This window comes from Rhinatrema bivittatum, chromosome 2 (genome assembly GCF_901001135.1).
Source record: "Rhinatrema bivittatum chromosome 2, aRhiBiv1.1, whole genome shotgun sequence".
NCBI classification, from domain to species: Eukaryota; Metazoa; Chordata; class Amphibia; order Gymnophiona; family Rhinatrematidae; genus Rhinatrema; species Rhinatrema bivittatum.
The window spans coordinates 23787456-23859544 of record NC_042616.1 but is presented as its reverse complement, the minus strand read 5'-3'; the positions used below and the strand labels follow the sequence as shown (position 1 = coordinate 23859544).

At 47.2% G+C, this 72089-nt stretch overlaps 1 protein-coding gene across 1 annotated transcript; it reads left to right on the top strand.

Annotated features, from left to right (window-relative positions):
• The first annotated feature begins 29909 nt into the window (after nt 1-29909).
• Nucleotides 29910-57775, top strand: LOC115083148 (zinc finger protein 154-like). Its single transcript, XM_029586956.1, is given in 8 exon segments — nt 29910-30047; nt 30931-31425; nt 40924-41132; nt 41177-41255; nt 47484-47612; nt 56319-56631; nt 57032-57247; nt 57250-57775. Coding segments are annotated over 8 exon segments (1911 nt in total). The 3' UTR covers nt 57582-57775.
• Nucleotides 57776-72089: the final 14314 nt, after the last annotated feature.

The following is a 72089-nucleotide window of genomic DNA, read 5'->3' as shown; positions in this document are numbered from 1 at the left end:
CTCCTCCCAAACCCCTCACTCACCCTGGCTCCCTCCCCATGGTTTATTCCCTCCTCCCAAACCCCTCACTCACCCTGGCTCCCTCCCCATGGTTTATTCCCTCCTCCCAAACCCCTCACTCTCCCTGGCTCCCTCCCCATGGTTTATTCCCTCCCCCGATACCCGTCACTCACCCTGGCTCCCTCCCCAGGGTTTATTCCCTCCTCCCAAACCCCTCACTCACCCTGGCTCCCTCCCCATAGTTTATTCCCTCCTCCCAAACCCCTCACTCTCCCTGGCTCCCTCCCCATGGTTTAATTCCCTCCTCCCAAACCCCTCACTCACCCTGGCTCCCTCCCCATGGTTTATTCCCTCCTCCCAAACCCCTCACTCACCCTGGCTCCCTCCCCATGGTTTATTCCCTCCTCCCAAACCACTCACTCACCCTGGCTCCCTCCCCATGGTTTATTCCCTCCTCCCAAACCCCTCACTCACCCTGGCTCCCTCCCCATGGTTTATTCCCTCCTCCCAAACCCCTCACTCACCCTGGCTCCCTCCCCATGGTTTATTCCCTCCTCCCAAACCCCTCACTCACCCTGGCTCCCTCCCCATGGTTTATTCCCTCCTCCCAAACCCCTCACTCACCCTGGCTCCCTCCCCATGGTTTATTCCCTCCTCCCAAACCCCTCACTCACCCTGGCTCCCTCCCCATGGTTTATTCCCTCCTCCCAAACCCCTCACTCACCCTGGCTCCCTCCCCATGGTTTATTCCCTCCTCCCAAACCCCTCACTCACCCTGGCTCCCTCCCCATGGTTTATTCCCTCCTCCCAAACCCCTCACTCACCCTGGCTCCCTCCCCATGGTTTATTCCCTCCTCCCAAACCCCTCACTCACCCTGGCTCCCTCCCCATGGTTTATTCCCTCCTCCCAAACCCCTCACTCACCCTGGCTCCCTCCCCATGGATTTATTCCCTCCTCCCAAACCCCTCACTCACCCTGGCTCCCTCCCCATGGTTTATTCCCTCCTCCCAAACCCCTCACTCACCCTGGCTCCCTCCCCATGGTTTATTCCCTCCTCCCAAACCCCCTCACTCACCCTGGCTCCCTCCCCATGGTTTATTCCCTCCTCCCAAACCCCTCACTCACCCTGGCTCCCTCCCCATGGTTTATTCCCTCCTCCCAAACCCCTCACTCACCCTGGCTCCCTCCCCATGGTTTATTCCCTCCTCCCAAACCCCTCACTCACCCTGGCTCCCTCCCCATGGTTTATTCCCTCCTCCCAACCCCCTCACTCACCCTGGCTCCCTCCCCATGGTTTATTCCCTCCTCCCAAACCCCTCACTCACCCTGGCTCCCTCCCCATGGTTTATTCCCTCCTCCCAAACCCCTCACTCACCCTGGCTCCCTCCCCATGGTTTATTCCCTCCTCCCAAACCCCTCACTCACCCTGGCTCCCTCCCCATGGTTTATTCCCTCCTCCCAAACCCCTCACTCACCCTGGCTCCCTCCCCATGGTTTATTCCCTCCTCCCAAACCCCTCACTCACCCTGGCTCCCTCCCCATGGTTTATTCCCTCCTCCCAAACCCCTCACTCACCCTGGCTCCCTCCCCATGGTTTATTCCCTCCTCCCAAACCCCTCACTCACCCTGGCTCCCTCCCCATGGTTTATTCCCTCCTCCCAAACCCCTCACTCACCCTGGCTCCCTCCCCATGGTTTATTCCCTCCTCCCAAACCCCTCACTCACCCTGGCTCCCTCCCCATGGTTTATTCCCTCCTCCCAAACCCCTCACTCACCCTGGCTCCCTCCCCATGGTTTATTCCCTCCTCCCAAACCCCTCACTCACCCTGGCTCCCTCCCCATGGTTTATTCCCTCCTCCCAAACCCCTCACTCACCCTGGCTCCCTCCCCATGGTTTATTCCCTCCTCCCAAACCCCTCACTCACCCTGGCTCCCTCCCCATGGTTTATTCCCTCCTCCCAAACCCCTCACTCACCCTGGCTCCCTCCCCATGGTTTATTCCCTCCTCCCAAACCCCTCACTCACCCTGGCTCCCTCCCCATGGTTTATTCCCTCCTCCCAAACCCCTCACTCACCCTGGCTCCCTCCCCATGGTTTATTCCCTCCTCCCAAACCCCTCACTCACACCTGGCTCCCTCCCCATGGTTTATTTCCCTCCTCCCAAACCCCTCACTCACCCTGGCTCCCTCCCCATGGTTTATTCCCTCCTCCCAAACCCCTCACTCACCCTGGCTCCCTCCCCATGGTTTATTCCTCCTCCCCAAACCCCTCACTCACCCTGGCTCCCTCCCCATGGTTTTATTCCCTCCTCCCAAACCCCTCACTCACCCTGGCTCCCTCCCCATGGTTTATTCCCTCCTCCCCAAACCCCTCACTCACCCTGGCTCCCTCCCCATGGTTTATTCCCCTCCTCCCAAACCCCTCACTCACCCTGGCTCCCTCCCCATGGTTTATTCCCTCCTCCCAAACCCCTCACTCACCCTGGCTCCCTCCCCATGGTTTATTCCCTCCTCCCAAACCCCTCACTCACCCTGGCTCCCTCCCCATGGTTTATTCCCTCTCCCAAACCCCTCACTCACCCTGGCTCCCTCCCCATGGTTTATTCCCTCCTCCCAAACCCCTCACTCACCCTGGCTCCCTCCCCATGGTTTATCCCCTCCTCCCAAACCCCTCACTCACCCTGGCTCCCTCCCCCCAATGGTTTATTCCTCCTCCCAAACCCCTCACTCACCCCTGGCTCCCTCCCATGGTTTATTCCCTCCTCCCAAACCCCTCACTCACCCTGGCTCCCTCCCCATGGTTTATTCCCTCCTCCCAAACCCCTCACTCACCCTGGCTCCCTCCCCATGGTTTATTCCCTCCTCCCAAACCCCTCACTCACCCTGGCTCCCTCCCCATGGTTTATTTCCCTCCTCCCAAACCCCTCACTCACCCCTGGCTCCCTCCCCATGGTTTATTCCCTCCTCCCAAACCCCTCACTCACCCGGCTCCCTCCCCAGGGTTTATTCCCTCCTCCCAAACCCCTCACTCACCCTGGCTCCCTCCCCATGGTTTATTCCCTCCTCCCAAACCCCTCACTCACCCTGGCTCCCTCCCCATGGTTTATTCCCTCCTCCCAAACCCCTCACTCACCCTGGCTCCCTCCCCATGGTTTATTCCCTCCTCCCAAACCCCTCACTCACCCTGGCTCCCTCCCCATGGTTTATTCCCTCCTCCCAAACCCCTCCCTCACCCTGGCTCCCTCCCCATGGTTTATCCCTCCTCCCAAACCCCTCACTCACCCTGGCTCCCTCCCCATGGTTTATTCCCTCCTCCCAATCCCCTCACTCACCCTGGCTCCCTCCCCATGGTTTATTCCCTCCTCCCAAACCCCTCACTCACCCTGGCTCCCTCCCCATGGTTTATTCCCTCCTCTCAAACCCCTCCCTCACCCTGGCTCCCTCCCATGGTTTATTCCCTCTTCCCAAACCCCTCACTCACCCTGGCTCCCTCCCCATGGTTTATTTCCTCCTCCCAAACCCATCGCTCCCCCTGGCTCTCTCCCCATGGTTTATTCCCTCCTCCCAAACCCCTCACTCACCCTGGCTCCCTCCCCATGGTTTATTTCCTCCTCCCAAACCCATCGCTCCCCCTGGCTCCCTCCCCATGGTTTATTCCCTCCTCCCAAACCCCTCATTTACCCTGGCTTCCTCCCCATGGTTTATTCCCTCCTCCCAAACCCCTCACTCACCCTGGCTCCCTCCCATGGTTTATTCCCTCCTCCCAAACCCCTCACTCACCTTGGCTCCCTCCCCATGGTTTATTCCCTCCTCCCAAACCACTCACTCACCTTGGCTCTCTCCCCATGGTTTATTCCCTCCTCCCAAACCCATCGCTCCCCTGGCTCTCTCCCTATGGTTTATTCCCTCCTCCCAAACCCCTCATTTACCCTGGCTCCCTCCCCATGGTTTATTCCCTCCTCCCAAACCCCTCATTTACCCTGGCTCCCTCCCCCATGGTTATTCCCTCCTCCCAAACCCCTCACTCACCCTGGCTCCCTCCCCATGGTTTATTCCCTCCTCCCAAACCCCTCACTCACCCTGGCTCCCTCCCCATGGTTTATTCCCTCCTCCCAAACCCCTCACTCACCTTGGCTCCCTCCCCATGGTTTATTCCCTCCCCCCAAACCCCTCATTCACCCTGGCTTCCTCCCCATGGTTTATTCCCTCCTCCCAAACCCCTCACTCACCCTGGCTCCCTCCCCATGGTTTATTCAAACCTCCCAAACCCCTCACTCACCCTGGCTCCCTCCCCATGGTTTATTCCCTCCTCCCAAACCCCTCACTCACCCTGGCTCCCTCCCCATGGTTTATTCCCTCCTCCCAAACCCCTCACTCACCCTGGCTCCCTCCCCATGGTTTATTCCCTCCTCCCAAACCCCTCCCAAACCCCTCACTCACCCTGGCTCTCTCCCCATGGTTTATTCCCTCCTCTCAAACCCCTCGCTCACCCTGGCTCCCTCCCCATGGTTTTTTCCCTCCTCCCAAACCCCTCGCTCACCCTGGCTCCCTCCCCATGGTTTATTTCCTCCTCTCAAACCCCTCACTCACCCTGGCTCCCTCCCCAAGGTTTATCCCCTCCTCCCAAACCCCTCACTCACCCTGGCTCCTTCCCCATGGTTTATTCCCTCCTCCCAAACCCCTCACTCACCCTGGCTCCCTCCCCATGGTTTATTCCCTCCTCCCAAACCCCTCACTCACCTTGGCTCCCTCCCCATGGTTTATTCACTCCTCCCAAACCCCTCACTCACCTTGGCTCCCTCCCCATGGTTTATTCCCTCCTCCCAAACCCCTCATTCACCCTGGCTCCCTCCCCATGGTTTATTCCCTCCTCCCAAACCCCTCATTCTCCCTGGCTCCCTCCCCATGGTTTATTCCCTCCCCCCAAACCCCTCATTCACCCAGGCTCCCTCCCCATGGTTTATTCCCTCCTCCCAAACCCCTCACTCACCCTGGCTCCCTCCCCATGGTTTATTCCCACCTCCCAAACCCCTCACTCATCCTGGCTCCCTCCCCATGGTTTATTCCCTCTTCCAAAGCCCCTAACTCACCCTGGCTCCCTCCCCATGGTTTATTCCCACCCCCCAAACCCCTCACTCATCCTGGCTCCCTCCCCATGGTTTATTCCCACCTTCCAAACCCCTCACTCACCCTGGCTCCCTCCCCATGGTTTATTCCCTCTTCCAAAGCCCCTAACTCACCCTGGCTCCCTCCCCATGGTTTATTCCCTCCTCCCAAACCCCTCACACACCCTGATACTCTCTATCAGACCTCCCCATGCCCATTGACCCCCTCACTCAGAGTAACTCTCAGCAAACCAGGAAGAGGACAGAGATCCTGCAGTGTTCATGATACATCCTCCCTCCTCTCTTACTGCTTTGAACCAAGTGGGTCAAACTGCACCATTCAGGTCTCAGCGGGGCAGGAGGGAGGATGCACTGAAGGATCTGCAAGGCCTCCGTCCTCCTCCTCCTCCGGTTTGTCTGACGGGAGCCAGTGAGTGAGGGGATCCAGGGGAGGGGAACGGGGAGATTGTGCTGTCCACTGCCAACAATATGTCTCTTCGGGGGTTGGTGGGTGGGTGAGTAAGGGGTTAATGCACCATCCACTGCCATCAATGTTTCTCTTCTGGGGTGGGCAGGGGAGGGTAAATGCACTATTTCACTGCCATCAAAGGTTTTGGTTCCTTGGTAAGGGCTGAATTTTGTGGCCATTGGCACAGCCACACAATTATGGGAGTGCAGGGGCCCTAGCAGAGTGGTTTGGGCAATTCTGAGAGACAGAAGGGTGAAACTGCAGAGTACATTGAGAGGGGCAGAGCTGCAGAGAACTGCAAGAGAGAGGGGAGGCAGAGTTGGAGAGCACAGCGTGAGAGGGAGGAGCTTGAGAGTGCAGAATGAGAGGGGAGGAGCTCAAGCTCCATAGACAGAGCTGGAGACTACAAGCAGGGAGGGGTGGAGGTCAGGTTGCAAGCTGGTGATGCAGGCATGGGGCAACTTTCCTCTTTATTATAGTCAGATTATTTTAATTCATTTGTACAGAACTGAATTCAGTTGCTCCTCCTCTGCCACCTCTCTTCTCCCCTCACCATCAGCCTCACATGGTCTCTCCCACCCTCTTGTGATGTTAGGATGACAGGAGGTGACATAATAAAAGGCAAAGTTGCCAAGATCTCTCTAAATGCAAAGGATGACAGCAAGCAGTGAGCATTTCTGATGATTGGGGCTCTGGATAGCAAGAGACCAAAGGACCTGAAGCTTCTGGAAATGAACTACAAGTGAGAGGAGAAAGGGGAGGAGCATTGACTCAACATGGAAATGAACTACAAGCAAGAGGAGAAAGGGAAGGAGCATTGACTCAACATGGAAATGAACTACAAGCGAGAGGAGAAAGGGGAGAAGGATTGCAGCGCGGAACTCAACTCTACCTGGAACTGAATATTGTAACAACTCCTCCCACCCCTCCTTCCAATGCTTCCTCTGCTCTCCCTCCTCTCCCCTACCCCATGCCTCCCTTCTCCATATCTCCCTCTCCCATCAATCTCTCTGCCTTATCTCCTGCTCTCCCCCTCCCATCTTACTTTTTCTCCTTTGCTCCTTCCTCTCTGCCCAGTTGCCTTTGCTGTTCTCTTTTCTTCCCCTTTCTCCGTCTTGTTTGTGCTTCCCCTTTCCCCTTTTCCTTTCCCTCACTTCTCCTTTTAGCAAGACACTTTTAGTGGTTAATATTATTTGCCTCCCATGTAAAATTCCCTTTTATTACCTTAGAGTCATTGCTGCTGAGGGTCCCTGAGGGAGACAGAGCAGTGGGGTAATAGGGACAGACAGGGAGAGTTTGTAAAGCTAAGGAAGCGCAGCCAGGTGTACGGTCTGAGCTGATCTTATCCGCACCCTCACAGCAACTGAGACAGGGGCAGCATTCAGCTCTGCAAAAACCTTCACTTAAAAACCAGTTGGAGTTACTGTGAAATTCCTTTTCTTCTTCCCCTGCTTGTAATGCAGTTTATTTAAAATCCTTTGTATCACTGTTCTGCCTTCATATCAAGCTCTGTTTATTAGCACTGTGGATCCTAGGTAAGAGAGTTTTTCAGTGATTCCTGTATTTTTTGGATGTGCAGTCTTTATTTGTCTGGATACTGTGAAACCCCAGGTTTAGGGAGTCACAATGTCCCCAGAAAACCCTCATGAAGGAGCAGGTGGGACCTTACTTGTCCCAGATCCAAGGGGAAACCCAGTTGGTGGGTGGGAGGCTGTCAGGAGAGAGGCACAAGTGCAGGAGCAGCCAAGGCCTCTGCAGTGCTTGCTAGGATCTTCAAGGTCCAAGCAAGTGAGCAAGGGTTTAACCTCAGTGTCAGCTGGAGCAGTTTTTCCTTTACTTCTGCTATGAATGTTTTATTCCAGGGAGGTAAAGGCAGAGATGTGATGTGTGCTCTTCATTCCTGCCATGAATATCTAATTCTGGGTGGCTGGGGAGGAGGCAGGAGCAGCTCTCGCTCTGTCTCCCCTATGAACATTTAACTCTTGGGGTGGGAGGCTGCAGGAAGGAGCCAAGGATGAGGCAGGAGCTCTTGTGCCACTCTCCAGTCCTTCTGAATATTTAATTCAAGGACACGGTGGGGGATGAACCCAAGCTGTGGCAGCAGATCACGCTCGCTCCTGCCCTGAACATTTGATTATGGGGGTGAGGGGGAGAAGTCAGAGACTCGGAGCAAAAGCTCCCTCCATGAACCTCTGGTTTGGGGCTCTGGCAGGGGCTGCCTGGGACTGAGCTGTGGGTCTCGCCTGGGTCTGGAGGTTTCCCAGCCTTGACCTAAATAATCAAAGTACGCAAGGTCTGGCCAATCCCATGTGAATTTTAACCTGGAGGTGATAAGGAATGCAAAAGAACACATCTAGATTTGCTTTGTTTATTGCCCCCTCAATAATCCCCCTGCCTGCTTTTTGTGAGGGCTCGGTGTTAAAGGAAAACTCTGCATATAGTTTTCCCCCTGTGCGAACCCCAAACCAGAAATATTTACAAAACTACATGGGGAAAAGCCCTCGCCTTGTTCTATGCTCCTACCTTTACTTGTGTAGAGGATGGACAGTAATCAAACAGCCCATTTCTGTGGATAAAAGAGGGCTTTACCCCCAGAAATGGCTTTCATTATTGTCCTCCCTGTATATAATGGTGATGTGCGTTCAGCCTTACACATTTTAAAGTCTGAACCTTTCTTTATTTAACAGAGAAAGAAGAAGACTGAGTGACTGTACCCCCTCCCCTCCCCCGACCTTGTCCTCCCCCTCCCCTCCCCAGACCTTGTCCTCCCCTTACCCTGTTCCCTTCCATGTGATCCCACCCCTGTAACTCCCTCCCCTGCCCCCACTCCTCCCTCCCCGTGTGAATGTGCATGAATGTGTATGTATGTGTGTGAATGTGTTCCCTCACCTTCCCCCCTCTTGTCTAACCTCCCACTCCCTTGCCATTTCCATCCTTCCCTCACCTTCCCTCACCTTCCCCCCTCTTGTCTAACCTCCCATTCCCTTGCCATTTCCATCCTTCCCTCACCTTCCCCCGTCTTGTCTAACCTCCCACTCCCTTGCCATTTCCATCCTTCCCTCACCTTCCCCCCTCTTGTCTAACCTCCCACTCCCTTGCCATTTCCATCCTTCCCACTCCCTTACCATTTCCATCCTTCCCTCACCTTCCCCCCTCTTGTCTAACCTCCCACTCCCTTGCCATTTCCATCCTTCACTTCCTTCCCTTTTCTCTTTTCCCACCATCAATCCCATTTCAGAACCCGGTAAGTTACAGCCTCAGTCTGTCTGGTTTTTTCTTTAAATACCCATCTTCTCCCAAATGTTCCTGAAAAGTATTGTCCTATCTCAAGTTTGCCTGTCTTGTCCAAAATTATTGAAACAGTGGTTCAAGGTCAACTCTGGGGCTTTCTAGAGAAGACGTTAGTGCTTCATGCTAAACACGCAGGTTGCAGGAAGTGCTTCAGCGTGCAGACAGCACTCACTGTCCCTTTATGCAGCCCTAGAGGATTCTCCTCCTCTCTGTCAGCCCTGGTTATGTCTTTGTTACTAGTTTTAACAGGATGCATTCATTATGCACATTTATTTATAGCAGGGAATTCTGTTTATTTTATTCTTTGTGTATTGCACTGATTTGCTTTTGCAAGATTTTGTGATTAATCAAGTTAATAAATCATAATCATAATTAAAAAGAAAACATGACAAACAATCCAACAGGAAATCAGTAACAGTGAAATGAATACAAATCACAATGTCCAGAGCAAAATAAAATAATCTGAGTGAAATTAAACTTCCCAGGCTCTTTCAAAGAGCCAAGTTTTGAGGCTTTTCCTACAAATCCTGAATTCTTTCTCACTGTGCAAAGACAGAGGAAGAGAATTCCAAAATATGCAGCTAAATAGGAAACCCCCTCTCTCTTGCATGCTCCAGAGCAATTTCTCTAGGAGAGGGAACTGGAAGTAATGCGGGCTGAGATGAAAGTAATCACCCGCAGGCTCATTAGGAAGTAAGAGGCCATGATACCTGGAATTACAATGGCCTGAATGATTTAAGATTAGGGAATATGTTAGAGATTTGAGATCATGGACTTCCCAGTATGGTCTGAGCCTAAGAAAATAAAAACAAATCTTTGTGCTAGAAGAGAAGTGAGGAGCAAAACTTAATGAGTTATCAACCTTGACTCCTAATGAAGTAACACTATTTCTTAACTGAATAGAAGGAGCTGCCATCTGCGGGGGAGGAAGTGAATTTAATCTACATTTCTAGTAAAACAAATGCCCTCCGAGTTTCCTGGGTTTACCTTTATCTTCTTCCTCGCTATCAATCCCTACCCCTTCCAGGTGGTGAGGTAGAAGAAGGTGAATAGAGATATTACTGATAAACTGATGTTATTCCATTTATTTTTAAGCTCAGACACATTATCTAACCTTGCCGGCCTATAGATGTAAAGTATTATGCACGTTACAAACTAGAGGCATCATCCTCACACTGGCAGTGCGGCCCGATTGATGGGGAGGGTGCACAGTGCCCATGGAGGGACATTCTTGTAAGCTGGAGCAGTGAAATTGCTCTGAGGGGTGGAATTACCTGCTGGGGGATGCAGGATGGCCAAGGATTGTGCTCTATCACTGGCAGGTCAAGGTTAATAACCACAGTGTATGAGAGCCCCAGGGGGGAGGGGGGGGGGGACATGCAGTCAGAGATTGGAGAAGAGGGGTCATAAGGGGTCGGGAGGGGGTAAGGTCAGGGGTCATGGTAAGGGAGGCCTCTGGGGCTGGAGTAAGCTCTGGGGTTGGGAGGGGGTGAGGTCAGGGGTCATGATAAGGGTGGGCTCTGGGGTGGGGAGGGGGTGAGGTCAGGGGTCATGGTAAGGGAGGGCTCTTGGGCTAGAGTAAGCTCTGGGGTCAGGGGAGGGGTGGGTGTTTTTTTAGATTAAGGGGCAGGTCCTTCAGTGAGGTTAGGTCCTCTGGAGCTGCTCAGGGTAAGTTTTCAGGAAGCTGCTCAGTGCTGAACCGGCTAAGCTAAATTTGGGAACATTTCCAGCCGCCATGCTGTGATTGAAAATTATTCCAATAAATGTAATCAACTCTTGTGGCCACTCAGCAGCTCTTCTGAAAACTTGCCCCATACTTTGTATACAGAAATGGACATAATTAACTTTGTGATACCCAGGATCAATGCCTGTACCTCAGATGGAAAGTAGGACATCAGGAAATGCTCACACATCTCCTTTCTTTCTCTTTCTGGTTCCGCTCGTCCTGCCAACTTCTGCGCCTGTGCATCAGATGTTTCCCTGACCATCCCCTGTCGTGTCGTGTGATTGCCGTGACGTCAATAATTAGCATGTGGTAAGGAGCCTTGGCAAACATCACTTTCTGCCCTGTAATACTTTTAAAGGTCCTCGGTCAGCAGATTTGTCCGGCTGAGTTTGGAATTTAGCTGGACAAACCGCAAAGTGTTAAAATTATGGGCTAATGATTGGTTAACTTACCTGGATAAAAAAAAAGGGATGTGCTGGGTGTGGAACTTATGTTTAGCTGTGTAGCAGCGACATTGAGAGTTTCCCGGTTACATTGAGCAGGGAAAGTCATACATGGGGTAAGTCCAGCTAACTTCCCGCTCTCAGCACCGCTGCACGGACCTATTAGTTTATAAATATGAATGAAGAAACATTTTGTTGGTATTCAGGGGCTTCACAGTGCTAATCAGTGATTTCTCAGAGACGAGGAGTCCCTCAGAGCACAGGGAACTGTCTGCCCTCTATAGTTACTCCAGTGAGCCATAGCAAATGGTTTAGTCCCCTCACTACCCTAAACTAGGTCCTCCTCTGGGAGGAGCTTAGACCTTAGAAAAGAGACCCAGAAAAGACAAAACAATAAATATAACAACTGAGGAATCACTAAATAGCAGTCAAATGTTTATTTATTAGCACAATCTGTGGTCACTGATTCAGATGCTGGTTGGTTGCTCCAGCTCTGCCTGACACAAAAACCTGACAGAGCTGTGTGAGACTTGGTGTAGGACCCTGCTGATACCCAGTCCTAACTCACCTGTCACATTCACAGAAACAGTGCTAATAAATGAATGTTTGTTATTATATATAAGAAAAGGATTTACAGTTAACTCAAAGGGCTTAAAAAACTGGAAACAGCAAAGAGGGGAAAAGAAAAGGAACAGTAACTTCTGGTACTGAAGAGTTTGTCTGCAGAGTGAAATGCTGCCTCCTTCCCAGTCAGATAGGAGGGTCCTGTGCAACCTTTTCCTGTCACCCGACAGCTGTACTTCCCAGCTGAAACAGGTCTCTCTCTCTCTTTCTGCTAATTCCACCTCTCATTCTCTCAGCCCGTTCTGTCTCTCTAACCAGTGCAATGTCTGCTGAAACGAGCATCTCTCTCTCAGTGTTACAGTCTCTCTCTCTCAGAACTTAGCAGCAGGGTGAAGACATCGGTCTGGGATTCATCCCCTCAGCTCCAGCTCCTGGTGCCAGGGGAACACTGCGCTCTTATACTGCTGCCTGCTGAAGATCATCTGAATAAAACATTCAATATACCAGGCAAATAACAATTACAACTCCTGCTCATCACCAAGAATAATTTCCCAAGTGCGTGGCTCGACATTTGTGCTGTATCGGAGGACATTTGAAATTCTGCTGACTCCACCTTCTCCAGCTCTGCCTCAGCTGCATCCCTGAAACGCCTCTGCTCGCTGGCTGTAAAAGTCTGGTGGTTCGAGCAGTGGGCCAGAGGCCAGGGCTCAAATCCCACTGCCACCACTCCTTGTGGCCTCAGATACAGATTGTGAGCCCACTGTGGATAGGGAAATAACTACAGTACCTGAATGTCATCCACTGTGAAGTGCCTGAAAGTTGGAATATAAATTAAATTAAATTAAATTAAATTAAAAAAAACACCTCAGGCTCCTGAATGATTTACCCAAGTAACCTCTACAGTACTGATGCAATGTCCCAATTTTAATGCAGAAATGGTTCTAGGATACCTTTCACTAGGAGATCCTCGAGCTCCACCTCATTGCAAACCAGGGTGCAAAAGGCACATTCCTGGATTTCCAGTGAATGGGTGTGACAGCTGGCTCCAGTCTGAAGACACTGCTGGTCCATTATCAACCCCCAGCTCCTCAGGGAATAACTTGAGGAAATTCATCCATGAGGTTCTGGAGATGCCTGGTGCAAAGAGCTCCTGGCTCTCAGAGAACGGGTCCCATCTCTGGAGGCTAGAGTGGCAGACCTAGAGGAGCTGAGGTAGACAGAGAGGTACATTGATGAGATCTTCAGGGACATAGTAGCCAAGTCCAAACTCCAGTCTGGGAGGCCCAGTGCTGCCTTGGATCAGAAAAGTCTCCCAGTTGGAGAACATCATCCTGGTGTAGCAGGAAGTGATCCTGTAGCAAGGACCTGCTCTCCAGATGATGCATTTCCCTCTCACACTGAAGACAAGTCTCCTAGGCCTACTGCACTGGAAAGAAGGGTTAGGTTGGCCATCATAGTTGGTGATTCGATTATTAGAAATGTAGATTGGCTGGTGGATGTGAGGAGCTTGGTATTTTGCCTGCCTGATGTAGAGGTGGAGCACCTCACATGTCACCTAGATAGGATTATAGACGGTGCTGGGGAGGAGCCAGCTGTCATGGTACATGTGGGCATCAACAATGTAGGAAAATGGTGGAGAGAGGTTCTGGAAGCCAAATTTAGGCTCTTAGGTAGAAAGCTGAAATCCAGAGCCTCCTGGGTGGCATTCTCTGAAATGCTCCCTGTTCCACATGCAGGTCCCCAGAGGCAGGCAGAGCTCCAGAATCTCAGTTCGTGGATGAGATGATGGTGCAGGGAAGAGGGATTCAGTTTTGTAAGGAACTGGGGAACCAGAGTGGAATCTGGCTGCTGGTGCTAACTTTTAAAAAGGAGATAGAGCAGCTTTTAAATTAGAACAAGGAGGAAAGCCAACAGGTACAAATTATATCGCAATAATAGGGAGGATCAACTTGGTGGGGTTGTGGCACTTTATGTCCAGGAGGGTATAGATTCCAGCAGGATAAAGATCTAAAGAGGTTAGGACTAAAGAGGTTAGGACTTTTCAGCTTGGAGAAGAGATGACTGAGGGGGGATATGATAGAGGTGTTTAAAATCATGAGAGGTCTAGAACGGGTAGATGTGAATCGGTTATTTACTCTTTCAGATAGTAGAAAGACTAGGGGGCACTCCATGAAGTTAGCATGGGGCACATTTAAAACTAATCGGAGAAAGTTCTTTTTTACTTAACGCACAATTAAACTCTGGAATTTGTTGCCAGAGGATGTGGTTAGTGCAGTTAGTATAGCTGTGTTTAAAAAAGGATTGGATAAGTTCTTGGAGGAGAAGTCCATTACCTGTTATTAAGTTCACCTAGAGAATAGCCACTGCCATTAGCAATGGTAACATGGAATAGACTTAGTTTTTGGGTACTTGCCAGGTTCTTGTGGCCTGGATTGGCCACTGTTGGAAGCAGGATGCTAGGCTTGATGGACCCTTGGTCTGACCCAGTATGGCATTTTCTTATGTTCTTATACAAGAGACTAAATGCGCAGTAGAATCTATATGGATAGAAATCCCATGTGTGTTGGGTAAGAGTATAGTGATAGGAGTATACTACCATCCACCTGGACAAAATGGTCAGATGATGAAACGCTAAGAGAAATCAAGAAAGCTAACCAATGTGGCAGTGCAATAATAATGGGAGCTGTCAACTACCCCAATATTGTCTGGGTAAATGTAACATCAGGAATTGCTAGAGACAAAGTTCCTGGATGGAATATCAATGAGAGAAGGAGCTATTTTAGATTTAATTCTTAGTAGAACGCAGGATTTGGTGAGAGAGGTAACGGTGGTGGGGCCACTTGGCAATAGTGATCAGAACGTGATAAAATTTGAACTAATGACTGGAAGAGGGACAATAATATTATGTACAAGCTCTAACACTAAATTTTCAAAAGGGAAACTTTGATAAAATGACAAAAATAGAAAAAACTGAAAGGTGCAGCTGCCAAGGTTAAAAGTGTTCAACAGGCATGGACATTGTTTAAAAATACAATCTTATGGCCGCCCCAATTTCTCTGCTTGAAACTATTTGGGGGCCTTATCTTGATTATGTGAATGATACTTAAGCTAATGTGTGGTGCCTCTTGAGGTTATTTCTTTTTATTTCCACTTTTATTGTCCCTCAGTCGTTTCCTCCCCTATGTGCTCTCTTTTGTTATGTACCTCACTGCAATATGGGTTTGCTCACCATAAATGGAGATTTGCACAACATGCAAGCTGTGCGGTTGAAGGCTGAAAGTGTGGGATGAAAGAGTGTCCCATCATCGTGGCTTAGAAGAGCAGGGCCTGACCCAGAAGTATAGGAGGACCGCTGGAAAGCTTGACAAGGTGCGCATCCCAAATTTGTCTGAGCCACGCTGACACTATGAGGATGAGGCGGGCGCGGTCCTGAAGAACGTATCGCACTGTTTTGGCAATGAGGGGTATTGGCAGGAAAGCGTACATGAGGCTTTGGCCCCAGTCGAGTTGGAAAGCATCAAGTCTGAGATCCCGTGGTAGAATGAAGCAAAATTGATTTAGTTTGGTGTTTTCCTGGGTTGCAAACTCATCAACTCTTGGTAGACCCAGAAGTCTAACAGTCTGTTTGCTACTGATTGATGCAGAGACCACTCCTGAGGTGGAAACACTCTGCTGAATCCATCTGCTAGAAGCTTGGAGAGCGCAGGGGCTGAAAATACCAGAGGAGACTCCAGCAAAATGCAGGGGGGACGGGGCTGAAAATACCACAGGAGACTCCAGCAAAATGCAGGGGGGGGGGGGACAGGGGCTGAAAATACCACAGGAGACTCCAGCAAAATGTAGGGGGGGGACAGGGGCTGAAAATACCACAGGAGACTCCAGCAAAATGCAGGGGGGGGGGGGGGGGAGGACAGGGGCTGAAAATACCACAGGAGACTCCAGCAAAATGCAGGGGGGGGGAGGACAGGGGCTGAAAATACCAGAGAAGACTCCAGCAAAATGCAGGGGAAGGGGACAGGGGCTGAAAATACCAGAGGAGACTCCAGCATTATTTATTTATTTATTTATTTAACAATTTTTATATACTGACATTAAAATACACATCATATAACATTAAGGAAATGGAAATTACAAAGAACAGGGGATGGGGAAAACTGGACAACTAATAATTAAAAGAGCAGGCAAAGGAAGAAGCAGATATAAAGAAAGGCCATTAGCGAGCAGTAAATACGGATGAAACAAAGATATTTACAAAAGCTCACAGAGCACAGGGGCTGAAAATACCAGAGGGAGATTCTGGTGTACTGCATAGGGCGCAGGGGCCGAAAATACCAGAGGGAGATTCTGATGTAATGCATAGAGCGCAAGGGCTGAAAATACCAGAGGGAGATTCTGGTGTAATGCATAGAGGGCAGGGACTGAAAATACCAGAGGGAGATTCTGGTGTAATGCATAGAGGGCAGGGACTGAAAATACCAGAGGGAGATTCTGGTGTAATGCATAGAGCACAGGGGCTAAGAATACCAGAGGGAGATTCTGGTGTAATGCATAGAGGGCAGGGACTGAAAATACCAGAGGGAGATTCTGGTGTAATGCATAGAGGGCAGGGGCTAAGAATACCAGAGGGAGATTCTGGTGTAATGCATAGAGCGCAGGGGCTGAAAATACCAGAGGGAGATTCTGGTGTAATGCATAGAGGGCAGGGGCTGAAAATACCAGAGGGAGATTCTGGTGTAATGCATAGAGCGCAAGGGCTGAAAATACCAGAGGGAGATTCTGGTGTAATGCATAGAGCGCAGGGGCTGAAAATACCAGAGGGAGATTCTGGTGTAATGCATAGAGGGCAGGGGCTGAAAATACCAGAGGGAGATTCTGGTGTAATGCATAGAGCGCAGGGGCTAAGAATACCAGAGGGAGATTCTGGTGTAATGCATAGAGGGCAGGGGCTGAAAATACCAGAGGGAGATTCTGGTGTAATGCATAGAGGGCAGGGGCTGAAAATACCAGAGGGAGATTCTGGTGTAATGCATAGAGGGCAGGGGCTAAGAATACCAGAGGGAGATTCTGGTGTAATGCATAGAGGGCAGGGGCTGAAAATACCAGAGGGAGATTCTGGTGTAATGCATAGAGGGCAGGGGCTGAAAATACCAGAGGGAGATTTTGGTGTAATGCATAGAGGGCAGGGGCTAAGAATACCAGAGGGAGATTCTGGTGTAATGCATAGAGCACAGGGGCTAAGAATACCAGAGGGAGATTCTGGTGTAATGCATAGAGCACAGGGGCTAAGAATACCAGAGGGAGATTCTGGTGTAATGCATAGAGCGCAGGGGCTAAGAATACCAGAGGGAGATTCTGGTGTAATGCATAGAGCGCAGGGGCTGAAAATACCAGAGGGAGATTCTGGTGTAATGCATAGAGGGCAGGGGCTGAAAATACCAGAGGGAGATTCTGGTGTAATGCATAGAGCACAGGGGCTAAGAATACCAGAGGGAGATTCTGGTGTAATGCATAGAGCACAGGGGCTAAGAATACCAGAGGGAGATTTTGGTGTAATGCATAGAGGGCAGGGGCTAAGAATACCAGAGGGAGATTCTGGTGTAATGCATAGAGCGCAGGGGCTGAAAATACCAGAGGGAGATTCTGGTGTAATGCATAGAGGGCAGGGGCTGAAAATACCAGAGGGAGATTCTGGTGTAATGCATAGAGCACAGGGGCTAAGAATACCAGAGGGAGATTCTGGTGTAATGCATAGAGGGCAGGGGCTGAAAATACCAGAGGGAGATTCTGGTGTAATGCATAGAGGGCAGGGGCTGAAAATACCAGAGGGAGATTCTGGTGTAATGCATAGAGCACAGGGGCTAAGAATACCAGAGGGAGATTCTGGTGTAATGCATAGAGGGCAGGGGCTGAAAATACCAGAGGGAGATTCTGGTGTAATGCATAGAGGGCAGGGGCTGAAAATACCAGAGGGAGATTCTGGTGTAATGCATAGAGCACAGGGGCTAAGAATACCAGAGGGAGATTCTGGTGTAATGCATAGAGCGCAGGGGCTAAGAATACCAGAGGGAGATTCTGGTGTAATGCATAGAGGGCAGGGGCTGAAAATACCAGAGGGAGATTCTGGTGTAATGCATAGAGCGCAGGGGCCGAAAATACCAGAGGATCCGGCAGTAGGTCTGAGATTTTTCTTGCCCTGGCTGAGCTGACCACATGTGGGGTGGGCTGCGCTGCAGGGAGAGAACCCACAGGAGGGAGCGATACTGGACCTGGTGCTTACCAACGGGGAGACATTATCTCTGATGGAGTGGACGATCATCTGGGAACCAGGGACCACCGCATGGTGTGGTTCAGTACTAGAGCGCAGGAAATGAAGGTTCATTGAAAGGCAAGGGTCCTAGACCTCAGGAAAATGAACTTTATTAAAATGGGGAAGTACCTGAAAGAGTCGTTAGCCGGATGGGAATATCTAGGGGAAGCGGAAGAGCAGTATACTACATCTAGCGCTCTCCTCTGATCCAAATCTCTGGTCACCCAATCTAAGAAGTTGATCAGATTTGTCTGACAAGATTCACCTCTGGTAAAGCCATGCTGCCTCGGATCTTGCAATCCTTTGGATTCCAAAAATTGCACCGTCCTCACTCTCAGCAGCGATTCCATTACTTTGCTCACCTCAGAGGTCAGACTAACTGGTTTGTAAGTCAGGAAATATTTCTTCACGGAGAGGGTGGTGGATGCCTGGAATGCCCTTCTGGAGGAAATGGTGAAGGCTAAAACTGTGAAGGATTTCAAAGGGGCATGGAATAAACACTATGGATTCCTAAAAGGCTAGAGGATGGGAATAAATAAAAAAGCTAAACCGGCAAGGAGTGGCAGTTGCTACTTTTAAGAGAAACATGGGGGTAACCTGCACAGAGCGGCAGTTGCTACCCTTAAGAGAAACATGGGGGTGACCTGCATGGAGCGGCAGTTGCTACCCTTAAGAGAAACATGGGGGTGACCTGCACAGAGCGGCAGTTGCTACCCTTAAGAGAAACGGGGGTAACCTGCACGGAGCGGCAGTTGCTACCCTTAAGAGAAACATGGGGGTGACCTGCACGGAGCGACAGTTACTACCCTTAAGAGAAACGGGGGTAACCTGCACAGAGCGGCAGTTGCTACCCTTAAGAGAAACATGGGGGTGACCTGCACGGAGGAGCAGTTACTACCTTTAAGAGAAACATGGGGGTAACCTGCATGGAGCAGCAGTTACTACCTTTAAAGGAAACATGGGGGTAACCTGCACGGAGTGGCAGTTGCTACCTTTAAGAGAAACATGGGGGTAACCTGCACGGAGGAGCAGTTACTACCTTTAAGAGAAACATGGGGGTAACCTGCACGGAGTGGCAGTTGCTACCCTTAAGAGAAACATGGGGGTGACCTGCACGGAGGAGCAGTTACTACCTTTAAGAGAAACATGGGGGTAACCTGCACGGAGCGGCAGTTACTACCTTTAAGAGAAACATGGAGGTAACCTGCATGGAGTGGCAGTTGCTACCCTTAAGAGAAACATGGGGGTGACCTGCATGGAGCAGAGTTGCTACCCTTAAGAAAAATGGGGGTAACCTGCACGGAGGAGCAGTTACTACCTTTAAGAGAAACATGGGGGTAACCTGCACGGAGTGGCAGTTGCTACCCTTTAGAGAAACATGGGAGTAACCTGCACCAAGCGGCGGTTACTACCTTGTGAAGCTTGCTGGGCAGACTGGATGGACCATTTTGGTCTTTTTCTGCTGTCATTACTATGTTACTATGTAGTTCCCAGCCTCCTCCTTACGTTCACTTTTATAAACAGGAACCACATCTGCCCTTTTCCATTCCTCTGGGACTACTCCAGACTCTAAGGAAGTATTGAAAAGGTCAAACAGCGGAGCTGCCAGGACATCTCTAAGTTCTCTTAGTACCCTCGAATTTATCCCATCTGGCCCCATCGCCTTATCTACTTTAAGTTTAGTTGGTTCTGAAAATCAATTGAGGTTTACCTCACTTCCAATCTTATTTGTGTTTGTTTTATGTGGTCCTGCTCCAGGCCCTTCCACAGTGATCATTGAACTGAAATATGTGTTAAATAACTTTGCTTTTTCCTCATCTGCCTCCACTTATTCCTCTCCTTCATCTCTGAGTCTCACAAAGCCACGTTTGCACTTCCTTCTATCACTAACAGATCTAAAAAAAAAATCTTGCCCCCTCGTTTTACCGTATTTGCTATTTTTTCTTCCATTTGAATTTTTGCATTTCTGGCTGCCTTCCCAGCTTTTCTAGATCTTGTCACCCGTCTTCCACTTTTTGTGATCTCTTGTAGTTTATGAACACAGCCTTTTCTCCCTCAGCTTTTCAGTTACTTCTTTAGAAAATCACAACGGCCTTTTTTTCCTCTTCCCTTTATTTATTTTCCTAACAAAAAGATGTTGCCCTCCTTTTAGTTTTGCCCACCGCTCCTCTACTCCTCCTAGAATACACAGTAACACAGTAATGACGGCAGAAAAGGACCAAAAGTTCCATCCAGTCTGCCTAGCAAGCTTCTTATGGTAATAATATCTGCCAGACCGTGTAATTGGTTTCCATGTTCCTTTTAAGGATAGTAACTGCCGTTCTGTGAGTTATCCCCCAAGCCATATGACAACCCGTAAAAAACTTCTGCTAGGGAAATGTTTATTGTTTGATGAGCCTTCTTGAAAACTCAGACAGTGCTGCTTGATGTACTTTGCTTATGGACTTGGCCATAGGACCAGTCGTGTGCTTTTTCCCTTATGCCTGTTTATCAGTACCACAGACCATAGAAGTCGGGGGTCCATCTTAGTTGTCATCTGAATCCAAGTCCCCTTCCCCCAACTGTCGAAGCGGAGAGCAGTGTTGCAGTTGTGTTAAAAGCATCAAGGCTTATTGGTTAAGGGTAGTAATCCCATGCCTTCTATAAGGGTAGTAACTGCCGCTCTGTGCAGGTTCCCCATGCTTATTAGTACCCCAGACCATACATATCAGGGCTCTCATTGATTGATGTCTGAATCCGAATCCTCTTTTCTGTTTGAAAAGCTTATAGAAAGCAAATGCCAGGTGACCAGTTGCAAGTAGTTTAGTATAACATGTCAGGCCGCCTAAATTCTGTTCATAACCAGAAGCTAAAAAGCCACTAGTGACTAAGGAAATTCGTAATAACATCCAATGAAAACTTTGAGATTGTGGAAGGGCATGATTAGAGGAAAGTTCAGAACAAGGTCCCATGTTAGTATCTTTAAGAACTTGATGAAGAAACCAAATCCCATAAAACTGCCAGCTTTTCCAATCAACGGGAAGATTGCCTATTAGAATCTAACAGGGTAATTTTAAAAGGAACTTGGTTGTGTCCATAAATGCGCATATCGGCGCACGAACGAAGATACACTGCAATTTTAAATCGTGCGCGCAGGTACACACCTATCATTTAGAATACCTCTTCCGTGCGTATGCGTGATCTTAAGAGGTGGCACGGGTAAATGTCCCGCGTGTTTTTCTGCTAGGGCTTTAGCGGCTTTTATGCGTGTATGCAGGTGGATTTTAAAACATGCCCGCACTATGGAAAAGCCATTTTTTCCAAGTAGTTCACCAGTTTGCCCAGTTCATATCGAGGTCTTCGAGCTCCCTCTGCTTCTTCATCCTGTAAGCCTCCCCCTTGACCCAGAACCCTCACGCTATGCTGAAAGCCCTAAAACTTTAAGATCTCAAGACTTGCTCCTCTCAGGACCAGCAGTAAAGTTACGCGGATAACACGCCAATGCTCGCCGTGGTCAGCTTTTAAAAAAATGTGGCCCCGCCCCGGAACACCCATGCCCCGCCCATTCTCCACCCTCTTCTTCTTGGGTATGTACGCGCGTACTTTGCGGCTTCTTAAAATCCCCATTGCTCACATGTGGCCCGCATACGTTTTTGCGCAAGCGATGCTGTTAAAATCTACCTGTGAGGATTTAACCATATCGAAGCCATACTGGATTTCTGCCAATTTAGAGTCATTTCTATACTGTTTATCAAGTTCCTTAAGGGCTCTAACTGTAGAATAAATGATTGGGGCTTGTTGACGACATAAAGGAAGTTTAAGACTTGGCAGGGTCGCTATGTGTAATAGGTGAACTAAGGCTTCCTTCAATTCCAAGCTTATAGGACAATTGCAGGAAGACCTTGTAAGACTGGAAAATTAGGCATCCAAATGGCAGATGAAATTTAATGTGGATAAGTGCAAAGTGATGCATATAGGGAGAAACCCATGCTATAATTACACAATGTTGGGTTCCATATTATGAGCTACAACCCAAGAAAGAGATCTAGGCGTCATAGTGGATAACACATTCAAATCATCAGCTCAGTGTGCTGCGGCAGTCAAAAAAGCAAACAGAATGTTAGGAATTATTAGGAAGGGAATGGTGAATAAAACGGAAAATGTCATAATGCCTCTGTATCGCTCCATGGTGAGACCGCACCTTGAATACTGTGTACAATTCTGGTCACCGCATCTCAAAAAAGATATAATTGCGATGGAGAAGGTACAGAGAAGGGCGACCAAAATGATAAAGGGGATGGAACAGCTCCCCTATGAGGAAAGACTAAAGAGGTTAGGACTTTTCAGCTTGGAGAAGAGACAGCTGAGGGGGGATATGATAGAGATGTTTAAAATCATGAGAGGTCTAGAACGGGTAGATGTGAATCAGTTATTTACTCTTTCAGAAAGTTCTTTTTCACTCAACGCACAATTAAACTCTGGAATTTGTTGCCGGGGATGTGGTTAGTACAGTTAGTGTAGCTGGGTTTAAAAAAGGATTGGATAAGTTCTTGGAGGAGAAGTCCATTACCTGCTATTAATTAAGTTGACTTAGAAAATAGCCACTGCTATTACTAGCAACGGTAACATGGAATAGACTTAGTTTTTGGGTACTTGCCAGGTTCTTATGACCTGGATTGGCCACTGTTGGAGACAGGATGCTGGGCTTGATGGACCCTTGGTCTGACCCAGTATGGCATGTTCTTATGTTGTTATGACAATCGGCAAGATTCAAAAATTCCTCTAGTCAGTATTGGCCCTGTTGTTGAATATATGCTAAATGGTAAGTGTAAAAATCAGAGAAATTGACATCACCCAGGAAAAACCCAGGCCTCAGATCACCTGATATACTATGAAAGAGAAAATGTATTGGGCAAAAAATAAGTGGTGAGCATATAAGATGTCATCCCTCTGCAGAAACAATAGTAAAATCTCTGTGGCTTTGGCCATCTCCACGTCCCCATTATGGTCCTCTCCTCATCCGCAGGGGTGGATTGGCCTATCGGGGGATCAGGTATCCCCCGGTGGGCTGGTCGCTCTGGTCACGTGGTCTGCTGAGGGTGGCCGCGACAGAGCCGTGCTCGGCAGACGATGGGGTATCTCCTGGGCCGGCCTGAGCGGAAAATCCCCGGGTCGATCTCTACCCGGAATCCGCCCCTGCTCATTCGGGTGGGTTTGCACTTTTTCCCGCTGAAGGGTCTCGAAGCACTTGATCCACAAGGAGCTGTCGGTCCTTGCAAGACTTTGGGGAGCTTTGTGAGGTTCAAGCTTCAGTGGTAAGCCAGCAGAGGAGGAGGTGGCCGGGAAGGAGCTCTGCTCGCTGACTTCTGTCGCCGGCGGTAGGCAGACAGGCCGGTGATGCAGGGGAGAAAGAAAGATAGAAAGATTTTGCTGCTGTTGCTGGCTGAGGCTGTGAATCACTCTCTTCTTGCCTGCATAGAGGCCACAACTTTGCGGCACACCTGAGGTTTCGCCAACGGGCCGTGACTGATTCCCCTTGGCCTGCCTCTGGTTTAAACTCTTGAATCAGTGTCAGGATGCCACACTTTGTGGCATGTTGCACGGCTATCATTTTAGCTTCCACACTGTTGAGCTGCATCTCTGTCACTATATGGTTCATTTCAGGCCTTTCGTTTCCTTCTCTGCAGAACTTTCATAGAATGTACATGGATTTTTATTTTTCCATATTCCAGCTCCAGTTAAGGAGATAGTTATTTGCCCGTGAGTTACTCTCCTGATGGCTTATGTGGGGTTTTGCACTGTGTGATGGTCTTATGTTTAATCATTTGCAAGTTTGCATGTTTTCATATGCCTGCAAAATTCAAATAGCAGATGTTACTCTCAACAGAAAAGAAGGTCAGTACAGATCCGAGAGGGTTTAGGGTTGTTGTTTTTTGGGGGGGCGGTCTCACTTCATTCTACTTTAAAGAAGGAGCTATTACTCTGGGACTTGTCTGTACAATGTTGTGCCACCTTTTTGAGCCAAAAAGCCAGTGAAAGCGACTGTTTTTGTTGTATTTAACAATATGAGCCAGAGTTCTTAACTGCGACATTGAAGATTTCATTTCCAGCCTTGACACAGGGGAAGAACATATTGGCTGCGTAGAAGTAGCTGAAAGATCGATTATTTGACAGCAAGCTCTTCTCCTGATGACGTGACAGTGGCAAATGTCGCTGTGGTACAATGGCAAGAATGGAGTGTTGGATTGATGATAACTATAATGTTACCGCACAAAGTAAGGCTCCTGGCTTCATTTAGACTGGGTCTATTTGCCTGTCTCCTGTAATATGTATAATATTTTCATGGCGTTATGTTGTCTTTGGAAGACGTTACGATTGCGCAGGCTGCCGCTGATGAAAGTTTCAATTGGTTAATTTTTACCAAAGAAATACAAGAAGGAAAGAAAACCCCAAATTAGTGTTATGATTTCCTTTATTACGCCGTATCTTATGAGGGGATATGTTTTTCATTAGGCAGGATATTTTCTTGGCTTTTCAAGGAAATTAAATATGCCCATAATCAAGAATTAACGTTTACTTTCTTAGATACGGTTTCTTTCCTTCCGAGAACTGTGTACAGTTGAGCACTGAATTTTGTGGTTAACATGGAGACTAGAAATGCTGAGATCAGGCATTGTGGCTATACCTCATAACGTGACTCATATTTCCTTAAACCAGTTGAGTTATATCGAGCATCCAAACTGCCTGAATTATGTATACATTTCGGTTATGCGCATCTTCTTTGAATATTTAAGTGTACTAGGTGGGGAATAAAAGTTTAGGGAGAGGGTGGCACCCAAACGCTGTCACAGATCTAGTTTCCCAAATGTGGGTAGTAGAAAGTATGGGGTAGATTTTTAAAGGTACGCATGCTTCCTGGCACGCGCCGATTTTATAACATGTGTGCCGGCACGCGCATATGCATGCCAGATTTTGTAATCCGCACACGTAAGGGGGGAGACTTCCGCAATTTTCACGTGGCAAGGCATTCCAGCCTTCCCCAGTTCCCTCCCAGTCCTATCTAACCTCCCTTCCCCTCTCCTACCCTACCTTTTTTCTTTTTTGCTTTTTGTTCTGCAACTTACTTCAGCTCCCGAGCAGAGCGAACACTGGCGCTGTCTCTGCCTGCCCCTTGCAGGAAGGCTGGCACTTGTGCGCGTACCGGCCTTTACGCAAGTGGCCGGGCCTTGCGGAAAATTGACTCGGTGCACACAAGGCTGGATTTTACGCGTGCAGCCAATTTAAAATCTACCCGTATGAGTTTCCGGGGTACAGGGAGAGGAACTTGGAAGGGGGCAGGGTGGGTAGGAAGAGAAAAAGAAAGAAAAGAAAAGAAGGTAATGACAGTAGGTTCTATTGGAGCAGGTTTGGAAATTGTTGTGAAGATGGACATGGGCTTGTGTACAGTAACACAGAGAAAGACGAGGTTTCAAAAAGATTGGAGGCTGGGGGCCTCTTAGCTTTAGTAAACTGGATAGGAGCTAGATTAAGAGGTGCTGTAATGAAGATTAATGATGGTTGATATCCGGTGTATTTCTTGGAGTGTTGAGGGTCTAGGATCTCCAATTAAACAGAAAAGAATCTTGGCAGCGATTCAAAGTCACAAAGGGGTCATAGCGGGTATCCAGGAAACCCATTTAACCGAAATTGAAAGTAAAAAAAACTCAAAAGGAGCAGGGTAGGTCAGTGCTTCTATGCTCCTGCGGTGGGGAGTAAAGCTGGGGTGGCCATGCTGATTCATAAAAAATTAACTTTTCAATCAAGTCACCAGATTAGTGATCCATGTGGAAGGTGCTTGGTAAGATACAAGGCCAAGAAGTTACAATATGTAATATCTTTGCTCAAACGCCGGGCCGCCGCTATTTCCGCTGGAGCATGGAAGGCACGTGACAGCTTCAATCAAGGAGAGACAGAGAGAGAGAATAAAGGCAAACACGATGACTCTATCTACACCACAGTAAGAGCACAGGGTTTCATTGGTCTGCCTGATGAATTGATGATTAATATTAAATGTTGATACTGATTATATTGATTGAATAATAGTGATGAATTGGTGATTAAAACAATGATTATGAATATAGGAATAATAATTAATGATGGTGATAAATTACTGCTCCCCTTCCCGCTAATCTTGAGAAATCTCAGGGTGAGCAGGATTCAAAAGTTCCCAGGTATGCTCTACGGCCCACTCGATCATGTCTAGAATTAATTACATCTTAATTTCTGATACTTTTTTTCCCCAAAATTTTAAGGGCGGAAATTGGTCCCACAGAAATTTCAGACCATGCCATATTCTGGATTTTCAAATACCAGGGGAAGGCAAGGGGTCTAGTCTACGCCGATTCCCAAGTCATTTAATGGAAGATAAAGGAGTAGATTTTAAAAGGGGCGCGCGGGGCCTATATGTGCGCGCGCTACCTGGCGCACGCGCATGTTATAAAATCCGGGGTTGGCGTGCGCAAGGGGGTGCACTGGCTTCATCCATTCCCTCCCAGGCCGCTCCAAAATCGGAGCGGCCTGAGAGGGACTCTCTCACCCTTTCCCCTAACCTTTCTCCCCCCCCCCAGCCCTACTCTAACCCCCCTGATCTGTATTTTACCTTTTGCGCCGGCCGATTGCCGGCACACAATCTCTGACCCAGCGGCAAATGGCCGTTGTGCCAGGAGCTGCTGACCCCGCCCCCGAACCATCCACACCCCGCCCCTTTTTTCAAGCCCCGGGACTTACACGCGTCCCGGGGCTTTATGCTCGCCACCGGGCCTTTTGAAAACAGGCCCGGCGCACGTAACCCCCCCCTACATACGTAAATCCTTGAAAATCTGCCCCAAAGAATTTAAATTATTCTTACAGAATAAATGGGAAAAGTTTCAACACAATAATGCCATTCATAAGGATAACCCAGAGTTATACTGGGAAACGAGTAAGGCAGTCATGAGAGGTGAGCTTATTTTTTTTTGTGATCGCGCAATCCAAAGCCTTACATGGAAACATAATTGAATTAGAAAAACGGCTAAGTATGGCGAAACAAAACAGCGCAGAATAATACAGAAAAATGTATAGAGGAATATAGGGCAATCTTACAGGCTTTAAATGCTAGTTTACATCAAAAAGCGCAGAGTTATGTATCATGAGGCACATAGATTTTTCAGATATGGGAGCAAAGCAGGAAAACTCCTAGTGAATCTGGTTAGATTAAGTAGAGGAAAGATGTTCATTGAAAGGTTAAAAGATGATAAGGGTAACCCGACTTCTCAGAGCAAAGACATTTATAATATTTTCCATAGTTTTTATCAGAAATTATATACAGATGATAGAATAGGAGGAAGAAAAGAAGAAGGAGATTTCTTTCAAGATTTAGAAATCCCAAAATTTTCAGCGGATCAGCTTGAACAGATTGACAAGCCTATTTCATTATGAGAAATAGTTGATATTAGGCCTAGTAATAGTTGATATTAGGCCTAGTAATAGGCCTTCCCCCCTCCATTCCCTACCTCTCCCCCCCCCTTCTCACCTCACCCCTTCCCTGAACTATTGTTATTTTATATTATTCCCTATAATTGTACATTTTGTATATACCTGCAATCTTCGCTTACAATAATTCACTAATCTAATTTTATTCTTCTGTCACTTCTCCCCCCCTTTTTTTTTCTCTTCTTTTACCTTCTTGTAATCATGTTATTCTAATTTTAGTTTAATGTTTTACTTCCCCTACCTTTCCTCATGCTCTAGTTATTATGTTCCAATATTTTTTAACTGTATTATGTTAAACTTGTTCGATGTAAAGCGCCGCCACTGGCACTAGTTTCTTGTTACGCTGTGAACCGATGTGATATCTTTGATGAATGTCGGTATATAAAACCGTTAAATAAATAAATAAATAAATAAATAAATAAATAGTAAGTCATAAAGCACTTGGTCCAGACAGTCTAAATGCCAATTTTTATAAGATTCTTAGAGATCAGGTATCTCAGACTCTTTGGAATTTCTTTTCAGAAGGCCAAAGAAAGGCTAAATTTCCTGACGGATTCACTAACACCTATATTACAGTCCTAGAGAAACCAGGGAAAGATCTCACCAATCTGGCCTTCTATAGGCCTATTTCCTTGTTGAATTATGATGCTAAATTACCTGCAAAATTTTAACAGATAGGTTAAGTTTAGGATTTCCCATGTTTATTTCCACCAACCAAGTAGGATTTGTGAAAGGTCGTTCAATTAGTATTAACATGACTAAATTGTTGATAGCAGTGGAAGAATGTGTCAAAAGAAAATGCCCAGCGATGGTGGTAGGATTTGACTCTGAAAAGGCATTTAATAGATTATTGTGGCCTTATTTGTTTTCAGTTTTGGAAATGTATGGTTTTAAGGGAGAGATCATTGAGAATATATTTCTATTATACCAGAAACCGAAATTTGCAATTATAGCTAATGGTCATGTTTCTGAGGATTTCCTGCTACATCGAGGTACAAGGCAGGGTTGGCCACTCTCACTCCTTCTTTATGTTCTTTCCATAGACCACTTATTATGATATCCATGGGAGGGGTTTCCACATGAGATCTCAGGAATTTAAAATAGCTGCTTTCGCAGATGACATTTTGGTTTTCTTATGCTCTTTGCAGTATTCGCTAGGAGTCTTGAAACATCAGGAAATGTTTGGGGCCTTCTCAGGGTTAAAAAATAATGTTGATAAATTTGAGGCATTAGAAATATTTGGAAATCTGCAAGAGAATTAGAAAGGAGTATTCCTTGAAATGGGTGGAGCATAAAATGAAGTACCTGGGGATAATACCAGAGATTTATGCCATTTATACGAGGATAATATTGGGCTATTAATTAAGAAAATGAGGCAAAAATTATATGGTTGGTCTCCTTACCGCTGTTGCCCTAACAACTGTAGAACTTTAGGCAACTACTTAGTGCTGCCTAAAATTGCTCCCCTTGGCACTCCATGAAGTTAAAAGTATCACATTTAAAAAGTTTTTTCGATCAATGCACAAGTAAGTTCTGGAATTCTTTGGCAAAGAATGTGGTTTGGGCAGTTAGTATAGCTGGGTTTAAAAAAAGTTTGGATAAATTCCTGGTGATGTTAACAGCTATTAATAAATTGACTTAGGGAATAGCCACAGCTATTGATGGCATTAGTAGCTTGGGATCTATTTAATGTTCGGGTACTTACCAGGTACTTTGGCCACTGGTAGAAACAGGATGCTGGGCTTCATGGATCCTCAGTCTGCCCCAGTATGGCAATTCTTTTATGTTCTTATGAAGTGGAGGAATGAGAATGAGCAGGGAAGACTGGGGGTTTTGGCAGGAATAAAGAGTAAATAGTGGCTACAGGGTAGGGACAAGGAAAGGTCATGCTGCTATTTTATTTAAAAAGCACAATGGTGATGCGATCATTTTACTGAGTTACTAGGTTAGGTTAATGCATTTTTCAAGATTATATTTTTGTTCTTTGCCTTTCAAGATTTCTCCAGGTGTAGTTTTTTTTGCAGTACATATTGTATTTCTTTTAATGAGACAATTTCTAATTTCTTTCTGTATATTTTCTTTGGCATAAATATTCCTCCGAGACACCTAGAGGAGGGGGAGGGAGGTTCCTCCTAGCTCACCTGCAAACATTATGGCCCCACAGTAGTGCACACATTGTTGGCAGATCGGGCTATTTCTTTTCCATTCTGCAGGAAAAAAAACATTTGTGTCGGTTGCGTTAGATCTGGGATGGCCACCTGATTATCAGCAACCGTCTTTGTTGTTGCGGCTTTTTCCTTTGCTGCACAATCCCTCCAGCAGTCGCAGAATGATAGCGCACGGCAGCGGCAGCAGCAGCTCCATCTGCAGTCGCAGAATGATGACTCTTTGGCAGCAGCAGCAGCTCCACAAGTTGTCGCAGAATGATGACTCTTCGGCAGCAGCAGCAGCTCCACAAGTTGTCGCAGAATGATGACTCTTCGGCAGCAGCAGCAGTTCCACAAGTTGTCGCAGAATGATGACTCTTCGGCAGCAGCAGCAGCAGCTCCACAAGTTGTCGCAGAATGATGACTCTTCGGCAGCAGGGCTCCACCCGCAGTCGCAGAGTGGTGATTTTTTTTTTAGCGATTGCAGTGAAGCTCAGCCCCGGAGGGTAAGCGGTGCCTTTCCAGCCTGTTCTCTTCCCGGTGTCCCTGTGACATTTTCTAGCAGAAGCAGCAGCGCTGAGTGTGAGGAGCTCCAGGCAGGGGGCTCTGCACAGGGGGCAGGGGAGGGAAAGCAAAGCGGGCTCAGGTCTCTGATTCTGACTCTCAGCAGCCTCCCCGCCCTGCATTCAGCTCCCCTTTATGAGCTGCTCTGATTGCTGCACTTAGGTTTCCCATACATTTGGTTTTCAAAAACTTGAGCATTGAAATGTTAAGATTTAGGGGTCAAAGCTTTAATGGGGGGGCGCTAAGCACCACCCTGTAAAAAGAGTAGAGGGGAGTTAGCCTGCAAGAGACTCCTCTCAAAGCTCACAATTTTACTTGCACACAGAAACCTGAGATTTACCTTTGTGCTCTCTGTAACCTGTAATTTTACTTTACTATTGTTATTTTATAATTTGCATTACTTTTTTTTTTCAATTTGATATTCCCTTATCCTGTATTTCGTGAGGGTCTGTCTATATTCCATGTGGGACTGAGGTGAGGGATTCTGCTAGCATTCAGTTTTGTGTAAGATTTGTATCAGTCCAGCTTGTTTTGTTTTCCAGTAGGGAATAGAAATTGTTTTATTTATTTAAAAACATCTCTAATTCACATATTATAAAAAGTTCATTATTTAGCTGATATAGGGAATATTACCTTATTTACAGTTTTGTTGTTTCCTAGATTAGATTGTTGCTGTGTGAATTTTAGGTGTTAGTGCTGTTTAGGTGTGATGGGTTTGATACAAAAGTGCTGAGAGTGTTTTCTGCAGGGTTTTGTGTTACTTCCCAGAGTGCCCGGTACAGGAGGGAATTAACTCTCCAGATTCTCTCCTTCTCTCATCCTCAGCCCGATCTGTCTCTGAAGCTGACTACATCAAATAGAAAGGGAAAGTCTAAATCTTGCCAGTCTCTTATGGATGTTCCTGTTGGACCGATGGATGGTTTTGTCAGTTCTGGGACTTCAGTGCTGGGGAACAAATGTGCCATGATTGAGTGCTCACAGTCTGTAGCGCAAACACCTCTCCCAGAGCAGTCCAAGAAGGTCATGAAGATGGCATTGGGAGTTCTGCCTTTTTCAGAGCCAGATCCTTCCTTGCTGAAGCCCCTGGCTGATCCCCCAAGATCAGAAAATATTACAGGTGTGGCTGTGTCCCCCATCTCAAATCCACTGCAGCCCAGAACTTTGGACTCTTTGTGGATGTTTCTGGTGCGGATGGAAGCGACAATTGGCAGCAAGTTGGAAAGAATTCAAAGGCAAATCTCCTCGCTGGAGCTGCTGTCATTGACCCAGGAGAAGAAAATCTCTGCTTTTGCTAAACGGCTGCAGGCACTAGAGAGCAAGGTAGGAAATGTACTCATTTATTCTCCTTTGTCCATTCAGGATAAAGTTTGTTAGAAGGAAAATTAAGAATTTGGAAAATGTTGTCAAAAGAAAAATATTTTAGAATTATCAACTTTCCCAAGAGAGAATATTTCACCAGGGGAGATGATTAATAATTATTTAGGGGAGGCTTTGCAAATATCTAAATAATCTTTTTCTAATTAACCAATGTTTTTATTTTAATGAATATTAAATGTATAAAGATCTTTTGTCTCTTGTTGCTGATCCACAAATTGAGGAATAAGAAGTTGAGCCCAAAAACAAATTTCTAAACCTTGGTCATTTTTAGCCTTGAGTTCCCAGCCAGGTCACCTCTACCCCCTCCCTTCCCCCGCCACCCTCTATTCCTTTACTGAAATCACAGTGACGGGGGCTGCCCATCTTCTCTCCTCCTTCAAACTCACTGCTTCAGGGGTGGCCAATTCCAGTCCTGGAGAGCCACAAACGGGCCTGGTTTTCAGGATATCCACCATGAATATGCATGGGATAGATTTGTATGCACTGCATCCATTGTATGCAGATCTATCTCATGCATATTCATGGTGGATATCCTGAAAACCTGGCCTGTTTGTGGCTCTCGGGGACCAGAGTTAGCCACCACTGCAGTACTTGCTCCTCTAACCCCATTGCCACCAGCTCCTGAGCTGTATCTGTCCCATCCTCAATCTGTCACTTTCCACTGTTACTGTTCCTGCTGCTTTGAAACGCGCTGTGATCTCCTCACTCCTCAGAAACCCTCGCTGCTCCTTACCTGTCCTGCCAAATATCGTCCCGGCTTCCTCCTCCCTCCTCCCTTTCACTTCCAAACTACTTGAACTTGCTGTTCACCGCCTCTACCTTGATTCTTTCATCTCAAGCCATTCCCAATCCACTCCAGTCTGGTTTTTGTCCTTTACATTCCCCAGAAACAGCTCCTGCCAGTGTCTCCAAGGACCTGTTCATGGCTAAACCCAAAGGCCTTCCCTCAGTCCTTATCCTCCTCGATCTGTCTCCTGCTCTGACTCTGTTGATCACAATCTCCTCCTTGATGCTCTGTCCTCACTGGGATTTCAGGTCTCCCTCCTGTCTTGGTTCTCTTCTTACCTCTCTCATTGCACGTTTAATGTCTTCTGGTGGATCCTCCTCGGCTGCCATCCCTCTATCACTTGGTTACCTCGGGGCTCTGTCCTAGACCCGCTTCTCTTCTCTCTCTATACTAATTCCCTTGGTGCTCTGATCTCATAGAAATATGATGGCAGAAAAGGACCGATAGGACTCTCTCGTCTGCCCATCCACCCAAATAACTTAGCTTTACAATTCCCATCACTCCCTCAGAGATCCCGTGTGCTTATTTCATGATTTCTTGAATTAAAATGTTTTTCTCTCCACCACTTCCATTCGGAGGGTGTTCCATGCATCCACCACCCTCTCTGTAAAGAAATATTTTCACATAGATAAGCAGCTGAATTGGCCATGCTGTATGGGTAAGTCCTCCACGCCACTAGGTGGCGGAGCTCTCAAAGTCTATCAAAGACTTTTAGCTAGGTACTTCCTCCCTCCTGTATCCTGACAGGATTACCTCAGGTACCTTAGTCAAAATGTTTTTCATGCAACTGCGTGCGCGGAGCTCTCCCTTCTTCCTTCATAAAACAAACAACTAATAATCTCTGCCTATCAAAAAATCAGAAGAAAGAAGAGAAGAAGGAAATTAAAAAAAAAAAAAATGCCTCAGATGACTTGCCCTCACGAGATAAATATCTCGGGGCATCCCCTCCCCCCCTCTAGTCTATTGATTTTCCACCTCTCGGTATGCCTCACGGTTCACCTGGGGCCGGCACCGAGTGACACCCGGGGGAGGGGCTCTAACGCCACAGTCGGTTGACTCATGGCAATTAAACAGGAACCTGATTCCAGCGCTGAGGCTTCACCTCCATTGTGGCAGAAATTTGGAAATCCCCTGACTCCAGGGACTTCCATCGGGCCATGCGCCCCTTTTTCTGCCTGACCTCCTCGGTAGCCTCGTGGACAGGCACCGAGTCGAGCTCCCCTGGCATTAATGCCTGTTAAGAAGGGGAAATGGATACGCCGGCGCGTCGAAGCACGGCCATGCCCGCCGGCGAGCCAGCCAGTGCCCGCGCAGATGAGTCGTCACCTGCGCAGATGAGTCGGTGCATCGACACCCAACCAAGTGAATCGGCACATTGGCACCCAGTTAAATGAATCGGCGCCTGGACGCGTAGGACGGCGCATCAACACCAGGCCGCTGCCACTGATTCACTGGCGCCCAGCCGCCTCCGCCTGCGCATCGGCTGAGTTAAACACATCAGGGGCAAGGAGTTCGCCGCCAGACAGCAGCGGTTAGGGAGGTGCCTATGCGCTCCCAAAGCCAGACGCACCACGGCGACAGCCCAACATGGGCTTTAAAAATAAATAAACAAACAACAGCGTGCAGACTTGCTGAGAACTCAACTCAGGGACCGACATGTCAACGTGCGCACACGCTGCTACACCAAAGTTCCAGTGCCTGCTACGCCATGGCCTCTATGCAGGCCTCGACCACCCCGGCCTGCCCATTGACGCAAACCAGTCTATGGGAACGAGCGCCGGACGCACACAGGCGCCGGACATGCTGCACATAGGCACGGGTACCAGACACGCACCAACGCATCTGCATGGGTGCACCGGAGCATCGCCGACGGCGCTGGGACCTCCACGGGCATCGGCACAGACGCCGACCGCACAGAATTGTCTGCGCAGGGCGCGTGGCGCACCACAGCATTTACAGGAACGCTGAGTGCGTAGATGCGCTTATGCACACCAAACGCCTAACAAGACCATGGCGTTCGGCGCAAAAAAAAAAAAAAAGCAGCAACCGTTGCCACGTCGAGTCATCCACACAACGGATTGCATTGCAGCTGCAATGCACACGCATGATAGCACGAACGTATGCCCAACCAACGCTACAGCCATAAAATAGGCAATAGCAAAAATTAATTAATTAAATAATAAATAAATAAATAAAATTTTTGTTTAAATCACTGATTGGGGGAATATAAGCTCACAGACTAGTACTCCCTCTGCTTCAAGTGCAACTCCAACACTACCTTGACCAAGAAGGATGGAATACTATGCATTTTTTCCTAGCATCGGCTTAAAGTTCAAATGAAAAATGTGTTTTTCCATACTGCCGTTCCCCTTCCACATCACTTCGGAAGACCAGAACCGACGATGCAAAGGTCTCATGTTCCAGGATCCATTCCAATACAACACCAACGGAGAACAAATCAATGGCCGACTTAAAATGAGTTTGCCTCTTTTTTTTTTATCGGAGAGGCTTACACCCTGCATGCAACCACCAATTGCATTGCACATACCTTGATAATCAACAGGCTCTAGGAACACATTTCCAACCAGCCTTGCCTCGACACCTTCACCTCGGAAAAAAAAGCTGGTGACACTTCCTGATTCCCCTTTTTTCTACGAAGCTTGAGAATCTCTTCTAAGACTTCAGCAAATACCTTGGCAGCCAAACACCTTCTATGGTTGAGTGCTAGCGCCATCATAGACAAAGTTTTCCACGACAACTGGGCATATTTCCCAGGTCGTCCAGATACTTTATTCGAAATTCAATCCACTGATACGATCAAAAAGCCTCAGAAAAAAAAAACAACGCCACCCCCCCCCCCAAAAAAAAAAACATTAGTTCCTTTCATATCATCTTTCAACGTCCATCTTATCATAACATCAGAATTCAGCCTTTGCTGTCTACCGAGGATCAAAAAAAAAAAAAAAGAGAAAGAAAGATGACATGCCCTTCAAGGCTTACTCCTCCTATATGCCTCTGTCTTATCTCCCATTGAGTCAGCAAGCTGATCAACAACACGCACCACATCAGCACACTAGGACACCTCACCACCTTCGACATCCTATGGATCCTCAACCCCCAAAACCCCTATCGGTTTTGGAAATCAAAAGAATACAAAAATAATAATACTAATACATCCAGAATGACTCTCTCAAATCAATTCTTCCGTCCTTCATTCCAGAGATTGCACTGCCTTTCACACAGGCATACGCCTACATATATTTATTTATTTATAGATTCTTTTATACCGAGGTACGTATAGTTATACATCACTTCGGTTTACAGGGAAACAAATTAGCAACAGGCTTTACATATAACGGTTTAAACAGTAGAACAAATATCAGAAACAGTCTTTACATTTACCAGTAACAGGCTTTACAAATAATAAAATAACGGAATACAAGGGAAATATACTAACTTCATTAACTATAATAACCTTAATATATTAATCTTCAATATATTATTGAAGATTAATATATTAATCTTCAAGAGTTACATAGGAACAATAAACTGTCGAAGGCAAAGTTCTATGTCACATATAGATGCACCCCCCAGTACCTGATGCTACCTCTACAGTTTCAATGCACTGATGGTGCCGCACCGTTTCTCGTCAAAGGGACTAACGCTTCCCTATCTAGACGATAGACCCCTAGTGCTGTCCACTCCAATGCTACTAAAGGGCTTTCTTTACAAACGGTTCTTGCCTAGACCATCTAGGACTCTAAAAAAAAAAAAAAAAAAAAAAAAAAAAAAAAACAAACCAAAGTCAATATTGCAGGCTCTTCAAACTGCATTCATGGGAACCGGCATCACGTACCTCATGGTAAAGCTTTCCTCCCTCGTCCGAGGAAACATTTTCTCCACATGGTCTACTACTCTATTTCACACTACTGCAGTGACTGACAGTTCACCAAGTCTGGGACTCATAAGGCACCCATCTGCGCAGATCCGCATACGTGCCTGCATATCCACAGCTTGCACTGCGGCCCCAAGCACAACTAATGCTCACTACAGCTTCTGAATGAATTTCAAACAAGCTCTGTCGACTTCATTAAAAAAAAAAAAAAAATTGCAAACACGGCACAAAACCTTCATGATTCCCTACAAGGGAAACATAATCGTAATTCAGACGGAATCCAATTTCCAGTGTTCTCTCTCCATAACAAAGGCTCCGCTTCATGGAACCTCTACGAACGGGCAGTTCAGATACTGAATCACTGTCACCGAATATCCATCTTGCTTCAAACAACTTATTTGCCCGAAATTCATGATTCCAGACCAGACGAACTTAACATTATTTTCACTCCCCAAAGGGTAACGAAATACAAAGGTAACTTAAGAAATAGTCTCACTAAGTCGTCTCACTACAGTGGACCTCTTGCAACACTATTTAAAAAAAAAAAAAAAAAAGAATTGAAGAACTTTGTTCCGTTTCCCCGAGCTCGCTCAGACTCCAGGCTCTTTCTCATCGATTGCTCACAATACATATTTTAGGCAATCCCTGCAATACCACTCATTTCTCGATCACTCCAGAGATGCATGTATTTATTTATTTATTTTTACATACCGACATTCGATCTGAGATATCACACCGGTTTACATTCAGGTACTGTAGGTATTTCCCTATCCCCAGAGGGCTTACAATCTAAGTTTTGTACCTGAGGCAATGGAGGGTAAAGTGACTTGCCCAGGGTCACAACGAGCAACATCGGGACTCGAACCCTGGTCTCCTGGTGCGTAGCCCACTGCTCTAACCACTAGGCTGCTGCTACTTCTCGACCTGGCGAACCTGCCACTACAGTACCCAGCAAATGGGCACTCCAACAGCTCAACACACAGAAAGTTTTTAACATGCAGTGTTAAACTGCCGGAGCTCATGAAGAGCCAGGAGATTTTACAGCACCAAAGGTAAACGAACAAAACTAATTAGAAACACACAGAACAGGGAAGACTCCAGCACTCAGCAGCCTGTCACAAAATAAACAAACCAGGCAGTGGGGGGGGGGGAAAAGGAAAAAAAAAGATAGGCACAGACAGACACATACACAGAGATTCCTTCTCAACAAAAGTGGTGGGGGGCAGGAGTGAAATCAAGAGAACGGGACAGAAAAGACACAAGGGGAGAAAAAAAGGTGTGCAAAAACTAATCATAGAAAAAAAACTACACTGGAAAAAACAAAGATAAGAACAAAGAAAAAAGAAACAAGGGACCCCTAATGCAACATTAACTGCTGGAGTGCAAACAGCTGTGAAAGCCAGAAACACTTCATCTTTCTTTACTTCTATATCTACGGCGTTCCCCGAGTTTTCTTAGTGTAGGGATTTCTCTGGGGTAATACAGGAACGGGCTTAAGCTAAACACCATCTGGAAAAGGAGGGACACTGACAACAGGGAAAGGGGAGAGAACTGATAAGACACAAGCAGCTTCTCTAAATATACCTGATTTATAACAAACCAGAGGCAAACTAACTGCACAGCTGGCAGGTGCAAAGAGAGAACTCATTCCAACAGGCTTGTTGAATTAACCCTATCCTGACCTCCCAATTGTTTAGACCAGAATTTAGACATGAAAACAAGTTACCAATGGGTAAACAGCAAACAATTTAAAAATTCGCCCTTATAAGAAAGCAAATTGTTTGTTTCTTACCTTTATCAAATTCACACCAGCAACACTCCTGGCGCTGAAATTCCGTTGCAGGGAACGGTGATGGGGGGGCATCAAAGAGACCGAGACAACCTACTTACCTTTAGAAGAAGTTTCCACCCTTTAGGAAACCAATCTGAAGGCTCAACTATAATACTCAAGATGAAATCCCAGCTGGACTTTTATCAGATTCATGACAACTTCTCACCAAACCAATTGTGTTCGCCGTCATCAATAGTAGTCCAAGCGAGATCTGTTGTCAACGCCGTCAACCAACAAACATTCATACGTATGAATGTTTGTTGGTTTTAGATGAACTATAATTTGCAGTTTTCGCAGGCACTAGGTCAGCCTATATATGGTACTGTGACATTGGCCCTGCAGGCATATCCTCAGTCCTGCTTTATTCGATTGCCCCTGAGGCAGCTCTATGTAAGAGAGCGAAACTCGGCCAGAGTCGGGCATTATTTAATAAGAGCCTATTGCATCTACATCCACCTTACAAAACCACCGGTGCTATGCACATTACCATGGCTCTTGAATGGCTCTTGAATAGCTAATGCTTTCATCCTTCGTACCTCTCCTGGAAGGTGCTTTTCTTTGACTCTTTAACTCCTGCAAGGAAACCAACTGAGTTACAAGCATGGGTTCACTACCCTCTTTATTTTCAATTTCACCACGATGCGGTGACCTTGCACACTTACCCGCAGTGTTCTACAGCCGGTAATATCCAGTTCCTGCATTAACCAAACCCTTACCTTACCCATGTTCCATGCAAACCTACAATTAACAATCAGGAGAAGTGGGGATACCTTTGATTGAACTCATGCACTAGCAAACTACTATAAGTGCACTCTATCACCCAACTGTTTTTCTTCGTCAATCCCATCGCACAAGGGTGTCCAATGATGACATAAACTTCATCCAAAGAGATACCCAATTATATCCTTTTCAGCGATACTAGAAAGTCGCAAACGCTATCTGCGACACTCGGGACACATCATGTGCAGGAGACGACAACCTCAATTGCCTCTCTATCCATCAAGTACTTTCATGGGCATCTGTGAAGCGACGACACGATCACTGCTAAACATGTTTGTTTGTTTTTTTTCAATCCCGCTAGTGTTTACACAAACAGAAGGCGGATGATTCCCTTTGGAACGGACTATCCTACAGAAGTGCAAATTCCAAACAAAATACAGCCTTCATAGGAACTGTCTGCCACTATTTCGTATTGAGCAAAAAAAAAATTCAATAACACTAGCTCAATACGTCAGCTGGGGACTCCCATGACAGCATGGCTAATTCAGCTGCTTATCTACGTGAAAAGAGCAAGTTTGCTTACCGTAAACGGTGTTTTCCGTAGATAGCAGATGAATTAGCCATGCTGACCCACCCGCCTCCCCAGACAGTTCTAACATACCTACCTTGCTTTGATACTGACTGAGGAGCCTGATGTAGTCCTGTCAGGATACAGGAGGGAGGGAGCGCCTAGCTAAAAGTCTTTGATAGACTTTGAGAGCTCTGCCACCTAGTGGCATGGAGGACGTACCCATACAGCATGGCTAATTCATCTGCTATCTACGGAAAACACTGTTTACGGTAAGCAAACTTGCTCTTTACTCCTGAATCCTCCCCCCTTTCACCCTCATCCCATGACCCCTTGTTCTATAGCCTCCTCCTATGCATGGAAATCTTGCAGGTATTTAAATGTTTCTGTCATATCGCCTCTACATCACTTTTCCTATAGGATGTACATGTTTAGATCTTCAGAACGAAGATCACAGATCATTTTAGTAGCCTTCCTCTGGACCGAATCCAACGGGTTATCCTTTGAAGGTGCGGTCTCCAAAATTGTACACAATATTCCAAATGAGGTCTCACCAGGGACGAATACAGCGGCAATGTCACCTCCTTTATTTCCTCTCCCTGTGCATCTTTCTGGCTTTTGCTGTTGCTTTATCCACCTTTTTGGCCACTTTAAGATCATCAAATACAATCGCCCCCCAGATCCTGCTCTTTTGTTCTTAGAAGAATTTCACCCCCAGTGCTCTCTCTCCCTTTTGGTTTTTGCATTTTACATTCATAACTCTGCATTTTTTATCAGTAAATCTTAGCTGCCAGACCCTAGACCAGGAGTTCCCAACACTTTTGGGAACGTGGATCCCTTTTCAATCTCCCAAATGTTCGCGGACCTATTCTCTTTAATTTCTACCCAGAGTTATAGTCCATACATGGAGAAGTTAGTTGTGTAATAACAAAGAAATGATGATATGTGCGCCAGGATCATTCATAATATATAAAACTTATTAAATAATACTTACTGATGTATACAGAGTATATATAATTGCAGAGAATGGTGTTAAATGTACAAGAATGGGTTCATACTGAGTAACTTACATGGTATAAATACAGGCAACCATCTAGTTCAGTCCATTTGGCAGGCTGTGCACTCCTCGTATTGATTGGGTTAGTATGCAGATTGGTACCTTCCAACAAGGCCACAGGAAGCTAGGAGGCGAGATGTTCAGGCAACAGCCACACTGGTGTTATTGGCTGTTTGGATTATTATGGAGCTTCGTGGTTGGAAATGAGAAGGGAACGTTAAGAACATAAGAACATGCATTACTGGGTCAGACCAAGAGTCCATCAAGCTGAGCAAGCCAGGAGGATGAGAGCACAGTGAGCTCTCCTGATGTGACAGAATCAGATGTTCCTGATGTTCTGGATAATGCTCTGTTAGATCTTGGGGTTTATTGTTCACTGATTTATCCAGGCAGAGACGTTTGATATTCTGGGTCTCTGGGATTAGACTTGTAAACCCCGAGGTCCAGAAAGGAAACTGAGTCCAGGGGAACAAGTCTGGCAGTTCCTGGGGATGAGGGGTCCTGGTGTCCCCTCTTCCATGATAAAATGTTATGGGATTAAAGCCAGCTGAGCCCCTCCACGTGTTTCTGGTTTGTGTTTCAGATGCTGGTGACGTTTGAGGACATCTCTGTCTCTTTCTCCCAGGAGGAGTGGGGGTATTTAGATGAAGAGCAGAAGGAGCTTTACAGGGAGGTGATGAAGGAGAATTATGAGACCCTGAGCTCTCTAGGTCTAGGTAAGGATTGCATTATCTGCATTTCTAGTATACACAGAGGATGTTTTACTAAATGTCATTGGGTCAGCGCCTCACTGTAAATGGGCACACAGCCCTGGATTTCCCCCCTCTCTTGTGTAGGGACAGGAAGGACGGGATTGAGGCAGACAGAGCTGGGGTGAACCCCCTGATAAGAAATTGGCAGCTGATCACTGATGCTGTAAGAATGAAGCAGCCCAGTGTATCCCCAGAGCCCTCCGTCTCCTGTGGCATGGAGTATCTCCTTCTCTTTTCTGGGCTACTCTCCCACTCCCCACTACAGCAATAGCAATTTGGATCTCCCTCCCTTGATCTCAGATTCTGTCTGCAGGTAATGGAACCTCCTCTTCTCTCCTTCCTACCTCTCCCCTCCTCCTGATCCCAAATAGTCATCTCTGAAATCCCTCTTACTCCATCCTCCTCTCTTCTCCTTCCTCCTCTTCCCCCATCCTAGATTTCCAAACCTCCCCCTCCTTTTCAAACTTTCTAATCTCCTGTCCTTAATCCTCTCTCCTTATTCTCACCCCATCCCTGGTCTTCTCATACTCTTTCCCTCTCCCTCCATCCCTGAGATCTCCTCCCTGTGCTGATACCTGAGGTCCCTTTTCCTCAACCAGTAAAAGCAAAACAATTTCTACAGACACTGTTGTGGAGCGCTAGGAGAGCGATCCCACTCCTGGGTGATGTGTGTCCTTGGGCCACGGCTCGACCCCAGAGGGCTCTGAAGAAGTGCCGCGGGAGGCGTGGCATGCCCGAGCATGGGCTGGACGGGAGCAGGGCTGGAGTGAAGACTGGCTGACAGGCCCTCCTCTGGACCTGCGCGCTTCGGAAGACCCAACAACGCAATGTTGGTCTTGTGAACAGTCCTCCGACCGTTCCCAGCCCTTTCGGACCTGCCGCAGGGTACGGCACGAAGCAGCAGGCCAGATGGAGGCCAGGACAGTGAAGACTGGAACATGGATTCAGACGAGACTCAGGAACGACGTAGACTCGGGCATAGACGTGGACTCAGGACGAGGTGCAGGATCCATAGACGTGGACTCAGGCATAGATGCAGGATCCTTAGACGTGGACTCAGGCAAATACGTGGACTCAGGAACGAGGTGCAGGATGCATAGACGTGGATGCAGGAACGAAGGCTGAAGGTAGACATGGGCACTGACCCTCAGGGCGCCCTACTCAGGCCACCCTGTCCCATGCGCGCCCTACTCAGCCCTGGAAGGCTGGTCGCGGACCATGCAGAGAGCGGGAGAGCACAGGAAAGAGGAAGCAGGTTCGCTGCACTCCTGGCAGCACAAGGCGAGAATACGCTGCACTCCTGGCAGCACAAGGCAGGTTAGGCATCAGGATCAGGAACAAGGATATCAGGAACATCAGGACTGGAACACATATACTGGAATAGGAGACACACCTCTGGGCTGGAACATGGACATCAGGAACATCAGGACTGGAACAAGAGACAGACCTTGAGACTGGAACGGCAGGCAAACATCAGGACTGGAACACTGAAGACATCAGGACTGGAACGACTTGACAAGAAGCTTCAACAGGGAACATGGAACACTGGACCTTGCAGAAGGCTGGGATACAAGGCATCTCCTGGAACGAGGATCTCAGGAGTGACCAACTCCTTGCAAAGGCAAAGACACAATGAAAGCTGAGCCCTTTAGTAGAGCTGAGGTGGACAACGCCCAGGGAGGGGTCAGCAGGGGGCCACACCTGGCTGGCCCTTGAAGAGGAGCAAAGAGGCATGCACTCGCACCCTAGGAGGCTGGAGAGAAGAGCTGTAAGCTGGTGGTGTCCTCAGCCACGTGGAGGGCCCAAGGAAGCCGCGGAGCAGCCCTGGACTGGAGCTGGGTGAATGCAGGTCGCTGGAGCGGCTCCCAGCCACCAGGACTGAAGCAGAGAGAGAGAAGTGCTGGCTGCATGACGAGCAGGGAGCTGTAGCAGGCTGCAGAGGAAGCGGGGGGAAGGGCTGACTGCAGGAACGGCTCCATGCCGTGAAGACAGCCCCAGAAGCAGAGGTAAGAGTGCAGGCACTGGCAGGGACGGCTTCCCAGCCAGGCAAGGACCCGGGCTGAAGCAGGCACTGGGAGAGACGGCCTGCTCGCTGAAGGTCCCGGGATCGCAGCAGCACGTCGGGGAAAGGCAGAGACAGCAGCCGAGGAGCAGACCGCATGGCAAGAGCTGTAGGAACGGCCCCAGCTGATTCAGGGAGAAAGAAGCAGCCCGGCTGGCTGTGGCTGTAACAAGGTAAGAGTCTGCCCATGCTTCTTGTGGGCAGGAGCGTAACAGACACAAGTAAGATTGGGAAACCTATTTTATTGTCTCAATATATTATAAGATTACTAGGGCTTCAGGAATCATTACGTCGCATCTGAACATCACCCAAAGCAGGAAGAGGGGCTATAGGCAGCAAAGGAGGGGCAAGGACACTCACAGCACGGGGGACAATCACTGCAGCCACGGCGCCATCAATGGAGCAGGTAGCAAGGGAGAAAAACCAGCAGCACCAGGAGAAGAAAAGTGGTGGGGGGGTGTTTTTTCCTGGATCCCCACCAGCAGAAGAAGAGCTGGTGCGGTTTCATATGCATGCACCCCCCACACCATGCAGCCACACACACCATACATCCACCCCCCTGCGAGCAAGTGCGCGCGCACACGTGCATCCACCCCACAAATGCACCTGCAAATTCACGCGTACACCCCTGCAGCCCATCGCCCGCACGCAGGCGCTCCCATTCACTCCCACCTGTACACAGCCCTGCACTCGCTCCCTCCCCCCCCCCCCCCCCGTACACCTTCAGTCACTCCCCGATACACACCAGACCCTCACATCAACCCCCCTGTGTCTCACACACATCTGGGGAAGGTGAGGGGGAGAGGACCCACCCACCCAGCGTCCTTCTTTCCATACAATTCATCTGTAATATCACTCACACCGGCCCCATACTAAACACACAGACTCCTCCTCGCCCCCGTGTACATGTGGTGGAGATTGCAAGGGGAAAGTTACATCCCACAACACACACACGCACCCGCCCTCGCTCTCGGCTTCCCCCCAACACATGCGCACATGGAGGAGGGAGGGAGTGCAGTGGGAGAGGGTGAAACTGCACGTGCAGACACAATCCCATCCCCACGCTCACAGAGGAGAGGGAGGGAGGGTTAGTAGAACATAAAAGGTGGGTCTCCCCCTCCTCCACACACATCCGCCACTCATCTCGCCTTGTCACTCACATACACAGCTGAGGGGTAGGGAGGACCAGTGCCCACACACAGAGAGGGAGAGACAGAGACCTGCCCCCAACATAGCAAATCCGAGGGCCCGAAAATGTACACATCCAGCTGATGGAGTCCTCAACCCACTTTCTGACGCTGCCAAGCAATTATCGCTTGCTCTTGTTTTGGGAGGGGTTCCCTTAACATCCACACTCACTCAGTCAAGGGGGGTGGGGTGGGGTGAGACTTCTCTAACCCTCGCTCTCTGCCCTTCCTTTCATTTAGTGTCACTTCCCTACCCTGCCGTTCTTTGTATTTTCCACCTAGGCACGAACCCCTAGAGCCCCCTGGCAGGCTGGTGAGTGAAGCGAGTGTGGGCACAGCCCCTAAGCTATGATACAGTGGAAAAGGTGGCAGGGTTTGCCAGGAAGCTTCAGAAGTTTCTGTTTTGGGCTGCAGCATTAGCCCTCCTCTGCTGTAGGAAACCCTGGGGGCTGTGTCCCTTAGACCTTCTGTGCCCTGTGGTCGGACCCTCCATGGGGGTGGGGGAACGACCGCACCAAGAGTGCAAGGGGCAGGAAAAAACTAAACCCGTCCCTGCTTTCCAGCTAATCCAGGCCTGTCCCAGCCCCGTGCACCTTCTTAAGATGGGAGCAGGGTTATCTGGACCATTGGGCCATCGTTCACGTCTTCCTGGTTTCCTCCCCTATAAATCAGCCACTGACCCTTCCACCCTCCCTTCCTCCCACCAGTTCTCTGATCTAGAGAGGGACTTGGTTTTCTATTTTCATTTTATTTTCCCTGGGAATTTATCAGTGTTGGTTACAACCAATAAAAAACAAGAGAAAGTCAGTGATTTTCTGCCAGAATTTGCTTTCCACCTCTGTTCATCCTCTCTGCCCCTCAGCTTATAAGTTTCACATTAAACCACCCACCCCTTCGTCCTAGAGACCATGGACGTCAGCCGGGGGTCTATCAGTGGTTCCAGTCTTACTTAAGTGAGAGGAATCAGTGAGTATGGATGAATGAGAGAAGCCCGAATGCTGTGGCTCACAATGCGGGGTCTCTATTGTCTGCCGCTCTCTTGAATGCCTCTCTCCAGCAACTTTGGTTATTGATTGACCAGCGTGGGATAGAGTTCAGGAGATATGGAGATGATATGAAGTTTCCCTGTCAGAGAAGAGATAGCAGTGGTGATGGGTTTTATTAGGCATTGTCTTACTGTTATTTCAGGATGCACGTTTGACAATTTAATGCTTAATTTCTTAAAAACCGAAGCAGTGTACCTCGGACTTCATCATGCGCCTAATTTTGATTTAATCTCTTGTCCTATGACAATAAATGGGAACCCGATTCAATTTAAAACCAATACAAAAAATGTGGGTTTTGATTTTTTGATACTTGTTTACATTTTAGATTTCAGATTCAGTCAGTATTAAAGTCAGAGGCTACCTCAAATTGTGACTTCTTTGCCAATTAAGATATATTTTGGACAATGATTTTCACGCTGCTGAAACATAGGAACGACAGCAGCAAAAGAGCAAATGATCCGTTCGGCCTGCGCGGCAAGTTTCGTGTGGTAGTAACTGCCGCTCCGTGCAGGTTACCCCCATGTAGCCTCCAGCCTTTAGGGATCTACAGTGTTTATCCCATGCCCCTTTGAATTCTTTGACTGTTTTCATCTTCACCTCCTCCTCTGGAAGGGCATTCCAGGCATCCACCACCCTTCTCCATGAATAAATATTTCCTGTCGTTTCTTCCAATTCATCCCTACCAGTTTCATTTAATGACAGTTTCCTTGCCCACATCAGGTTCGAGGATCATGCATCATTAAAACCTTTTATGTACCTGACGTCCATATCCTATCTCCCCTGCCCCTTCTCTTCCAGGGTATGCATGTTTGGATCCTTCAGCCTCTCCTCTTAGGTCTTCCGATACAGACCGCATACTATTTTGGTCGCTCTTCTCTGGGCCGTCTCCGTGAGAGCAGCCGGGGACCTAGACCAAGCCGGAGCTTCATGTGGCAGTGGTTCTGTATCCCAGAGCCCCAACTGCGGAAGGGCATGTTGGTAGGACAACTTTGTGGTGAGAGGATGGTGCTCGCTTTTTTTTTTTTTTTTTTTTTTTAATTTGTGTGGGGCTGACAGCACGGACACTGCAAGAGGTGCCAGTAGTGAGGCTCCATGCTGTGGAAAGGAAGTTTTTTTTTTTTTCTCTTAATGGCTGAGGGGCATAATGATGCTGCAGGTAAACCAAAAAATTAGATAGGAGGCGATGTCCTTTTGCAGATTACAAACTGGTTAAAAGACAGGAAACAGAGAGCGGGATTAAATGGTCAATTTTCTCAGTGGAAAAGGGTAAACAGTGGAGTGCCTCAGGGATCTGTACTTGGACCGGTGCAGCTCAAAAGAAATATAGTTGCGATGAAGAAGGTACAGAGAAGGGCGATTGGAATAAAGAGCATGGAACGATTCCCCTATGAGGAAAGGCTGAAGAGGTTAGGGCTGTTCAGTTTAGAGGAAGAGCCACGAAGGGGGAAATGATAGAGGTCTACAAAATCATTGAACAGTTTAATGTAAATCGGTTATTTACTCTGTCAAATAGTAGAAGGATTAGGGGGCACTCCACAAAGTTAGCAAGTAACTCATTTAAAACAAATCGAAGAAAATGTTTCATTCAGCTCATAGTTAAGCTCTGGAATTCATTGCCAGACGATATGGTTACGGTACTTAGTGTAACTGGGTTTAAAAAAGGTTTGGATAAGTTCCTAGAGGAAAAATCCATAAACTGTTATTAATTAGTAAGCAATAATAGCTTGAGATGTATTTAATGTGTGAGTACTTGCCAGGTACTTATGACTTGGATTGGCCACTATTGGAAACAGGATACTGGGCTTAATGGACCCTTGGTCTGACCCAGTATGGCAAGTCCCCGGTGTGCTCACAGTGATAATGACTTCTCTGTTGGGGGAACCGACTTGAGTCTTGATACTTGAATAGGGTATCTACACATACAAAATGATTCTGAGGTTTTGCATTGGGCTAAAGGACCCGCGCATTGATGTTTGGTATCTCTGTAACAGGCCTCAATCATAGAACAGAGGGCAGTCCAAAACTCTATTTCCCTCTTCCACTTCCTTCTAGTTAGCAAGGGGTCATGTTTGTATGAAGTCTCTGTGGTTTGTCAGGTCCAAATAGACAAGCTGGTCTTCCTGATGATGCAGGCTTCCTACATTTTCAACAAGGGACCCGATCAGATGCTTCATACATGGTTGGGTCACTATGAGAGTGAGGTGGCTGGCCTTGATGAAATTTTGGTATGGCCCAGGAGGGCAAATCTGTCAGGAGGCTGGCCTTAATGAACCTTTGCTATAGGCCAGAATGGCGAGTCTGGTGTTTCTTCTGATTCCACAGGTGCTGGTTTTATGGTTCTCTGAGGGGAAACCTAGTGGTTGATTTCTCTCTTCTTTCCCCTCGAAGTGCTGTTCTCCAGGATATAATTCTAAACAAGGTTGACCCCCTAACCAGCATGTATCCCTTGGTTCCACGAGTGGGGAATTTGTTTCCGTGCTCCCTCATTTGCCAGAAGACAAGAAACCTGTTTCACAGTCCTTTTTCCAGGGGGCAATTTTTGTGACTCCTGGTGGTTTCGCTCGAATGGAGTTTTGGGGAGTCTGAGTTCTCGCACTTCTGGTAAATCCCTTTTCTTTCATTCCAAGAAGACTGAAAAGGATGGGAACTCTAGATTCAGGGCCTCTCTTTCTTCCTAATGAAGCTTTGAGAGGGCTCGATGATCAGGAATTTATCTGATCAGTTACTGATGCCTTTCTGGTTTCTCCATGCAACTCTGTTGTAAACAGGACGCAGTGCGAACCAAATTACAGTGACTGATTGTCTTAAGAGCCAGTTTTCCCACAGATAGCAGGCTTGAATTAGCCATGCTGTCTGTCTGGGATGTCTCCTGATGGGCCCCGAGGCAGGACCTTCTCTTAGAATGGTCAGAACTGTGCTCCCGTGCGCCTGTGTGGCCCCTTCCTGCGCGACTGCCTGCATCGCCTCAGTTCTGTATTTTCCCATACAGCTACCGGACGCGGGCTCCTCTCTCGTGCGCATTTCATCTTTTTCTTCAAGTTTTTCCTCTTTCTTCACTAACTTCACCTCGGTGAACCCCCAAACAGCACTTTTCAGTGCTATCATGGCACCAAAGACCCCAGGTTTTAAATCTTGTCAATGTGGTAAAATTGTCAGTCACTGATGGGCATAATTACTTCTACTTATGCCTGGGGCCGGACCATGATCAGGCATCCTGCCGGCCCAGTGACAGCGGACCGCCAAGATACACCAGATTCCGGGAAATGAAAGGAGCCTCTTCGGGCTCCTACGCCCCTACTCGCCGCTCCAGACACTCTTCTGCAGGTAGGGAGCCCAGGAGACTGGAAGAGTAAAGACAAGCATCGTCCTTAGAGCTGTCCTCCAAGAAGAGACTAAGTACAAGCCCCTAAGGAGTCGGGAGGTAAGGGCACAGGTGACAAAGCCCTAGTGCATCGAGTGTTATGGCGCAGATGAAAAAAAAGCAACCTGCATCAACTGCGTTGACCCATTCATCATCAAAGCAGGGTGACCAGCGCAATGACAACGCATGAAGCACAATGTACAGCATGAACCGACACACGACTACCAAGGCACAGCGTCAGTCACCACAACAAGAAACACCTGAAGGAATTTTACTTCCTGCTCATTCTGTTTTATTGTAAACCGGTTTGATATGCATTTTATGTAGGAAAATCGGTATAAAAAAATCTTTAAATAAATAAATAAATAAGTAGGCGTCGACCTCCACTACATCAACACAATCAAGCTCAAAGCACGTGTTGGCAGGAAAGCCCCTCACGGGAGGTAAAGCTAAGAGTAAATCTCACCATGTTTACTCAACGCACCTGACGGAAAAGTGCAAGACATCTCAGATATCAGTCACTGAGAGCTCCTAGGACCCACCTAGAAGAGACCCCCAAATGCTAAGCACCCCCAGTGAGCTGGAGGGCTTAGAGGCTTCTGAGGTAAATGTTCTTCACATATCTGGACATTCCTCTTTAGCCTTGGACAGGGGTAGTGTCAACACAGAACTCTCAACCATTTTAACACAAAAAAAAGAAGTTACTGATGTCCCAGGAACAGTCAGGAAAACGGCTAAAATCTCACAATGGGAATATGAGGCATCTGGACCCCTTTATCGTTCAATCAGAGGCTCCTACTTCTAGGGCTATGAGGACCGACAGTCTGGAGACAGTCCATGGTTTTTCACCACCTAAAAACAAGAAGAAGGAAACTACATCAACCCCCCCATCACATGCAGGGTGTGGCCTCACATGCCATGTCACAAATGACATGAATCCTCCAGACCTTTCTTTGACTCTTTGGAGTTGGGTCGACAGCTGGAGCCACCCTCTAGTCCATCAGAAGAGGCCTCATTCCATTCCTTCTTCTCCCCTCCAAGACATGTCGGAAGAAGACTAGGCACTTGGTGAAATGAGGCCAGCTTCAGACCAGACCATGAACCGGCATACCTCCTCTCCGCTCTCTCCAGGTTCGTCTATGGGCATACCCTAATATCCCCCAGAGGATCCACACAAATCACTTCTCCTCCTGAGGACCTGTTGTATTCTACGTTTATTGAAAAGGTTGGAAACCTTCTTAAAAATGGAAACCAAAGGGTTTACCAGATCCTAGATTTGAAGTTCATGGGATCCTAAAAATGTTTTATATCCTTTCGGAGCTGACAGCACTCCCTTCCCACTCTGTCCTGGATGCAGTCATGGATAAGTCATAGGAGTCACCCTTTTCTGTGCCTGCCACATCCAGAAAGTCGGACTTGAAATTTAAAATGAGAAATTCTCTACATTATGGACCAGTCCTGTTACCCCATGTGTCCGTGGTAGTAGAATCTGCCATGAAGCAGGCCAAGAAAACCAGGCTCTATTCCAACATGCTCCCAGGCAAAGATAGCCAATACCACAACAATTTTGCCAAGAAGGTATTCCAAGGTGCTATGCTTAATGCAAAAATTCAGCATCAATTTTATATTTCACAGTATCTGTATGAATGCCTTCAGGGACTGAAATCAGAGGGGAATCAGGCCACGGGTGATCAATCACAAAATCAAGTAATAATGGACAAGGGAAGAAAGCTTGACGTCACTTACATTGCACCATCTATGAGGCCTTCAAGATGTCAACTTGCACTTCAGTGGTATCCATTGCGGTCAGAAGAATAGCCTGGCTAGGGCGAGCAACGATTTGTGATGTACACAAAAAGCTGGCAGATCTCCCATGCAAGGGTGACAACCTATTTGGAGACCAGCTTTGGGAGAAACATTTTGCAACTCAAGGAGCAAAGTGCCACAGTTTCCTCGCTCATGTCATCTGAGGAGGCAGGGCATCCACTAGGTGGTGTTATCCAGCATAGAAAAACCTTTCTATCCAAGGCATACTTACAGGCTATTCTCATCCTACCAAACCCCGCCCTACCAGCAACAGCTGCAGCAAGCCCAACTACGGGGATGGGGCAGGACCCAGCGCACTCAGAAGCCGGCGCAAAATGTTGGCCAAAAAAGCATAGCAGCTTTTAAAATTTCGCTCAGCCCCAGCTACAAGGGGTGATTGGCGGCTGCCTCACTCCTTTTTCTCAAGCTTGGGGCCAGATAGCATCGGATTTTTGGGTTCTCAGAGTTCATGCAGAATGGATAACTGCCTGAATTTTCAAAAGGTTCTGGCATTACCCCACCTTGCTCCACCCTGTGGAGGAGAAAGGAGCGACATCCTTCTCCAACAGGAAGTCCAATTGTTCTTCATCAACAGGCGATCCAGCTTGTGCCTTGATGTCAGCAACATCAGGGATTTTATTCCCATAATTCCTCATTCCCAAAAAGAGCGAAAGGACCTCTGAGCCTCAAACAATTCATTCTATGGGAGAAATTCAAGATGACTTCTCTCAAATCCATTCTACCTTTTCTGCAACCCAATGCTGGATGTGCTCCTTGGACCTGAAGGATGCATATGTACACGTTCCAATGCCACCCTTCTTCCTAGCGCTATTCTTGTTTCCAAGTGAACACTCAACACTATCATACAAGGTCCTACCATTTGACTTATCTTCAGCGCCCAGAGTATTCACAAAACTGCTTAGCAGTAGCTGTGACCCACCTTCGCAAGAAGGAAATAAAGGCCTTTCCCCTACCTGACGATTGGCTGCTCATGGCCCCCAATCAAGAAACTACTCTGCACCTATCAGACTAGGACCTATACCTGTCTAGAAAATCTGGGCTTCGTCATAAATTACAAGAAGTCCAATCTCGACCCCTCTCAAGCCCTTCATAAAATATGGGACTTTGCAAAGCCTTCCTCCCTGCAGACTGGATTCAGGACTTTTGGGATCTAGCCTCGACATTGAAGGATATCATTCAACCCACACAGCCTCGCAGATTCTCACCGTTTTGGGCATATGGCTGCGGCGATGTATGTAGTCTTCCCGCATACTCACCTACAATGCGCTGAATTCAATGGGGACTTAAGTCTCGGTGGGTCTCAGTACACATCCCATGTCATAGAAAGTGGCCATGACTCAGCAATGAATCTTGGAATGTGGACTAGTGGCCTGATCACTTGGACCATACAGTCGGGAGTGCCTTTCCAGAACCCGACACATCAGGTTGTCCTGACTACAGATGCATCCACAAAGAGATGGAGTGTGCATATCTTGCACTACAAGACGAAAGGTATTTGGTCCCCCAATGAGAAAACTTTCCAATTAAACCTGCTGGAGCTGTGATACTACAAGGAACGCCAACCATACTATCTCACATCTACTAGAGGGGAAACGGTCATGGTCTATACAGACAATCAAGTGGCCATGTTTTATATGAACAAAGAAGGCATGTCTGGTTCCAGGATACTTTTGCAGGAAATCGGTCCTAATCCTGGAGTGGGCACTGGCACACTCCATTTGGTTACAGGCAACCTACCTATTGGGAATCGAGAACACAGAAGCCTACAGGCTCAGCAGAATCTTTCATTCCCACGAGTGGGAACTCCACCAGGATGTAGCACAGTCCCTCTTTAGGAGATGGGAGACACCCCACATGGATCTTTTCGCAACTAAAAACAACACAAAGCTGCCAAAATTTGCTCTCTGTACCTGAACGATCAGAGAGTAGTAGCTCAGGATGCTTTCTACTTCCATGGAAGGGGAATCCTGTTCTATGTGTTCCCCACCCATGATTCCGCTGATAAGTCAGGTTAATTCCAAAAGTGCATCAAAGGACAACTCAGATCTCATCCTTGTAACGCCGGCATGGTCCAGGCAACCTGTGGTATGCCTACCTCATACATCTCTCTGTACAGCCACCCAGTCCCCCTACAAAACAGAGTGGGCCTCATACACAAGAGGATGGGACCTACTTCATCCCATGCAGGACTCGCTTCATTTGACGGCATGGAGATTGAAAGGGAAGTGCTGAGTCATCTTCCTATTCCGGCAGAGATTCAAGATTCCTCATCTCCTCCAGGAAGGCTGTCCACAAGAAAGAAAACATAGAAATGACGGCAGAAAGAAGACCAAACGGCACATCTAGTCGTGCCCAGCAAGTTTCTCACCTTTTGTTTTCTCATACTTATCTGTTACTCTGGCTCTTAGTAACCTTTTGGTTCTATTTCCCTTCCTCCCCTCTACCATTAATGTAGAAAGCAGTGTTGGAACTGCTCTAAGAGAAATATCTAGCTTAATTAATTAGGGGTAGTAACCGCTGCAAATAGCAAGCTACACCATGCTTATTTGTTTACCCAGACTATGTAATTCAGTCCTTGTTGGTTGTTGTCTGTATAGATCCAGACTTTTACTTCATTCCCCTGCCGTTTGAAGCAGCGAGCTATGCTGGATATGCATTGAAAGTGAAGTATAGACTTCTCCCCTGCCTTGAAGCAGAGGAGCTATTGCTGGATATGCATTGAAAGTGAAATAACAGGTAGTAACCGCCATAACAAGCAAGCACTCCCTGCTTTTTTTGTGAATGCAAATCCTTTTTTCCACATTTCTCTTGCCTTTGAAGCTTAGAGCAATGTTGGAGTCGCAATTAACCGTGTGTGTGTTTATTGAATAAGGGTATTATGTCCAGGTAGTAGCAGTCATTCTGCGCGAGCCACCCACTCTTCATTCACGCCCTCTAGACTTTATGGATCCACAGTGTTTATCCCACGCCCCTTTGAAGTCCTTCACATTTCCGGTCTTCACTACTTCCTCCGGAAGGGCGTTCCAGGCATCCACCACCCTCTCCGTGAAGAAATACTTCCTGACATTGGTTCTGAGTCTTCCTCCCTGGAGCTTCAAATCGTGACCCCTGTTCTGCTGATTTTTTTGCAATGGAAAAGGTTTGTCGTTGACTTTGGATCATTAAAACCTTTCAAGTATCTGAAAGTCTGTATCATATCACCCCTGCCTCCACCTTTCCTCCAGGGTGTACATATTTAGATTCTTCAATCTCTCCTCATAAGGCATGGATGAAGACCATACACCTTTTTGGTCGCCCTTCTCTGGGCCGCCTCCATCCTGTCTCTGTCCCTTCGGAGATACGGTCTCCAGAACTGAGCCCAGTACTCCAGGTGAGGCCTCACCAAGGGACCTGTACAAGGGGATAATCACTTCCCTTTTCTTACTCGATATTCCTCTCTATGGCACAGATATCTTCATTGGTGCATGTCTGTATTGCTCAATCCATTTGGATTCCTCACCAAAGCAGTTATTAAAATATCTACATGTATTGTCTCGGGCTGGTGGTTTCATCCATCAGAGTACTCCTCAGTACTATAGCGGCGTACCATCCTTCAGTCCAAGGAAATTCAATGTCACACATCTCTTTCATGAGGGGTGCATTGAGATTCCACCCCCACCTCTCCCGATATCATGCCTGGTGATCCCGGGAAATAAACCTGGTTTTAGAATCGCTCATGCTTCCGTCATTTGAACCATGCAAACAGCTTCATTGAAGTTCATCAAGTGGAAAGTATTATTCCTAGTAGCAATAACCTCAGCAAGACGAGTCTGCAAGCTTCAAGCGCTAGTACACTACCACCTTATATATAATTCTACCATGACAAAGGCACTTTACAGATTCATTCATTCACCTTCCTTCTGAGGTTGGTCTCATTCTTTCATCTGAATCGACAATAACGTTGCAAACCTTCGTTCCCAAGCCACATGCCTCCAAACGGGAAGGTCTGCTACATACGCGAGATTTGCAAGAGAGCCCTAGCATAGTATAAGCAAAGGACTCAGTTGTCCAACCGACAGTCGCAACTCTTCCTCTCCTTCAACCCAAATGCTCCAGGGTTATGGTAAGCCAAACGAAACATTAGCCAGTTGGCTTACCCAATGTATTCATTTCTGCTGTCTCTTCCCGCTCATAACGCTTAGACTCAAAGTTTACGGAATTCACTCGCCCGAGAGCCGTGGCTACCTCAATTGCTCATCTGTGCAACGTGCCGGTTCAGGTCCTAGTAGCAAGAGCTACTGACTACTGGTCCTCGCTGCAATACCTTCACATCTGAACTACTGTCTCTAACAGCAAGTGAGTTCAGATGCCTCTAAGGGACCAGAAATTCTGCATTATGTCCACCGATCACAGAGATACTCTGCACATGGACTATCATCAGCACGTCCAAATAAGACTGACACCTTTAGACACAAACAAACAGTGTTGCTTCGTCTTCTCTAGCTGGGGACTCCCACAGACGCATGGCTAATTCAGCCTGCTCTCTGCGGGGGGAAGCAAGTTTGCTTACATAATCAGAGGGTTTCTTCCGAAGATAGCAGGATGAGTTAGCCATGCATCCCCTCTGTCCTCCCTGGACGGACTCTGTCTTTCTGTCTGCACTTCTTCTTTATTGCGGTTCGCTGCTTATCCATGCTTTTCCAAACCAACTGAGGCGACCCAGGCAGTTGTACGGGAAGGGGGCCATGTAGGCGTGCAGGAACACAGCTTCTGAGCATTCTACAGAAGTTCCTGCCTCAGGGCCACCGGGAGTTGTTTCAGACAGACAGCATGGCTGATTCATCCAGCTATCTATGTGAAAATACCGTTTACAGTAAGCAACACTTGCTTGTAGGAGTAGATGTTCCATTTATTTTGTGATTCCCTGCTTGTTTTTATATCTCTAAATTAATGGTCAATGATTATTATTTAAATTTGTTATTATAATGTTTAGTTTGGCAGATCTGCTATAAGCAGATCATAAATGTTATTAAATAAATAGTAGATAAGCCCAGAGGAACCAGACCTACAGGAATCCTAAAGAGGGCACCTTGGGTGATCTCAAAGTTCCTGTATTGCATCAGCTTTATTTCTGTATCCACACAGTATGGGAAAGAGAACCCACTGATTTTCTTAACTTCTCTGAATATTTCTATAAAGACATCACACAGGAGTTTTCAGAGGCGTCCCTAAAGCTTTTGCTAAGTCACAGAATTTTCTACTATCAGAGATCCCATGCGTTCCATTGTGTGATCCTTCAAAACATCTCATCCCAGGTCATTGATAGCTTTCCATGCCATTGTCACTGTCACATGATTAATTCCTTCTTTTTATATCCAGCAGACAATAAGTCATACAGGAAGAGAAGAGGGAGGAGGCTCGAGAAGAACACCCTATAGTATTGGCACTTACACCAAACAATCAGGAAATTTCTGTGAGAATCTTGCCAGAGGACTGAGGGAGGAGATATTAGGAAAGACAGCAGGAATCACAGAAGAAGCAGCAAGACTTTGCAGAAGAGTCACCGGATGGAGTCACTGCTTGTGAGAGAAGTGACAGGGAGTTCACAGACATCCCTGAGCACCAGGGACACCTGAGAAGAGAGAATCCCTTCCAAAGTAATAACAGTGATCAAATGAGTTTTGAATACCGCATGAGAAATCTGAGAGCAGAGAGACATTTCCAGAGTAATAACAGTGATCAATTAACTTCTGACCTCCACCAGATAGACCTGAGAGTAGAGAGACCGTTCCAGATTAATAAAAATGATCAAATAACTTCTGACCTCCAGCAGAAAGAGGAGGAATGGAAGAAATCCTTTCACTGTGACACTTGTGGGAAAAACTTCAATAGAAAATGTCATTTTGTATTGCACCAGAGGAGTCACCCAGGAGAGAGACCTTTTCCATGCAAACAGAAGTTAACCCTGAAATTACACCAGAGAATCCACACTGAAGGGAGCACTTTCACTTGTATTGAATGCAAGAAAACCTTTTCTTGCAGGGAATCCTTAGTAATACACCAAAGAACGCACACAGGTAAGAGACCCTCTCATTGCCCTCAAGATGGGAATCTTACAGTTCTGAGTTCTCTTTATTACATCACCAGAAAATGGAGCCCGAAGAGAGAACATTTTCATGTTCTGAAAGTGGAGGAAACATCATTCAAACGCAAGACCTAATAATAAACCAAGAAATACAGAGAGAAGAATTATTCATTAGTACTGATGGTGACAGAAACTTCAATCAGAAAGGAAACTTCACAAGACAACGAAAATTCCAAGCAGGAGAGAGAGCATTTTCAAGTAATGAATTCAATAAAGGTTTATGTGAAGAGGAAGTTATTTCAGGAGACACAAAAAATCTTACTGGTGAGAGACGGTCGTCTTGTATTCAGTCTGAAAAAAGTTTCCGTGGGAAGGCAGTTGACTCAGAACAGAAGAAATCCCCAAAGTAGAAAGTCAATTTATATGCATTGAGTGTGGTAAAAGCTTCAGTAAGAAGTGCAAACTCATAATCCACCAGAGAATCCACACTGGAGAAAAACCATTTAAATGTATTGAATGTGATAAAAGCTTCAGTCAGAAGATGACTCTTACATTGCATCAGAGAATCCACACTGGAGAAAAACCATTTAAATGTATTGTATGTGGTAAAGCTACAGTCGGAAGACATCTGTCATATTGCATCACAGAATCCACACCGGAGAAAAACCATTTAAATGTGTTGAATGTGGTAAAAGTTTCAGTTGGAAGGCATCTTTTATATCGCACCAGAGTATCCACACTGGAGAAAAACCATTTAAATGTATTGAATGTGGAAAAAGCTACAGTCGGAAGAGACATCTCCTGTGGCATCAGAGAATCCACACTGGAGTGAAACCAATTTCATGTATGGTCTGTGGTAAAAGCTTCAGTAGCAAGGAAGACCTTGCAAGCCACCAGGAATGTTGCACAGGAGTCACATTCAGTTCACATGCTTTCATGTAGTTTTGGAATAGAAGATTGGCCTAATAAAGATATTAAAAAGCTGGATGCAAGAACAATAAAACTTCTCCATTTCTATCAAGTAAGCTATAAGAATCAGGGAGGTTGATATTCAGATGTCAGAAAGCTGGATAAGTAGGACTTATCCATCTATCTTACCGCTGCTGAATATCCAGTTATGTTCAATGGCTGAGTAAGTTGCGGGGAAGGCAGCAGGTGGATCGGAAGCAGTGCTACTTAGCTGGATAAGTTATCCAGCTAAGTAGCAATCGTAGCAAAACAGGGGTTTTGCATGATTTGTAGGGTTTTTTTTGCCCTTTCTATTTACAGTTTAAATCTTTTATCTTACTTTTTCTTAATAAACTTATTAATTTGTTAGCTCTGCCTGTCTTAGACTAACGATCCTGGTAATATATATATTTGGTCTGTGGGTGTATTTCTAGGAACTGTGCAGTCCTTGGTTGTGAGAGGCCTCAGTGTGCCTAGAAGCCACAAGGGGATAGCTTGCAGGTAGGGAACTTGCCCAGAGGCTAGCAGGAATCCAGTTGGTAGGTGGGAGGTTGCCAGCGTAGATGCAGTGTAGTCTGCAGGCGCAGGTTGGCCTGGGCAGGGCTTGACGGGATCCTCCAAGTGATCACAGGGTTACCCTGAGTGAATGTTAGGGGTGGCAAATGGCGTTATGTGACAGACCTCTGTTCTTTTCTGGTGGCAGCAGTGGCATTATCAGGCTCAGTGCGTGGGGTGAGTATCATCTTCCACTGAGTGGTTCAGACACAGAGCATAGTGAGCGAGTGCAGCAGTAATAGGGTCCCTTTCCCCATTCAGTCTTGTTGGCAGGGTTAGGAGATTAGCTGTGTGCACATGGAAGATGACTGCAGGCTGAAGGCGGATAGCAAAGACCATCAGACGCTGGACTTGCCTAACCTAACACAAGAGCATCTGGATGTCCACAGCGAGGAGGAGTTGTTGGATTTACCCCTTCTGGTGAGGCGGCAACAGCCCATCCTAAGTTCCACTCCTGGGGGAGACCAGACTTTCTACTGGCACAGGCTTGAGAACTGGTAGGGCTTGATGCCACCCAAGCTGATCTACATGCAGCTGCGTCAGCAACAGCAGGAGGACCAACAGTGACAGAGCAGGAAGACAGATGGCGGCAGGAAGAGCGGGAATTTCAGCTTCAGAAAATGGAGATGGAAAAGGCTCATATCCAAGACTCCATCTCTGTGGCTAACTGTCCCTGATTAGCAGAGAGAAGCCGTCCATATCCCCAACAGCCAGGAACTAAGGGAAGTCAAGGCCCTAAATCTAATGTTCCTGGAAACAATCAGCAAAGCTCCCAGTTTTCCTCAGAAACCAAAAGACTTTTTAATCATAGAAACATAGAAATGACGGCAGAAGAAGACCAAACGGCCCATCCAGTCTGCCCAGCAAGCTTCACACATTTTTTCTCATACTTATCTGTTTCTCTTAGCTCTTTGGTTCTATTTCCCTTCCACCCCCACCATTAATGTAGAGAGCAGTGATGGAGCTGCATCCAAGTGAAATATCAAGCTTGATTAGTTAGGGGTAGTAGGGGAAGTAACCGCCGCAATAAGCAAGCTACACCCATGCTTTTTTGTTTTACCCAGACTATGTTATTCAGCCCTTATTGGTTGTTTTTCTTCTCCCCTGCCGTTGAAGCAGAGAGCTATGCTGGATATGCGTGAAGTATCAGTTTTTCTTCTCCCCTGCCGTTGAACATCCTTGTTATCAGTGTGGGTGCACAGGCCATTTCAAGCAGATTGCCCAGGCATCCCCAAACCTGCACTGAGAAACACTCCAGTTCCTGCACCGAAGCTGGCAGCAGGGATGAGGCCTACTCAGTAGCAAGAACACAAGGAGTTACTAGTCAATCATCAAACAAGATGGCAGATGAGCTTCCACAACACTACAGCACCCCAGTAACTGTGAATCAGACCCAGCTGACTGGGCTTGTGGACACTGACTCTAGCATGACTTTACTGTGACCAGAGCTGGTGCCAGAAGGTGCTTTTCTTTCGGGGCTCACTGCCGATGTAGGGCTGGCCAAAGGACCCCAAGAGACTGTACCCGTTGCTCGAGTATACCTGGATTGGGATACCAAGCCTGGATACAGAGAAATAGGAGGAATGAAAAACTTGCCGGTACCAATGCTTGTGGACATGGGTCCAATGAACATTACCCTTAACAGCGGAGCCAACGTTTCTGCTATGGTAACCAGAAGTCAGACTCTGGCGCCCCAACAAGTAGAACCAGCAGAGATCACCCCTGCACTTCCAGACCCTGAGCCAGTCCAAGTGGAACCAGGTGATCGTGCAACAGGGATTGGCTCTCCAGTGATTCCAGCAGAACCAATTCCCAAGGTGCCCAGGGCCGTGAGTATGGGAGAGTCTGACTCGTCTGACACTTATTGACCAGACTGTTGACCCTGATCTGACAGAGTCACCAGCAGAGACCCTTCCAGCTATGGCCAGAGACTTGCTTTCTAGGAAGCACGACATTGTGACCCTGACCTGGAAGCCCGGCGGCAGTGGGCTGGCCAACCATCAAATGAAACCCAGAAAGACCTTATCCAATGGAAAGTGGGCTTGCTGTACAGGGAGACTGATCCTGTTGATGCTAGCAAGCCTTGGACAGCTGGCACACAGCTTATAGTGCCCAAAGCGTACAGGGAACAACTCCTGCAGCTTGCACATTATACTCCACTAGCAGGACACCAGGGAGTAACGCATACACATACCCGACTGACATTGAATTTTTACTGGCCGGGAGTATCTGGAGCCATAGCTGACTAATGTCGATTGTGTGATGCATGCCAGAGAGACGGTAAGCCACAAGATCATCCCCGTGCATTCCTGCCAATTATCAGTGGTCTGCAAAGACAAGCAGGATGGTAGTCCTCGCACATGGCTGGGCTTGATGGACCCTTGGTCTGACCCCACATGGCAGGTTCTTATGAGCCCGGCACAGAAAGCTTTTGTCAGAGCTTCTAGAAACGTTGCCTGACACACCGAGCACACCCAGCCTGCCGCTAACCAGGCATCCACGCAGGGTCCCTCTTCTGTCTCTTCCTTTCTGCAAAGCTTTGCCTCGTGGTCATGGACCTCACACTTGTTTCTTTGCTTTTTACAGTTTTTTCATCGCCAGCGTCGTCTGTTCCCTCTGCGTATCTCAGGGCTGTTCCCTACAGTCTCCAGTTTTCTTGGGAATCAGGAAATACCTGGAGTAGAACTCATCGCCCCGGAGGCTTGGCAGAATTGGTTCGACTACCCGAGCCATTAAGAGGGCGCAGAGCTCTACTCAAAGTATCTGTAGGTTCCCTACTTCTTTCCACCGTGGACATGGAAGAGAACGGGATGGAACTCATTGGAAATGCAACCTGTACCCCTGGCGCACGAGGGACAGGACCCAGAGGTCCAATGTAATCTAAGTCCATCGGTCTGCGAATAACTGTAGATGGCCCTTCCCACTGGGGAGTTGACACCATGGGGGCAGGGGAGGCTGGCTTACACTCCCTGACTGCCAGTCAAAGTCCCGCAACGGGGTTCTGCGGCAGGCCTGGGTTCGGAGGGAACATGCAAATTTTCTCTCTCGCATATTCATGTGGATATCCTGAAAACCTGACTGACTGGGGTCCCCCCAGGACAGGTTGGAAACCACTGCTCTAGATCCTAGGCCTCAGCCTCTGGCAAGATAAAGGACATGGCAACCTTGTACACCCCGTCCGACCTTAGACCTGCCCCAGAACCGTGTTGCGGGATTTTGACTGGCGGCCAGGGAGTGTAAGCCAGCCTCCCCTGTCCCATGGTGTCGACTCCCCAGTGGGGATCATCTGCAGTTATTCGCAATTAACCCCTACACAGAAACAGCTGATGTATTTCCAAAAAACCAGAACTTACTCACTTTGCTATTCACAATGAAGATACTGGTAGCCATAAACCATTGAAGAAGAGTGCTTATCGAGTATCTGCTGAGGTTGAGAAGCACATGAGTCAGGAGTCTGATGAGATGCTAGCTCTAGGGGTTATAAAGAAATCTCAGAGACCCTGGGTTTCTCCTGTAGTTCTTGTTCCTAAGGAAGATGTTACAACTCTATCACGAGGAATAGTCCCCAAGACGGCAAAACAAGCTATTGTGAAACCAAGTTCGAAAAATAAAACTGGAAAATTAGATGACTGGGGCAACTACAGACCAATCTCAAACTTACCTTTCATCTCAAAAGCATTAGAAAAAGCAGTTTTATCTCAATTAGAAAATCACCTGGATGAGCACAAAATTCTATTCCCAAACCAATTTGGATTTAGAAAAAAATGTTCACTAAAACTCTACTCATATCCCTAACAAACAAATGCTAAAAGGATTTGATTATAATGATTCTTATTTACTGGTTCTACTAGATGTAAAAGCAGCATTTGACACTGTGGGCCATCTACTCTGCCAACAACTAAAAAAATTGGAATTGACGGAAAAGTTCACAAATGGTTCTCCTCCTTCCTTAAGAATAAATCTTTCCAAGTAAAATTAAGCAACCAATTATCAGACATATTTTCAATAGACACGAGTTCCAAAAGGCTCAGGACTCTCAGCAACCCTATTCAACATCTACCTCCTTCCAATGTGCTCTCTTAGAAAATCTGAACATGAAGTTTTTCATATACGCCAATGATATTCAATCTTACATTCCATTCGATAAAACCTTTGAAAGAACTACAGCAGCCTTAACAACATACATGAAATCAATCCAACAAGAACTTTTTCTTCTAAAACTTACACTTCACACGAATAAAACTGAAATAATACCGTTAAGAAGAGACAACATAATTCTCATACAACCCACCCTCAACCTTGGAATAGCCAACATTACACCCTCAGATGAAGGCTGTGACCTTGGAATACAGATTGATGAAAACATCAACATGAAAAAACATATAAGTAAAATAATTAAATCTGGGGATTCCAAACTCAGAATCTTACATCATCTAAAACCTTTACTTACCTTCCAAAACTTCCGCACAGTCCTACAAACTTTAATATTTTCAAACCTGGACTATTGCAACTCACTTCTGTTGGGCCTTCCCGCAAGCACAATTAAACCACTACAACTTCTCCAAAATGCCTCAGCAAGACTCCTTACAGGAACTAGAAAATGTAATCATATTATCCCTTCTCTAATCGGCCTTCACTGGCTTCCAATAATGTTCAGAATCCATTACAAAGTTTTATCCCTCATTTTTAATATCATAAACAACTATGATCCACCTTCCCCAGGAATAATAAAAAGCAACAGCCCGCAAAGAGATCTCAGATCTCAAAACAAAAATCTTCTTACAGTTCCTTCAAATCGGAACACTCATCTAACCCAAATAAGAGAAAGATAGCAGGACCCAAATTATGGAACGATCTACCCGGATCAATAAGACTGCTAACGGCAAAAAAAGAAATTCAAACACGAACTTAAAACCTGAGTCTTCAGAAAAGAAATATCAAACAAACCACTTAATGAACATTATTTTTCCAGAAATATTACTTCTTCTCAGCACAGCAAATAATATTTGACTAAAATCTATTCAAACTGAAACAGTAATAATCAGTATTAGATTGTTAACTTTGAATGTTTTGATTATTCAACAGTATTAAAACAGATACAAGTACTTTAACCTGTTAATACAATATTATACAATGTAATCGAATGCAATTTATGTGAACCATTGTGATCTTCTGTTGGAACGGAGGTACATAAAAAGTATAAATAAATAAAATAAATAAACCCGCTTCTGTATGGGAATCTTAATGAATGTACTGTATCTGAGGCATAACCAATGCCCCGGATGGATAAAGTGTTAGACCAGTTAGCTGGGGCCCAGGATCTAACCACTATGGACCTTAGCCGTGATTTTTGGCAGATTCCCCTAATGGCTGCTGCTGCTCAGGAATGATCTACACCATTTGGCATTTATGAATTCACTGGGGCAGGCGTTAATAGCTTTTCTGTACTTCTTTTAAAAGTTAAAAAAAAAAAACAAACTCAGCTGGCCACATTGAAGACCGGCCGGCTGCGTTATGAAAATTGACACTGATAAACTCGACATCGGTTTTCATAACCGGCAGAACGCCGGTAACCGCAAGTGACCCTAGCGCCTCCTTGCTAACGCGACCCCCTTATTACAATATAGCATGGCGCCCCCCTCTGTCTGGGACAATCTGTGTAATGTCAGGTAATCCACAACAATTTGATGGACATTTTAGGGGGTTAAACATTATTGCAAGCTACTGTGTTTCCTCCATTACAATCACAAAATTATTTTAAGTGTTTTCTTTGTATAAATACCTTCTAATAAAAGCAGGTGTTTTGGGCTTGTTTTTTTTTTGGAAGATAGCGCTTGTTCCTTCATGAAAACCTGGCTACCCTTGTTCTGGAGCTCGCCAGTCTGGGCAGGGAGTGCAGAGGAGCAGACCTCTGCGTTGAGGCCTTGTTCAGCTCCTGTGCTCAGCCTTTTCCTGAACTCCCCAGGCACTGGTAACATAGTGAAAAGCATTTAGTTAGTTTCTACTCTAATCCTTATTTTATTTGTTTCTGTTTGCAACTTAATACTTTTATCTGTTCACTGTTCATCCTTTTGCTTAATAAACCTATTAGTTTGTTAGCTCTGCCTGTCGTAGCCTATCAATCCTGGTGTTGTGTAGATTTGGTCTCTGATTGTATTTTTAGGAACTAAAGACTGGAGGATAGCAAGTGTAACCCCAATATTTAAAAAGGGCTCCAGGGGCGATCCGGGAAACTACAGACCGGTTAGCCTGACTTCAGTGCCAGGAAAAATAGTGGAAAGTGTTCTAAACATCAAAATCACAGAACATATAGAAAAACATGGTTTAATGGAACAAAGTCAGCATGGCTTTACCCAGGGCAACTCTTGTCTCACAAATCTGCTTCACTTTTTTGAAGGAGTTAATAAACATGTGGATAAAGGTGAACCGGTAGATGTAGTATACTTGGATTTTCAGAAGGTGTTTGACAAAGTTCCTCATGAGAGGCTTCTAGGAAAAGTAAAAAGTCATGGGATAGGTGGTGATGTCCTTTTGTAGATTGCAAACTGGCTAAAAGACAGGAAACAGAGTAGGATTAAATGGACAATTTTCTCAGTGGAAGGGAGTGGACAGTGGAGTGCCTCAGGGATCTGTATTGGGACCCTTACTTTTCAATATATTTATAAATGATCTGGAAAGAAATACAATGAGTGAGATAATCAAATTTGCAGATGACACAAAATTGTTCAGAGTAGTTAAATCACAAGCAGATTGTGATAAATTGCAGGAAGACCTTGTGAGACTGGAAAATTGGGCATCCAAATGACAGATGAAATTTAATGTGGCTAAGTGCAAGGTGACGCATATAGAGAAAAATAACCCATGCTATAATTACACAATGTTGGGTTCCATATTATTTGCTACAACCCAAGAAAGAGATTTAGGCATCATAGTGGATAACACATTGACATCGTCGGTTCAGTGTGCTGCGGCAGTCAAAAAAGCAAACAGAATGTTGGGAATTATTAGAAAGGGAATGGCGAATAAAACGGAAAATGTCATAATGCCTCTGTATCGCTCCATGGTGAAAATGCACCCTGAGTACTGTGTACAATTCTGGTCGTCGCATCTCAAAAAAGATATAATTGCGATGGAGAAGGTACAGAGAAGGGCTACCAAAATGATAAGGGGAATGGAACAACTCCCCTATGAGGAAAGACTAAAGAGGTTAGGACTTTTCAGCTTGGAGAAGAGACGGCTGAAGGGGAATATGATAGAGGTGTTTAAAATCATGAGAGGTCTAGAACGGGTAGATGTGAATCGGTTATTTACTCTTTCAGATAGTAGAAAGACTAGGGGGCACTCCATGAAGTTAGCAAGTAGCACATTTAAAACTAATCGGAGAAAGTTCTTTTTTACTCAACGCACAATTAAACTCTGGAATTTGTTGCCAGAGGATGTGGTTAGTGCAGTTAGTATAGCGGTGTTTAAAAAAGGATTGGATAAGTTCTTGGAGGAGAAGTCCATTACCTGCTATTAAGTTCACTTAGAGAATAGCCACTGCCATTAGCAATGGTAACATGGGATAGACTTAGTTTTTGGGTACTTGCCAGGTTCTTATGGCCTGGATTGGCCACTGTTGGAAACAGGATGCTGGGCTTGATGGACCCTTGGTCTGACCCAGTATGGCATTTTCTTATGTTCTTAACTGTGTGAACCTTGTGTCCCTAGAAACCACCAGGGGACATCTAGCAGCTTAACAAGAAGCAGAGAACAGCATATGCTAATTTTATCAGTTTAATTATCTTCTGTTCCCAAGCCTATATTCCAAGGCTCTGGAAAAATAAGTGTAAATCAAATTACATAGAAATGACGGCAGAAAAGAACCAAATGGTCCATCCAGTCTGCCCAGCAAGTCCATTATAGCACCAGCCCCACCCTACAGGTCTCCCCCATAAAGGTATCAGCAGGGGGTGGCAATTGCTGTGCCGTACAAATTACTCCCATACTTAGTTTCCCAAACCGTTAGTCAGGGCCCTTGTTGGGTTCTGTCTGAGTCCAATTCCCCGTTATCTCTTGCCGTTGAAGCAGAGAGCAATGTTGCAGTTACATTACAAGTATCAGGCTTATTGGTTTAGGGGAGTAACAGCCACACCAGCAAGTTACCCCCATGCACTCTTTTCTCATTTCCATCCTCAGCCTTTAGGGAGCCCCAGTGTTTATCCCAGGCCCCTTTGAAATCTTTCACCATTTTTTGTCTTCACCACCTCCTCCGGGAGGGCTTTCCAGGCATCCCCCACCCTCTCCGGGAAGAAATATTTCCTGATGTTGGTTCTGAGTCCTCCTCCCTGGAGTTTCATTTCATGACCCCTAGTTCTACTGATTTTCTTTCCAACGGAGAAGGTTTGTTGAATGTGCATCATTAAAACCTTTCAGGTATGTGAAAGTCGTTATCCTATCTCCCCTGCACCTCCTCTCCTCCAGGGGATACAGATTTAGGGCCTTCAACCTCTCCTCAAAAGTCATTTGATGGAGACCCCCACACCCTTTTGGTCGCCCTTCTCTGCACTGCCTCCATCCTGTCTCTGTCCCTCTTGAGATTTGGGCTCCAGAACTGAACCCAGTGCTCCAGGTGAGGCCTCCCCAAGGCCCTGTACAAGGGCATCACCACCTCCATTTTCTTCCTGGTTTTTCCTCTCTCTATGCAGCCCAGCATTCTTCTGGCTTTAGCGACACTACTGAGTCCCGAAGTCCCAGCAGGTGAGCCGCAGAGCCAGCAGAGGACTCATCTTTCCTCATCAGTCTGGGCAGGAGTTGGCTGACTTCTCTTTTATTGACTATGACAGGAAGCTGCTCTTGCTTCCTTCTCCTCTTCCTGGCCAGTGGGAGGTTGTTCCCTCCACCTGCACCCAGATCAGAGCACGATATCACCACCTCCTGTTCATATGGGCCCGGCCGGACACCAACTTTATCTTCCTCGGCCTGGCCTGGCAGTGAGGCTGCTGATGCTCTCTTCACCCCATAGGGTCCGGATATGAAAGAAGGAGCATAAGGGAGAAAGGTGCCTGCTCTGTAGATCTGCTGCTGCTGCTGCTGCCTCCTCATCTTCCTCTCCTAAGTGCTTCTTGCCCTCATCTGCTGCTGATAACGAGGGAGGGAGACTCTGGATTGGACTGAAGGCTTTTCTGCTGGCTGGGAGCCAGGAGGAGGGGAAATTGTACTGCGCAGGAAGGCCTTGGGAGATAGGGAGTCAGGGGTGGGGGAAAGGAGGTTGGGCTTGCTGGGTATGGAGAGATGGAGGAGGGAAGGATTGGGGGCTGCTGGGCAGGGAAGAGAGATGGAAGTGGAGAGAGTTCTGCTCTGCACTCATTGTTAGGACGCGGGGGACTCCTGTGGATGCAGAGCCTGTGCCTGTATTTAGTCCCATGATGGTCATGTGCTCCGTGTGTCACGCATGTGAGCGTCATCTCTCAGGTGGGTCCTGATAGACTAAAGGTTGAGAACCGCAGGTCCACACTCCCTGCCCTTCAGTGCAGCAGCTGAGCAAACATCCAGATTTCAGGCAGGAATAATATCCTCTACTTAGCTTTTGAAGCTTGGAGCTATTGTGGACAGAAACGAGCCAGGAAGCAGACTGGCAACTGACCCTGCAACTCCCTCGACTTTCTGTCTGCTATTGCCTTTGAACAGTCTCTGGACAATAAAATGAACTTTTACTTCACATTGGCTCCTGGCCTGTATTTTGAGAAATACAGAGATGCTGAACGTCTGACAAAGCTGCAGTACTTGCCTTTCTCATCTCCTGTGCCAAGCTCACTGTTTGTCTAAGCCTCTGTTAAAAACTGAAATCTTCTCTCAGTAACTGGAGAAGAGACAAGACAATGCAGCCCTGCTGTCTGTGGGTGAGAGCGACCGAGCTGAGGCTTCAGCCAAGCTCAGAAGTACCTGGCACCCTAACCAGATCCAAGTCAGCTGCCAGGTGGCAGAAGGTTGGCCTCCCCGGGTGGAGGGGGGGGAGAGGTGTGGAAGCCAAGCTGGGGCGCTCAAGAAAGAAGAACCAATCAGAATGTGACACCTGTCCCTGTGTTCATATGCATGAAACTACTGCATTTGCATACGCTGTCCTTAAAAGCAGCTGGGAACAGGGGCTCAGAGCTGGGCTAAGAAGATCCCATTCACACTAGCCAGAAGCCATCTGAGCAATCGCTCCTCACCCCACCCTGCAACCAAGCACCTACAGGAAGTCCAGGGCCTGCAGCATTGCTTGGAAGAGGGGCTCCAGCCCGGCTACTTCAGGCAGAGTTGAACTTGCCAGGTTCTTTTCAAGGGACCAGGGGAGTCCTCTGCCCTTCATCCAGGTGCAGAGACCCACAGCCTGCTTCCTAGTCACAGAGACAGCATTCGGGCCTTCTCGCTTCTCACGCAGCACTCGGACAGAGACAGCGTCTGAGACCTCCAGCTTCACTCGCAAGTACTTAAGATTCATTATAAGTGTCTAAGATTGCTAAGAACTGTTTATAAATGATAATTACTTTCCAGCTAAGAGGATGTGCTATGCTTCTGCTAATTTATTCAGACCTGTCCAGCTAATAACCAGGAGTGCATTCTTTGCTAAAGTCCCTAAGATTGCTAAGTTGTTAGTATTTGTTCTGGCACCGTAATGCCTTACAATAAATCTCTATTCTAAGACAAATGAGGGTGAGTTCCTGGGCTGATTGGATCACAGATATAAGGTAAAATAAGTGTTACGTTCTGTGCACTGCTAGTTCCCTCAGGGAGGGAGGACGAGGGCAGAGTCCAGACTGCAGCCTATGCTTATAAATTTCCTGCACCCTCCTGGAGAGCACTGGATCTTTGTGGGATGTGATGCATCATTTCTGTGGCTCCTTTAAAAGGTGTCTCAGGAATAAGGGCATTTATAATATCCAACCTCTGGGCTTAAATAAACTGCATAGATTTAAGCTTTCTTTGGGGGATTAGTACCCGGCATCTCTTTTAATGCACACTCAGAAGTCCCAGAGTCTCAATGCATGGATGAGACGCTGGGGCAGGGACGAGGGATTCAGTTTTGTAAAGAACCAGGGAACCTTTTGGGGAAGGAGCAGACTTTTCCAAAAGAATGGGATCCACCTTTACCAAGGTGGAACCAGGCTTCTGGCGCTTTAGAAAGGAGATGGAGCAGCTTTTAAACTAGAACAGAGGGGAAAGCCGACAGTCGCTCAGCAGCGCATGGTTCGGAGGGAGGTATCTTCAAAGGATTCTAATGATGCATTAGAATTAGGGCATCCAGACAGTGAGGCTCCAATAATAAGAAAAGTAGTCCAAGTGCCTGTAACTAAAAACTCACCTGAGCTAAAAGATTCCAAATTATCCCTAACAACTGAAAAGCAGGTTATTAATACAAACAAAAAACACACTTTGAAATGTCTGTATGCCAATGCCAGAAGTCTAAGAAGTAAGATGGGAGAGTTAGAGTGCATAGCAGTAAATGATGAGATTGACATAATTGGCATCTCAGAGACTTGGTGGAAGGAGGATAATCAATGGGACAGTGCTATATCAGGGTACAAAATATATCGCAATGATAGGGAGGATCAACTTAGTGTGGGTGTAGCACTTTATGTCCTTGCGGTTCCCAGTTGCTCAGTGCCCCAGAGTGCGATACTACTTGCCAGTAGTTGCTCCGTTCCAGCCTGGTTCCTGCTACAGACTTGCTTCAGTTCCTGCCTGCCTGGTTCCAGTATCCGCGTCTTGCTACTGTTCCTGCCTGGTTCCAGTACCCGTGTCTTGCTACTGTTCCTGCCTGGTTCCAGTACCCGTGTCTTGCTACAGTTCCTGCCTGGTTCCAGTACCCGTGCCTTGCTACAGTTCCTGCCTGGTTCCAGTACCCGTGCCTTGCTACAGTTCCTGCCTGGTTCCAGTACCCGTGCCTTGCTACAGTTCCTGCCTGGTTCCAGTACCTGTGCCTTGCTACAGTTCCTGCCTGGTTCCAGTACCCGTGCCTTGCTACAGTTCCTGCCTGGTTCCAGTACCTGTGCCTTGCTACAGTTCCTGCCTGGTTCCAGTTCTCTAGCCTGCTTGTTCCTGATCCAGCTTCAGTTCTCGCCTAAGTCCCAGCGGCCGGGCTCCTACGGGCTCCTCCCGGGGGAGTTCCGGCTTCCAGGGTGAAGCCTCACCAGATCACCTAAGTCCCAGTGGCTGGGCTCCTACGGGCTCCTCCAGGGGGGGCACCAGCTTCCAGGGTGAAGAGCCTCGTCCACATCCTGCCTGATATCTGCCTCCCGGCCTGCTAACCCTAGAGACTATAGTCCATCTTTCCCCAGTCTCTTGCAGGTCGGCCCAAGGGTCCACTAAACTGATAATCCATAATAGATTGCAAGGCCATGGACTCGGCAGGTGTGCCTGGTCCCCCGGACCTTCCTGGGATGACCCAACAGATGCTACAGCAGCAACACTGCATTGATACGCTGGCAGCCACAGTAGAACAACTAGCTACTCGCCTTGATTCTCTGCCTGCCGCTGGGCTGGCTCCCGAGGGACAAGCTACTTCCGCCCTCTTGCTACGCTGGGGATGCAAAGACCTGCCGCGGCTTCCTGAACCAATGTTTTATACGGTTCTCCCTGCTGCCCCGGCAGTTCCCCATCGACACTATAAAGGTAGCCTACATCCTGTCCCTGCTTGATGGAAGGCCTTGGTGTGGGCCTCTCCCCTTTGGGAACATAATGATTCCTCTCTTGTGGATTTACAGCAGTTCATCTTGAATTTTCGACAGACTTTTGATGAGCCGGCCCGATTAGCCACAGCTACGTCAGAACTGCTACAGCTCCGTCAGGGGGTTCGCTCTTTGGCAGACTACGCTATGGAGTTCCGGACTCTTGCCCAAGAAGTGGGCTGGCAGGACAGCAGCCTCAAAGCCATCTTTCTGGAAGGACTATCCGGTCGTATCAAAGATGAGATTGCCGCCCGTGATCTTCTGGAAGACCTCAATGCTCTGGTAGAGATGGCTGCCCGCATTGACCTTCGCCTACAACAAAGGGCCAAGGAGTTGCGCCCAACCCGACGCAGTCCTGTTTCTACGAGACCAGTGTCTTCTCCTAAGATTCCTTGTCCAGACGTTCCCACCTGCGAACCTATGCAGCTGGGACATGGCCCGCTCTCTGCTGAAGAGAGACAACGTCATCGTTCAATGGGCCTGTGCCTGTATTGTGGCCAGAAGGGCCATTACTTGGCATGCTGCCAGGAGCGTGCGGAAAATGCCAAAACCTAGGAGGTTGAGAGGAGCTCCTCCTAGGTTGTGCTACAGCTCCTCGTTGTACTGTGCCTATTACCCTGGAATCCCCTGGAGGGTCTCTTGACACTCTCGCATTCCTGGATTCAGGAGCAGGGGGTAATTTTATCCTGCAAGTCTTAGTCTCCCAGCTACAGGTTCCCACGCAAAGACGGGAAGTTCCGTTACGGATTACCTCCATCCAGGGGATGCTCCTTCCAGGACCTATTTTGATGTCCAAGACACCCATCACTGTCCGCACCGGGGCAATCCATTCGGAGGAGATAGCCTTCCTAGTTTTGGAGAAGGCTGTCCACCCTGTAGTGCTAGGGTTGCTGTGGCTACAGAAGCACTCGCCCACTATCCAGTGGGATACTCTACAAATTACCAAGTGGAGCGCGTTCTGTCTCGCTAATTACATGAAGGTACCTAAGGCTCCCGGACTTCCGTTACTGCATTCCGCTCTTTGTCCTCCAGCACCTTATGAGGACTTCACAGATGTCTTCTCCAAGACCAAGGCGGAGATCCTTCTGCAGCACCGTCCCTATGACTGCGCCATTGACCTGTTACCTGGAACCATGCCCCCTTGAGGTAGGGTATATCCTCTGTCATTACCCGAGACCCGGACCATGTCCGAATACATATCTGAGAACTTGGCCAAGGGGTTTATCCGCCCGTCCAAGTCACCTGCTGGGGCAGG